This window comes from Dermacentor albipictus, chromosome 1, assembly GCF_038994185.2.
Source record: "Dermacentor albipictus isolate Rhodes 1998 colony chromosome 1, USDA_Dalb.pri_finalv2, whole genome shotgun sequence".
NCBI classification, from domain to species: Eukaryota; Metazoa; Arthropoda; class Arachnida; order Ixodida; family Ixodidae; genus Dermacentor; species Dermacentor albipictus.
This window is the reverse complement of record NC_091821.1, coordinates 34,322,315-34,394,403: the sequence shown is the minus strand read 5'-3', so window position 1 is coordinate 34,394,403 and position 72,089 is coordinate 34,322,315. Positions and strand designations below refer to the sequence as shown.

The window sequence follows — 72,089 nt, the reverse complement described above, 5'->3', positions numbered from 1 at the left end:
ATCATCTTTAAATACCAACATGGCTTCCGGAAAGGGTACTCGTGCGAAACGCAGCTTGCTGAATTCATTCCCGATCTGCATTCATCTGTCGATGCTGGTATTCAAGTCTACTCTATATTTCTAGATTTTTCTAAAGCTTTCGCTGCATTACCTCACAATCACTTATTACGCAAATTAACACTACTTATCAGACTTTTCGCTGACGATTGTGTAATTTACCGCAAAATTCATTTTAACGATGACCGCTTAACCATTCCATCTAACAACGATTCAGTAACAGCATGGTGCTCTGCCTGCCTCATGCAACTTAACCTTTCGAAAACAAATTTTTTTCTTTTACTAACCGGCAGTCTTGAACTGAAACCGTGTATACCTTAAATAATGCTTTAGTCGAATTGGTAACTACATATAAGTACCTGGGTCTTCACGTTCATTCAGACCTAACATGGAACAACCATATTAAGCTTATTCTTGCATCCGCTAATAGATCATTAGTTCTCCTGAAACATAACTTGAAGAATGCTGTTTCTCACCTCCAATTGAATACGCTTCTGTTATTTATGACCATCATCAAGCATATTTAATAAATAACATTGAATGATTGCAGAACCGCGCAGTTCGTTTTATTTACTATGTTTACACACGTCATATTAGCATCACAGCATTAAAGAAACGCGCAGGCCTGCAAGAACTATGTCACCGCCGAAAAGCTGCCCGTCTATCACTTTTTCATAAGCTGTATCATCACTCAACACTTCATAATGACTTTTTTCGTTTACCTTCTCCCATCTTTGACCGATGCGACCATCCGTTTAAAGTTCAGCGCTTGTCATGTCGTACATTCAACTACGCACATTCTTTCATACCACGCGCCATAACTGACTGGAATGCTGTGCCTCCACGTGTTTCTACTGGCATCGATCCCGATAAGTTTTGCAATCTGTTCTCTGCCTTAACTACTGCTTGACATGATGCATACATTATTGTCTCATGTTTGAACTGTTTCTTTTTACTTTGTATTTCTAATAATGTAGGTCTTGCTGTTTCATTTCATTTTACGATATTGTTTGGAAGATGTATAATTGGCATAATTTTTTACTACTGCCCTGTTCATGTTAATGCTTCTTTTGTTTTTCTTAGTGCTTGTCGAAATTAACAGAATTTGGTACACACATTCTAATGTCACATGATGTGTGCTTAAAATATTTTTTCACGATGAATTTGGGGTGTATTCTATTTTTTATAAGTTACCTGTACACTCTCCCCCCCCCCCCCTATGTAATACCCTCAGGCATGAGGGCCTTTAGCGATAATATGTATAAATATAAATAAATATAAAATTCAACTTTCAAGATATCTGTGACTTGCGGTGAAATCCATTGGCATATATCATTTACTCATAAAGCCATACTTGTAGGGAAGAACAGATAATACATTGCTCTTTCACTCTAGCGAATAATATTTCAAAACTATTGGTATCCTGAGGGTACGAACAAAGTGGGTGCGCTTTAAGCAAGCACCGGCAGCAATTCCACAATTTCAATACCTGCGTAGGGGCTAACCAGATAATTTTAGTTAATCGAAAAGCTCATTTACAATTGTCACCTACATTTTGATGGTCACAGCTCCTTTAAATATTAGCCAGCAGAAATTATTCTTCATTGTTTCAAGAACCACGTTGTTAATAATTAATACAGGCACCCGTATAACAAGGAATTGGAAAGTACATGAATGACATACATAGCATAATAGTAAGCTATAGAAAGCCATGATTTGATCGTATTTCTAGGATTTACGATTTATAATATATGGATATGTTACAGAATTCTACACTCCCTAAATTTAAATAAAAAACATAACGGCCCTTATTCATTGATGGTGAGTTGGCACCACTGACGCAAAGCAAATTTTGCACGAAAATTGGCATTAGGAAACTGCACAGTGCAATTGTAGCCATACATACGAAATCACATGAGATCAATTTCTGCATACTCATTTCACAATACACAGAGGCACCGAATGACACAGGCTGTATAATGGCATTATATCGCAGTGCCTTTAAGTCTGTAGGTTTTAGTGGGCTCATGGCTCAGAAGCGTCCTGCAAGACTGGCACTAGATGCTTTTTGACAAATTCAAGAGGAAGGTGATGTTATTCGAGTGGCTATTATAATGGATTCACACACACTATACGTTGATCTTGTGTAAGTCTAAATGCGTCCATTTTATACGTACTGCTTCCTCGTAGTAGATTATGTGCTAGGGTCGTTGCACATTATATCCATGTTATCGTTCGCAATTTTGCAGGAGCGTTAGGTTTGAATGTAGTCATGTGTGCATGTATTGTAAAGAAACTTATTTTCCAACAAAAACCTATTGATAAATTGCATAAATGCATATGTGCATGAGAGTACAACACCATCGCGAAACGAGCAGTTACAGGTGCCTTAATCGCACTCCCATCTGCTTCTTTCCACGTCCAAACAAAAGAAGACAGAAAAGCCTATGCTCTTCTTTTCTCTCGATCAGTATTTTTTTGCCCAATATGAACCGGCTGCAAATAGGTGTTGGTGTAGGTACTTTATAGATCTTCGCTTGGAATCATAGCACAGAAACAAAACCAATAGAAGAAATAGAAGAAATAAGAATCTAAAATTGTTACGCAGTCATCGGAAAACGTAGTCGATATTATATGAGTTGAATCGTATCTATTTTGCCGAGAGCGAAGTTGAAATAAATGAGAGCTGTACCAGTGGCCTCCTCTGATTTCTATCGTGCGTTTGACAATCCATGTCTCCTAATGCAAGAACATTGGTTGATATATTGGCACTTCCACGAAATAGCACCTGTGGCGTCAATGTGTTTTATACGTGATGAAAAACCAAAGAACAAAGATACCTATGCGCAACTGCAAATGATGTAGTCTTAGCCGACAACCTTGGCTCCGGCACTTGCGACCGCTCCGCCAGCTCCCGCAGCGTGCGATTTAAAGGCACCTCCTTGGCTACCTTGTCCCTGGGCCCTGTTAAACCCTTCACTGGAGCTCATGCCGAAGCTTTTGGAGTCACCATAAGAGCTGCTGTGGCCGTACTCCATCTTGTCCGACCCTCCGACGTTATAGGCGAAGCTGCCCTGGCCAGCCTGCTGACCTGCGGCACCACCGTTGAATCCGGCACCACCCTTGAACCCAGAGACGGCCGCCGCTCCACCAACGACTCCAGGGCCACCCACCACGCCGGGTCCTCCCCCAACGAGACCGGCACCTCTAACACCCCCGGCCACACCGCGGCCGCCACCCACTCCACCGGCAGCCCCACCGGCTCCGTAGCCACCTGCTGCTCCACCGGCAGCTACTCCGCCGGCAGCACCACCGGCAGCTCCACCGTATCCGCCTGCTACTCCACCGGCTGCTCCAGCGCCAGCTCCGCCGTAGCCGCCTGCTACTCCACCGGCTGCTCCAGCGCCAGCTCCACCATAGCCGCCTCCTGCTCCACCCGCAGCTCCACCACTAGCTCCGCCGTAGCCACCGGCTACTCCACCAGCAGTTCCACCACCAGCTCCACCGTAGCCGCCGGCTACTCCACCGGCAGCTCCGCGGTAGCCACCTCCTACTCCACCGGCTCCTGCGCCATAGCCAGCTCCATAGCCACCTCCTACTCCACCGGCTCCTGCGCCATAGCCGCCTCCGTAGCCACCGCCTATACCACCAACAGCACCGCCGTAACCGCAAGGGCACGGTGGACAGACTCCAGGGAAGCCAGGAAAGACTACTGCGCCGGCGCCGGGATGAAGCAGTCCACGGCCCTCTATTTTGCCGTCATCCTTCTTATCGTTTTTCTTTTTTGTCTCCGCAGCAGCAGACACAGCTGCCGCGAGGAGTACAGCAGCCAGAAGACGAAGCTGCGCCCAGACCAGTGTGTTATTGTACGTAGCGAACCAGCGTTCGTAAAGGCTGTTAGTCAAGCCACTTTTGCGGTGGCAGCTAGGGTGTGATGCTTGTTTTGATGAAAAAATAATTCATGTAAATGACAATACAAAGTTTTTAGTGGGCATGATGACACCAAAATACCACCAGGATGATACAATACCAAGAACTCTGCGCTATATACCGGGCTGGCCTAAGACCTCTGAAACGTGGAATTCCATGTGAGGTGTAAAGTATGCTCTATTATAGTGTATACTATTTCTTAAAGAGACGAAATTTCAGCCATTCGTGCGCTGGTGTGTACGACTGATCATAGACGCAACTAGATGTACACTTATACGAGGTGCGCCGCAAGCTACCGCCTTTACAGCCTTCATCTTTTTGTGATCATATGAAATGTTGCTTCAGAAGATAATAGCAATGCCGCTGCAGCTTTGACAGTAAGATTTGATGGAACGTACTGTGGCGCTATAAATCACTGCCGCATCTGCAAAGAATCCAAGGCCTCCTAGTTGCCTCGTAAAAGTGTAAGCTACAATTGTTGTTAATGTAGACCCATTAAAACAAACATAGGTGAAAAAATGGCGCAAAAGAAGATTGACAAACGCTTCTTAGTCTTCGTGCTTTCTATCTTCCGCGATTCTACATTTGTGATCGTGTGCAGACTCAGCTCGACCCAACCCTTGCACTTCCTTCCTCCGATACCTTGAACTAAGTGATTAAAATTCCCGAGACCATAGCTACGGAAGGTCTTGGCAAGAAGTATTCAAACAACATGTTGCTGATTTTGAGAATTGAACCACATGGTAAAAAAAGCTGCTAGGCTCGCATTTGCTAACAGATCTTTTAGCTTTCTGTTCGTTTCACCATTCGAAATCAGCTCTCACTGAGCTACATTCCGTTATCGCTGGGAGTAGTCACTCGACGTGCCGAATGAGAACAAATGAATAGAACTTGTCCAAATATTCTTTATATATTACGGCTCATAGTCATTCGCGTAGCCACTACAATACCGGCGCAAGTGTGAGCGAGTGTTGTCGTGTTGTATGAATCACAGTGATCGGCTACCACGTACCCATTTGAGCTGTCTTCTATTTCAGATATCTCAGCTGTTGGCTGTAATTGAATGTCAACTTAAAGAACTCAATATATCCCTAAAGAGAATAGAAAGCTGAACATGCTAACCTAAACTGATTAACAAGCCGTAAATGCAAAAATGTGACATTTATTGCTAGTGTTGAGCACCCCCCCCCCCTTTCTTTTCTTTCTTTAAGGAAATTCTGGCACCTTACCTTATTCACGGCAACATAAACAACATGCTGTTACTACAATATCGAGGTTTTCAAGTGCAAGTTGCAGTTAAATATTGCACGGAATTCATTAATTGGTTCTTTTACATAAATAACCATCGTAAGTGAATGTAATTACGAGGAAAGATCACTTTATAAACTCGTTTTGCATGCATTTACTATATTCCTACCCATATAGCTAGCATGCCTAGCAATTTTAAGCATTGCCCCTTTGGCAATTTGCAAAACTTCACCTCAATACACAAATGAAACTCAATGGGCAGTATTATGGAAAAATTATGTTTCAAAACATCAGCAGAGTTCCAACAAGTCTGAAGTAGCAACGTCTAGAGGATACTTCTTTCTAATAGCATGCGCATTTACGGTACTTAGTCGGCACTTAGTGCTGCATTATGGCAGTGTTTTGGTCGTCAGGAAAAGAAAGGTGCTATAACGCTACACTAATGGCCGAATAAGTAGCGTAAATGCGCTTGTTCTTGAAGAAAGTACCCCCTCGACGTTGCTAACAAAAACTCGCCGAAACTTGACCGATCTATTGAAATATATACAGGGTGTTTCAGCGAACACTTTCAAAAATCTATAAATATTGCCTGTGACACATATCATAATTCTAGTTCATGAGCTGGTCTACTCGAAGCGGCGGACAATACTTGCACAAAAAATTGGGATGCACATGCGTACAGACCGCAGTACTATACCCTTGTGCATAGTGAAACATGAGGCACGATATGAGGTCAGAATCCCCGTGAGAAATTTATTTAAAAAATAGGTTTTCCATGTAAATAGAGAATCTGTGATTCCCTATTTGCATGGAAATCCTAGGGAATCCTTGATTCCATCAAACCTAGGGACAGTGGCAACGTGAGACAGTACTCAAGGGGTGATTGATCCTCTGAACATTTCCGAATACATTCGCAGCTTATTCCTTTTCGACGGCTGATCTAAGATTTAGATCCAATAAAATTACACTACACCTAAGCGCATAATGTCCCTCTACAAAGCATGTTGTGTGGACGCCGTAATAAATATGGGGTCATCCCAACTCACACGTTTGTAACGTAACGCGTTCCCTAAAAACTTGACACAATGCATTCACTTACGATGGCTTTCATGGTGCGCAGTGTCTCGTTGCTTGACCGCAACTCTTCGCTAAGGAGGCGGAGAACGCTGTGCTTTATATTCACGCAGCTGCCCACGTTTATCGCAAGTGTCCGAGTTCCTCTCGCCGCTGCCGTAAAAGGAAACCTTGCCTTGGCTACTTTGCCCCATCTCTTTGCAGTTATGTATTGGTCTCTCTTTCTTCAGTACGCGCCGCAACCTTCGAAGTTTGCAGGCTTTCATTCTTCTTTGAATCTCATTTTTTTATTCCCTACATGCAGAAATCCCAAGTCATTTCGCAACACCCGCTGAGATCCTGCTCGTCGCTTAACAGTTCAAGCACGTAAGATGAAGTGCAGCAAGCCTTCATTGAACAACGCGCATGAAGTGGAGAAGCAGCCGCAAGCATACGCAACCAAAAATATTACGAGAGATCCTGCCAATGCAAGAACCACACCGCAGCATTTCCACTCGTCGTGGCGACAGAGTTAGCTTTCTGTTGCCTTTCCTTGGAAAGGAGCATGATCTTCGGTTAAGGCTTTGAAGGAAACTTTGGTGCGCTTTGCTTATGAGAGCTCACGCAGCAACGGGACCACTAAATTTTTGAAGTTTTGCAGCATCTTCACGCTTTTGTGGTTTCTCAACAGTAAGAGATCCTGTGCAAGTTCGCATGAGTGTTGTCAGTCTAAAAAAAGGATGTATTTCTACTGATAAAACTAAGCATTTTCTCGAAAGCTGCCGTTCAAGAGAAGATTGTCGCGAACGGCAACATACCGAACGCACTACCTGTAATATATTTCACAATAAAAACAATTCATATCATCTATTACATCTACTAAACTCTGAAAGGCAGTGGATGTTGTAAAAATATAAGAAACTACTCTAGTAAGGATTACAGCTGGTCCATATAACCCTGACCACAAGGTAATCTATATGTGTACGGTAACATAAAATCCAGCTGCAGTAAAATTTCAGTCCGGCTGAATTGGTTATAAATCAATAGCATGTGCTATAGACGCATACATGGTAATGCCGCAGGCCTGGTAATTAAATATTTTTTTATTGGCAGCATTTAGATAGCATCCTAACAGACGAAGTTGGCGTCTCGGGGCTTGCAGATATAAAAAAATCCCGCAGCACACCATCATAAACCTTCAGCGTATCGTGGCTGACGCCACATCTCTGACGTCCATGCCTTGGACCCGCGCTATAGCGTTCGCAAGGTTCTGGATTCTCCATTGTTTTCGGTGAGTGGTAATGGCAGCGCTTTCGTTCATTTGTTTTTTAAATTTACGATATCAAAGCTATATATATTTGTGAGCCATTCGTGATATTAGCATCCATTCTTATCTGAAACGTAATGTGTCATACGGTGGGTACAACCTGAGTGTACGCTGTCTTAGACTAGGCTTTTAACGCGCTGGGAAATTTGGTTCTAGTTTGCGTTGAACATATTACACGTTTAGCAGGCATCCGTGGGATATTAATGAACGTTGTGACGAATAGCGAAAATTGGAAGCAAGAACGGCACAAAATATTAAAATTTCGGAATTGAAAATTTGGGCTTTCAGTGAGGATAGAGGGGCAAGAAGTTAATGCGCATAAATCTGGGAAGCTGTACGCGACTTCATAGTAATAAAAAGGAAAGTAATGATTGAGCACTGGCCAAGACACGTGCAAGTACTGCGACAAGCACTTGGACAAGTACTAACGCACCTATAAAAATGTATATACTGTTGACTGAAAGCAGGTCACAGTGCAAAAGTTAAGCGTGACAGTGAACGCTCAGAAATATTTAGAAAATAACAAAAAAACAATAATAATTAAATATTTATAAGAATTTAATCGCACCTACTTAAATTAGACTGCGCTAACATGCCGAAAGTATTATTGCTCTCCGTAAAGCGCTTTGCTCTGGTAGGTCATTCCATAGCTCAAGCGTACTTATCCAACATTTCAAGAACGGCGAATGGCGTCATGCAGTAGGAACGAAGACGGCTTCCGAGTGAACACGCACCTCTGTGTGACTCAGCTAAAAAGCGTAGCCGCACAGATGGCATATTGTACACGATCTGCCGACTGACTAGCCTGTTAACAAAGCAGAGTTTACTGGCATATGTGACTATAGGAGCTCTCGTGTTTTTATTGAAATGAAGACGACGACGAAGTTCTTGCGTTCAGTTGGTGGTTTCTTTTGATGCTGAAGTTATTTCTAATTTTGTGCTTCATCGTGCATCAGCAGCACCGAGTGCTGTTTGTACTGGCCCTCAAGAATCCTGCTTTGCTGGGAGGCCCTCATATTGCAAAGCTTGCTATGGAGGAGATGGTGGTGGAGCCGTATAGTGGCAGGGACAGGCCTTCCACTGCAAGGAAGCACCTCAGCTCTTCAGTGGCATTAGAAGCTGGCGATTCTGAGTCTGATGCAAGGTCGAATGGCTCGGATACCTTCATACCAGCTAAGCATCGTCGATCAAGATGGAAGTCCTAGACATCGTCCTCAAGTGAAGCGACCGTGATATATAACAGCATCGCGACTACGACAGTAGCCTTCATGCCTGTAGACGTTGTGGTAAGCTTGAATGACATCTCCAAACAGAAACTTCATGACTTTTTCTTCAGACTGGCCCCTGGTCTTATTCAATTTGTTCGAGTGAAGAAATGGAAAAATATTTTAAAGAAAATTATGGGGTTTTACGTGCCAAAACCACTTCCTTAATGAGGCTCGCCGTAGTGGGGGACTCCGGAAATTTCGGCCACCTGGGGTTCTTCAATGTGCACCTAAATCTAAGTACACGGGTGTTTTCGCATTTCGCCCCCATCGAAATGCGGCCGCCATGGCCGGGATTCGATCCCGTGACCTCGTGCTCAGCAGCCTAACACCATAGCTACTGAGCAACCACGGCGGGTGGCAAAAATATCATTTTCGTAGACACAACAGATGAGAAGACGGTGCAAACTCTACTTGGCCGGTCTCAATAACTCTGTGGTGTGAAGGCACGGCTTTATATACCAAAGGGAGCAAATGTAACAGCTGGTATCATATCTAATGTTGACCTAGAACTTAAAGCCGACGTTTTGAAAAGCATGATCGTTTGCACGCTACCATTCAAAATCATCAGCGCTCGAAGGTTCGGCTCGTCAAAGTGTCTGAAGACACTCTTTGACTGTGAAAAGCTAGCTAGCTATATAAGGGCTGGACGGGTGCAATACCCAATCCAACCTTTTGTACCAAGGTATTTACAGTGCCGTAAATGTATAAAGATTGGTCATGTACAGGGTTAACTGCAAAAGTGTTGTGGTTTGTGCCAAATGTGGCAACAATCATGGCGTAAATTCTTGCGACACACATCTCGCTGCCCTAACTGCGAAGCTGAACACCTAGCAACAGACAAAGACTGTATCACATCGGAGGAAAAACTAAAAGCTCTGAAAAAAAGCTAGAAAAAAGGCATCAGTAGAGAAGACACGTAGCCATAGCGCCCGTCCATCTGCTGCAGATGCCACAGCTGACTATGTACCCGCACGTTCGAAGAATAGCGCAGACACCATGCATCAGAAGGAGGGAGGGAGGCGGAACTTCTGCCTCTCAGCGATATCGCGGCCGGCGCTTCCATCGATAGCATCAGAACCTGTCTCTACCGAGATCACGCTTCCGAAAGCGTCCGAACCAGCTTCTGCCAAGGCACCGTCCACAGTAGAAAACGCTGTAAATACGGTGCCCAAAATGGTCTCAGTCAAGGACAATGCCCAGGTTATCAACCTTCTTAAGATGCTTATCAACATCATTAGGTCTCTGATTGCCGGTCGTCAGACACCAGCAGCGTTAGCGGCAGAGCAACTTCTCGAGGCTCTCGTTCCAGTTCTCGACGGCCTTCACCAGAAACAATATGAACACTTGTCGAAAGCATCGTCCATTTGTGCTGCAATGAAATGTCAGGTCCCTACGACCGTGGCACGCTGATCCAGTCTTTCGGCTTCTCGCAATGCCACGCCGCTAGATGTTATAGTGCTTCAAGAAACCAATGTAAGAAAAGAAGAATTCAGACTTCCAGGCTTCGTAGGCGCCCACAGCAACACTCAATGCACATTGCCGGCATGCGGTACTTTCCAGTGCACGGGCGTCGCACATCCACGAATTGCTTCAAAAGCCTTGTTACACGTACGAGCTGATCCACCACATTTCGCAGTTATTGACACAGGTAACATCTTCGACGCCGATTTTGAATGTTCCGCTGTTGCTGTAAGTCTCAGAGGTACAACGACGGCTATGGCAAGCATATACTATCGACCGACGTGGTCTTCAGACATCATGTTACTGGAGTGCTTAGTCTCTCGTTGTGGCCCACCATTTGTACTGTGCTCACCTCAATGCTCACCATCCTCGCTGGTGTTCTCGTCCACAAGACAGTCCTGGCGCGGAGATCAATGAACTTATTGTTAGACAATATACGGAACCTCAATGACGGCTCACCTACATTTGTCGGCAGAGGAAAGGAACAATGCACCATTCACCTTGCGATATCCACGAGAGATGTGCGCCTGGCCTGGTCATGTGAAGCTGGCTCATGGGGCTCAGATCACCCACCAATTTGGTTGGTTCCAGAAAATGCTCTTTGCAGCCAGACTGCCGCCTACGCTGTGAAAAATTGGGACAAGTTCCGTCGGCTGATTTCAAAGGTGCCATCACACGACAAGCTGTTCAAACTGGTGAGTGAGTGTCTACAACAAGGTACGGTACAACGATGACGGCGCATAGATAAAACAAACCCTGATCTTAAGCTCTTGAGTGTACGCGCCTGTCAACGCCGCGTTTACAGAAGGGCGCAGCACTCTAAACGAAGCTCTAATTGGACGGTATGTAGACGCCTAGATGCAGCTATACGTTGGCACACAAAACAACTTCGTTGAAAGAGCTGGACCACACTTTCTAGTTCGCTGCATACGGCAAGGGGTTTCGGAAGCTTATAGCGCATACTGAAGACACTCCGCATTACAGAAATCTGCAAGAATCGTACGGCTGCATTGTGCATAACAACCGGCCGGTCGCCGAAAATTCTCGCAGAAGCATTTGCTTTTAGTATTTGCGTTGTCGAGAGACAACACAAATGGCGACCTTAATTCTCTGACAACTCACGATACCATAACCTCTTGCTACGGTCCTGCTTGCGAGATGGATGAGGCAGATTTTACTCTTGAGGAGCTCAACTATGCGCTTGGCCTTTCTAAACGCCGCACTGCCCCATGCGAAGACGGTGTCGCATACCAAGCTTATCAGCTTATCTTGGACGAATATAATGGAGTGTGGCGAATGAATCAGATCCTGAACGAATGGAAATCATCTGTAGAGATATCTATTTTAAAGTCCGGGCGTCCTGAAAAACACCGCGTCATACCGGCGAATATCACTAACATCTAATGTTATCAAGCTGATCGACCGAATGGTATTGTTTCGTCTAGATAGCAGATTACAGGAACTGAATTCTTCCCTGATGTCATGAGCGGCTTTCGTCGCCATCACTCAGCCCTTGACAGCATTGCAGACTTCGTATCATTGCTTGAATCTGCTTGAGAAAACAAGCACTCTGCATATATACTATTCCTAGACATACAGCAAACATTTGATTTGGTACACCATAGGGCGACTGTTTTCGCACTTACGACTGCGGGAATTTCGGGTCATTTGCTTGGTTTTATGGGAATTTTCTATCGGATCGCGAAATGAAAGTGCGCGTTGGAGGAGCAACAAGTGAATTTCGCACTGTTAAGTGTGGTGTCCCGTAAGCCAGTGTCTTATCGCCGCTTCTCTTCAACGCCGTACTTGCTGGACTTCGAAGCTGATTGCCTCAAGAATGTGACTTTCGAATACGCATAGAAATTTATGCTAATGACATCGCATTGTGGATCAGCGGTCCTTCGCACCACGGTACACGTCTTCATGGCATCTTGCAGAGAGCTCTGAATGTCACATCAGAGTACATGGATAAATTTGGTCTGCAGATTTCACCCGCTAAGTCAGCGCCAATTGCGTATCATCCTAGGCAACGCGCTCTTCGAACCATGAGCCGGCCATACCTCGGAGATACACCGATAGATTGGGTACAGCAACAGCGCTACCTGGGCGTAGTTATCAATGGTCGCCTATCATGGCGCCCTGCCGTCACCTCTGTGCGGCGCAGATCACAGTCCCTACTACGATATGCGGCCGCCTTGACTGCTAGGGGCTACGGCTGTGACCAGATGACAGTACTACAGGTATATCAATCATCTGCACTTTCTGGCATGGTGTATGCCTTGCCAGTGTTGAACGTGCCGCCTAGTTTGACGTCTAAATTGGTACGGTACCATCGTGTTGCTCTCCGAGTCATTCTTGGCTTAACTCCTGAGGCGCAGTCTGTTCCATTACTCACTGAAGCATACCAGCTGCCCCTGAGGCTGCAAGCCGAGCAGAGAGCGTTATATCACGTAGAGCGTCTGCACCGAGCATCAGATGGACAAGCACTTATTAAACGGCTGATTCAGGTACCGTTCTCCAGCATGCGGAAAAAAGGCGGCAGTGTTCATTGCCATTGCTGGCAGTTCACAAGATACTACCTCACTCACAACTCCGAAGGAACACAACAACAAATGCTCCTTCCCTATTCATGTTGCGATTCCCGAGATACACACAAAGTCTGACCAGCCAGCTCGGCGCTATTCTAGTTGGGCCAGCTGCACTTCTTTGAAAAATATGGAGATAATCTTTAAATACTTTGGTATTTACGGACGCTTCGGTAAGCAGCGATTCCCAAGGCGCTGCAGCAGCTTTCTTCTGCCCTTCGACTGACATATGAAGGGTGTTTCGAATACCTCATCCATCACCATCAACAACTGCGGAGCTAGCAGCGATTGATGTTGCTCTGACGTGCTTACAGGAAGAAATACGCACGTTGGAGGTCGTCATCCTTAGAGACTCCTGTGCTGCCCTTTGCAGGCTGTTGAAAAATGATGTCAATAGCCAAATTCTACACAATATAATAGAGTCCGCCGACAAAATCACTTCTTGTGGGGTGTCCCTCATTGCCCAGTGGATGCCTTCGCACGAGGGTAATGCTGGAAATGAAGAAGCTGATCACCTCGTTTCAACCTGTGCTCACAACGGTAGTGACTGCCCTGAAATTTCTTGCATGATTGACAACGCCCGTGTGTTTATCCGCCAATAGCTCCTGAAGCAGCACCCAGACCAGCGTGTTTCAAACGGCTCGTTCCCTCCCCGTGTTCGTGGTCGTAGCTTGCCTCGTAGTACCAGAGCAGTGTCAGTGAAATTAAGACTTGGGTCTATGTTGGCGCGCGAACGTTTGTATCGTCAAGGATGTGCAGACAGTCCGTCGTGTACGTTCTGTGGCTCCTGTGAGACACTTGAACACCTTATATTGGAGTGTCCCGCATTCATCACATAACGTGCACTGTTAATTAAGGAATATGAACTCATTGGACTCCAGTGTACAACCCTTGACGTTTGCCTCTTTCCGAGAGCAAGTGTCACTCAACGCGACCAGGCCCATAGAGCCTTGCTAGGTTTCATGCAGAAAACTCATTTGGCCTTCCGTGTATAGACATTTTTTCCCTGTGCCTACTTCCTTTTGTTCGTGTCTCTGTCATTTGTTTATTTCGTATTTTCTTTCCTATTTCTTTGTTTCCTATCTTCTTCTCCTCTTCTCTTCTCATTCCCTCCTCCCAAAAGAGTAAGCAGGCGTTGTGTGACAACTGCCCCTCTCGGCGGCAGTTGTCAGCTTGCCCCCTCCCTGTTTTTATTGTGTGCTTGTATGTTTCTTTAAATAATAATAATAATAATAATAATAATAATAATAATAATAATAATAATAAATGTATGTCCGCGTCATCAGGCCCTAGATGGAGGCTCAGAAAAAACTTCTTACTGCGAGTGAAATTAAGTTAGACACCTTGAACTGCAGTTATGACGTTAAGCACCTTGCGCTGAAGCTTTCCAAAGTGACAGGAGCACCAGAATGCAAAGCCTAGCGAGAGGTCGAAGCGAAATAAAGGAGATACGACACCACATTTGCAATTACACTTTCGTTCGCTTATGACGAGGCAAGAGCGTCCGAGATCTGAAATTGTAGAAATGCTTTGCATATAACTTGGCGTCGTTGCACTCAATATCAGGAGTCCAAACAAGATTGAGCTCGGCAAAGCTTGGCTGGCTCAGCACGTATCAGACGATCACTTAAGCCTGAGTGATTGTCTTGTAGTTTGGCGTATTGACTTTGCTGCCCTAACGGTAGGTGGCGGGGATGCTGCAGACAAATGAAAGTATCGCAGCGTCATTTCGCTGGTGCAAGGCACACAGTTTCCTGGAGAAACCACTAGAGGGAACTCGGGCACTAGTTTTTAAGGACGCTGCAAGCATGGTGGCTAAGTCAGCATGGGAAGGACGATTACCACATAAACTTGTCTAATCTTCGTTCTTCTTCCTTATAGCAGCTTTCTGACATTACGCATCTATTAGTTTCAAGAAAATATTGCGTTACAAATGCAACAAATAGCAATCCTGCAGTCCTGTTGACTGCAGCATTTCTAATGTAATAGGATTGCTTCGAAATTTAACAATAAAAAGAGGTTGCTGACTTATTTATCAAGTCACGCATTTGAAGCGTACAACTTACGTGTGACACAACGCGACTATCTCTACAAGCTCGTCCTAACATCCGCCTCGTCTCCTCTTAGCTCCATTTTACTGTGCTGCCTCCCTTTTATTTCTGCGCTAATTGTTCGCGCTAAAAGTGAGTGATGCCGTATGAACAGGGACGAAAAGAAATGCGGGGAGGCCATCGTATCAATATCATATTTTTAAGTGTACGCATACATCAACGATTTCTCTTGCATCGAGCTAATGTGCTGTGACTGCAGCATGTCTCCGTTCACAGCGTCATCTCTACGTCATTCAATTTTTTTGTGGCAGCGTACGTGCTGTGTGGTGACTTTTTTGGTGTTTCGAGGAAGTCGGCGAAATACGAAATAATACCACGTGACTGAGCTCATGCGCTATTGTATTGCAGCGCTCTCAACCCTGCTTCGGGAGAAAGAACCGCGCGCGCGGACCATGGCGAAGTGAGAGGCAGCGGCTGTAGGCACCAACTTGGCAGTGCATCAGCATCTTTACCGATGGCACACGGAAAGGAAGCGCCGTCGTCTCTGATAAGCGATATGCTCGAAGCACGGCTGAGAGGGCTGCGACATGTACGTATGGTGCTTATGTTAGAGGTACCTATGTTTGTGATACTGTGTAGAAACATGCACTGCTAATGCAGTACACGAGACCCCCCGTCCTAGCGATCGCAATCTCACGCTTCACACATTCAGCTGATAAATGTATTTTTTTTCGTTTGCCGCTTTTCACCGGCTCACGTCATGCACGTCAGACCTTCCTGACCGTCAGAAGAGCACAAGCTAGACGAATAGGACGATAGTTAATTAATAAACTATTTAGTAATTATTTAATAAATTATTAACTAAAATAATTGATGAATTACGCGAATGGTTCACCAATCAGAGTTAATTCTAACAAGATAGTTGAGGTTGTTGAGCCTGATTTATTTAGCTTATGGTAATAGCCGCGCTCACGCGGTGCTGTTATGCGACGCTTTCGCAAGATTCTTCACACAGCTTCACCAGCTTCGTGACAAGATGCGATGAATCCTTCGAAGATGGGAGGTGGTGGGTTCAAACACCTTGTGGTGTATATTGTGAACCGACTACCAGTGAAGCCGTGAATACGTGCAGCTATACTTTGCGTCTCTGCATGGAGCGCATAATTAGCCGCATGGTGAACTAGCCCAGGACGTGGTTAATGATTCGAAAACTCTCTCTCACACAGCTTCAACCTCATCTTTGTCTTACCATTCTGCCAAACAGTTTTACTATCATTGATACTCGGAAAAAGGTGCAGTGGTACCCGTTACAGGAGCGTTATCTTTGGAAGTAAAGAAACTGAAAGCACTGTCGAACTTTATGAAGATACCTTTATTGCAGATACTTCCGTGCAGGATCGCTTCGTTTTTTGGCACTCGCTTCTGCAATGTTTGGCATATGTGGGTATTCCCATTGAGGAAACAAAATATATATTGCGTCGTAGTTCTTCGAAGTGGTACCGTTTTATTAATTAGTGTGTAGTGTAGAGGTTCCGCATCTTACTGCACGAAGCTCCGAAGACTATGGCACAGGCTGAATATAGTTGCGAGCTTCATTGTACTAATGGAAAACTGCGTTGGCGACCAGCACACAAACCTAGAAGAAAAGAAAGAAAACGAGAACAATGATTGGTTAAGGAGTTGTGTGACAGGTTTCATCAAAAATACCCCGGAATGTAAAAAGCATTCAATTCTTTTACTCGGTAATACTACCCGTTCACCCAAATTATTTGTTTTACAAATGTTTATGCCTAAATATTCTCTAAGAAATTTCACCGTCCAGTCGTTATCCAAGATGGCGGTGAACAAGTCTATCGTGAAAAGGATAGAAAAAAATGCTTTAGAACATTTGCTTTTGAGGCTACTCTATGTCTAATACTTTATATACGCTCCTTCCTTCTGAGTGGTTCAGCATTTAAGCACAGAGCTAACTTGGGACAAGGTGCATACAACTCCGGTTTTAATTTAAAATACTAAATTACCTTTTTTTCGCACATTTTACTTGAATGTGGCACAATGTTTTCGACTCCTGCTATTGAGCAATAAATTATTTTATAAAGACCATTCAAGGCGTCTCAACGATCACGTCCATTGTTTGGCTGCCTCACATATAGAAACACGACTTTCCTGCTTGCACCGCTTTTTATTATGTAGCTCGCACTAGCACATCTCACTTTTAAAAATTTCCTCTACAGTATTTATTGATCGGTTATCTAAACATGCGCGTATGGGAATAGCAGTGACAAAGCTTTCTGACCTTAGATGCGCGGCAAACCCAGCCATTGTATACTTACAGCCATCCATAAAAATATTTCAGCCGACGACCACCTCCTTTCCAGAACTTTGGGACACAGATCCAGACCCGGCAGCCTCTTTGCCGAAGGCACTACCATGGCTTGACTGACCTTCGCCGCGGTTGAAGCCCTCGCTTTCACTCAGGCCGAAGCTTTTCGAATCTCCGTAGGACGAGCTCTGCCCGAAGACCTTCTTGTCCGAGCCTCCAAGATTGTAGGCAAAGCTTCCCTGGCCGGCTTCCTGCCCAGCGGCCTTATTAGCGAAACCTCCGGCACTCTCATAGCCCGAACTCGCAGCAGCCGCACCACCGACGCCGCCTCCGTAGCCTCCGTAGCCTCCGCCGATTCCGCCAACTCCCGGTCCAACACCCACGCCGGGTCCGCCAACGCCACCGACTCCGGGACCAACACCGAGAGCACCTCCAACAGGTCCTCCGACGGGTCCTCCAACGGGTCCTCCGACTACTCCCTTACCGATACCAGGACCGACGCCCACACCAGGACCACCAACAGGACCAACAGGTCCTCCAACGACACCCTTGCCGATGCCAGGACCAACACCAACACCGGGACCGACTCCTCCTCCGTAGCCAGGACCGACTCCACCTCCGTAACCAGCGCCTCCAATGCCCACACCCGGACGAACGCCTCCACCGTAACTAGCGCCTCCGATGCCTACACCTGGACGAACGCCTCCACCGTAGCCACCTCCATAGGAACCACCGTAGCCACCGCGGTAGCCTCCGCCGTAACCTCCTCCGTAGGAACCTCCTCCGGCACCGTAGCTACCACCCAAGCCGGAACCGTAGCCTGCTCCACCATATCCGCCGCCCACTCCCGGTCCGTAGCCACAAGGGCATGGCGGGCAGCCGCCGAGGCCACCGCCGAGCCCGCCGCCGCTCAGGAAGAGCCCGCGACCTTCGATCTTCTCATCTCCTTCCTTCTTGTCATCGCCAGCGGATGCCACTGTTGTTGTTTCAGCTGGTTTCTCAGCGGCTGGCTTGACTTCGGCTGGCTTGTCTTCGGCTGGCTTGTCTTCGGCAAGCACAAGGAGGCACAGGGGAAGCAGACACGATAAAACTAGCTGCAAATCATACAAATGGCGAATTAGCACACAAGAAGAAAAAACGGAACAGAGTGCTGTTTAACCTCATGCACACAATACGAGTCTCAAATTATGTAACAATTCGTTCCATTATGTCTGCCCTTCGTTAATGGTCCTCGCGGAGCCACGTACGCCTCAGCTATCGAAGAGGTCAGCCACTCAGCGGGACTGTTCGGAAATTAATAAAATGGCTCGAAATAATCCTTACATATTTCGGCCTTCTGATCATCGGTAATGTAACTCTCACTGCAGCAGGACACGTGTATATATGGTGTTCGGTTTCAGGGGTGCACTGCTTTAAAATTGCAAAGAATCTTCTTCGTGAGCCACACCTGAGATGATGAAGCTTGCGTGTTCCAGATACGACACTCATCATGTCAAATATGGCGTCACATGATATGGTTATCCAAAGACATTATAAAACACCATTACTAAATAACATGGCTCACAAAAGCACTGTTACCATGTTACAGGCACAGAAAATACATGACGCCAAAAAAGCCGGCTACTGTACAAGGAGGCTTCTTTGTGAACGTCGTAATTCACTGCACTGTACAGGGAACGTCGTTTCTAACACCCCAACTACTAAGTAAGCGCACATAGCCCTGAATATTTCACTGAAAGGTTAGCATGACAAGCTTCTATTAAAAGAGGAGGAACATTTTCGAGCGTTGAAAGGAAGCGCCACAAACAAACCGAATGAAGCATTCGTGCATGAAAAACGCAAAGCGGGGCCAGCATGCTTACAATGGTCCTCATGGCTCTGAAGCTTTTGGTGGACTGATCCCAGTCGCTGCCATGGGGCGCGCTGTTTTATATTCACGCCTCTCCTCTCTGGCTTCAAGGACCCGTAGGCGTTGGACAGGCCAGCGTTGGCTTCCTTCTCGGAAGGCATTTCTCCAGCTACACGTCTAGTTCCTCGTGCCTGACAATGAAGCGGCGCCGGCAATCGCCTTCGACGCGACGCCGGTTTACTCTCGCCGGTCAGAGGTTCCCTGGCCATCTTTCTCAATCAACGGGCCCACCTGGGCACTTTCCCGCGCTCATACGCACAGACAGCGCGGGCTGCGCAACACCCGTGTGCCAAGGGGGCGCCGCCGCCTGCCGCAGTTCGCATGCATGTTGCTTGTAACACTAGGGCGTAGGCGATTACGTTCACCGGCTGTGAGTCGAGTTTGTATATAGACGCGTCCGGGCTTTTTCGTGACTCCACGTTAACCTTGCGGGCATGCGCATGACGTTGCAGCCGCCTTGAATTAACGACGTGTCTCGGGCAATTATTAATGAGGCACTTCGGCTTTTCCTACATTGTCTCGCACTTCTGTCTCCAGAAAGCAAAATAGAAATGAAGCCAGGTGATGAGATGTGTGTGTCTTTTTCTTTTTTTAATCGTTGCTTATATAGGAGGTGGAAAGGCGGTTGTAAGGCAGGTAACATGTGAGGTGTGATGGCAACGTGAGTTGAATTATTGAGAATTTTGACAGAACAAATGGAAAAGAGAGCGTATATTGGGGGCAGGTCAGTTTCCACAGAAGCTAGAACTTCATAGATTGCGCAGCTATTTTGTAAGCTTGTGAGTAAGGAGTACCTTAAGTTTTGTAAGTGGGCTGTTGAAATTCAAATCGCTTGATTGCGTCATGCATCCAAGAGGTACTCCCGAAACTTGGCGATTATCGTGGCTCTCGCTTAACAGTTGGCTGGCGCGGCCAGAAATCTTCCGAATTCTTCGTAGAGGGCTGTTGTAATTGTTATCCGTTGGTTCCCTGTAGACATGCTTAAGTAAGAATGAATTTACATTTTTAACGTAAGCAGCTTCACTTCTAAAACATCGCTACCGGGCTATGCCATCAGGTTCTGCATCATTCTTTGGTGCAGCAATCACATGGACACAAAATTTGATAACAGCATTTTTTATCTAAATGCTTAATCCTTGAGCAGCACTTCAAATGTATTCAAGAACTTATCAAATGTGATCAAGAATACCGCATTTTCTGTTAATAGAGGAACAATAAGTTTGCTTTCACAACTAATCGCATCCTTAGCGCGGGCTTATACACTGAGTGGACAACAGCGATGAGATGGAAGGAAATATCGATCAAATTTCGGTCACGTTCTTTTCTAATTCCATATATCCGGGATTTTTTTTTTTTTGACGAATGCGTAAGGTTCTTTTTATACGATGGCTTTTCAAAACTAGTTGTGCCTCATGGTGTTCCGCCCCGAAGGGCATGAGATTTATAGAAAATTTGTAGCACAATTTCAGAGTTCGCACACTAGGGAATGCTTAGTAATTGAATATCCGGAGTTCTCGCATTTACATTCGACAAACACGTGAACATGGCAACTCGTGTCCCCAAGTGCTTGAAAGTGCATAGCTAGTCGAAGCAATTTCTGTTGATTACTCAACCCAAGCCGCCAAGAAACGCCCTCTTCAGCGTTGCGTCCGTAAATAGGTGAATCAAAATTTGTGTGCGATGTAAATGACAATGCTTTGCCTGATATCTTTCATTGTTCATTCAAATAATAATATAAATTAATCTTATATACAATCACACGATGGTGACTGATATTCGTCTTTAAATCAGTAGGTGATGAACTCAGACCATGAATAAAAATAAGAACGCACAATCTCACTGAAAGCAAACACGAGGTTTTATGATGTGATGCCCGGCGAAGTTGTTCGAAAGGTGACAAATAACATGCAATGATTTTCGTGTGCAGATAAGTCATTTTGCTATTTTCACCCTGTGGTTAAAGTCAAACAACAATAATAGTGCGGATGAGCCCATTGTTCATGAAATTTAGTATTTGATGAAGCTACTATTCCGATAAATTGATTTAGATAGCCTTTTTTTTTCTCTACTATGGCATATTACAAGTGCGCCAAACACAACAATGTCGTCGACACTGGCCACTGCAACGTGTAAAAGTCAAGGCGCGGACTCGTAAAAAAACAACTATGAGTCTTTCAGTTATTGCAACCGTCCTTGAGCCATCGCTGACCGTCCGAGTGGTTATGGAAGCGTTAGTGCCCGCTTGCACGAGCTGGGGTATGCCAAGCGCAAGCGACGGGTACGGGAAACGTTAGGACGCCGCATGACACCAGATTGAACGTTGCTACACGAGCGAGACAGTCCGCTTACACGCCAGGCAAATGACGTATATTCTCTTTTTCCTGACAAGAAGCAGCGAGTCACTTGGATATTCCGGCGCGATGTGCCATCCACGCGTTCTGAAGCGTCCTTTATTCGACGAGGGAAAAATCTAACTCACACGTGAATATTCAGAACGTGTCAAGTGTCAGAGCGTGTCGAATCAAACGCGCAAGAGAGAATAGCCAATAAACACTGGCAGTACAACTCAAATGATATCGTTTTTATTTTCTCCTGAATGTTGCAGAACATCTGAAGCAGGTGTTATAGCGAAATTTCCGGCGCAGTAGCTTTAATGTCAATGTTGTCACGTTTACAAGCTGAAATTGTGAGTCGAATTCTTATTAGTAGGCGTTTATGTTGAATCTTGTAAAAGCACACTTTCAGGAATTTTTTTCCAGTGCACAGATGGGTTTAGGTTCTTAATAAGCTCCGTCCAACAAGCCTGAAAGTTTCCGGTTATTTCTGTAGGGCGTCCCAGCTAACGCTATACAATCTGTTTAACGAAAAAAAAAAGATTTAAAGAACACTGCGCAATATACAGTTCTAATACCCACAGTGTCGGGTCACCAGACCTCTGACGATCGAACACCGTAGGTCTTATAATTGTATCTTGCACCATGTTTTCTTCATTTTTTTTTTCGTTGAACAGATTGGATAGCGTTAGCTGGGTAACACGTTAGGTCAATTTCATTGTACATTCGCCTGATTCGCTGCCTAATTTCTAATTTTATGCCAATAATTATTATTATTGTAATTTTTGTAGACGCTAATGTGCGGCCCTACCTTCGTAGTCAGTTGCGAAGGCGGCAGCAGAAGAATGCTTGTGAATCGATGTGCGAATGCACATTTTCAAAATTATTCCAGAACCTTCTGCTATGGTGCCTGTGTGCTTGTGCGCGTGAGCGCATTTGCGCGCGTATGTGTGCCCTGGTCGCGGTCGCGTCAACGGTTTTGCTTTGCATGATCGGTGAGATAATGTACAAAAAAAAGGCAAGAAGCTTAACCAGAGGTGATTGTAGTTCTTCATCCTGCATGGAGTGAAGGAAAATATGAACTAAAGCGCGAAAGGGAGGAGGAATAATTGGAGCAACCTGACACACACTCAAAGAACTGTGGCTGTACACTGCGTTCCATCTGCGTCACTTCAAACACCTGCGGGCTGCATGGGTCATCTGGGTTCTTTTCTTGAGCGTTGACACGAGTTTAGCACTGGTAAAATGAGTTTTCTTTTTTCTATCAGCCGCTAGGCCTCTGAGATTGAAACAACCTGGGACGTAATATTGTGCTCTGTCAATACACTATCAAGAGCACATTATGCAAGCAAACATTCTTTTTATGACAAAAACAATGACTGTAGACATCATGTAAACAGATCGCCCTTACGTAAATTCAGCGTATGCATTCGGCCCCAAGCGATGAATTTTAAAGACTTTTGTTCGTAAATTACGCTGCTGATTGACCACTGCCCTTTTCATTTAACGTAGTGACCGCAATACTGGTCGAAGCCCGTCATCGATTATTGCATATAAATACCTGTCAATCTGGGTCAAACTATTCATTTACGTTAGTTCCGCTTTTTGTTGGCTTAGTCCATAACAGAGGCTCTACGAACGACTAGTTCAAGGCAAGTCATTTTCGCAATTCACGCATACATATCCATGAGTGTAGCTTCCGTGTCCCTGTTTAACAATCTTTTGCGGGAAAAGAACGCGAGGGGAGCCGTTACGGAGATGATTGCGCCCCTAGTACGTCGTATTTCTCACCACCCGGTAAACTAATTTCTTGGTAGACGGTTCAGGTACGTGCATTTGCGGGAAATATTCTACAGAATATGATGATCGCTACCTGTGTATTGCAACACGTCATGTGTCGAAGGGAACATCTCATGATTTCGGTCCTAAACGGCCTCAAGATCATTAAGTTCTTGTAAGGCGTGTTGTGTAAGAGGTATGGAAGCTTCGGACGCGCGCGTATAGAAGAGCTCTGTTTGAATCGTTACAGAGCTCGATGATTGTTGTGTTGAAATAGTAAAATGGAGGGTTATTCGGGGGGTTTGAATTAAAAGTGAGGCTTTAGAATAAAATTTACACTTTGAATGTAAAATATGCCTCCTAAATCAACGAACGTAACAAGAATAAAATATACCGCAAAGATGAGCAATGCAGGAAGAAACTATTTTCTTACCATTCATTTGCAAGTTTGTTTACATGAAGGGCTCAGTTGAGTTGTCTCAGTGTTCTTTAGTTAGGATCCTGGGATGTTAATTTTACTCTTCCAATGTGGACTTTTATTATCGGCGACCGCTTTGTTTAATTAAACTTTACGTCTTTACAAAGCTGTGCGGAATTCTTAGTCATTACTTAGGAATCTTGCGCAGGAACAGTAATGAGCCAAATAGAGAGAAAAGAGATTCGTTGCATTCGCGAGTCAACAATGGAGGTGACAGTCAACAATGGAGGTGACAACAACGAAAAAAAAAAGACAATCCGTATGCTGTCGTGCCTTATGCAGACACTCGCGGCAAGTAGAACTCTGTTCTTCATTAATTGCTTTAGTAAACAACAGAAGTAAAACGCAGCCGAATGTATCTTAATTGGCCCTGCGATCTGTCAGTACCTCTCCCTCGTATCAACAAACAAACGTCGTTGTTCTCCGACTGAGGGCTTTAAGTTCATTAGGCCTTGCTACTCTCCAGGAGTTGAGGTCGCGCACTGCGATGGTTTATTCTGAACAACTGATGTGCTTGATATGAGCGTGTTTGCACAATTGCGATACTTTTCAAGCAACATAGCCGTTCCAGAATGTTCAGTACACTACTACCATCATCACTTGAGCGTAAGTGTTGGAACCACCTTGGAATGTGCCTTCTGGTGTTGATTGAGCGGCCCTCCAATGCATGGGTGAAGCACGTAATATGGTGAATTCTGAGGGACCTCTATATGATTGCTGAGGTTGCTCAGAGACAAATGGGTCACTCGGATACAAACTGCTTCGCACCGGATGGCCACGGAAGTTGCCGCGTACTGCTGCTTCTAGATGTAGTATCGATCATTCACTCGCTCTCTCCTTTAAAGGTATACTACTCTATGACGTCAATTTTGTAATTGGTTGGCACTGCTGCCCCTGCTGGTGAAACGGTATAGCGTCGGCCTCGTGTGCGGTATAGACGCTGGGTCCGAATCCGGGTGCCGCCGGAAGCCCAGTTGCTTTTATAATAGGTAGAGATGTACCGCAGCCTGGCGCTCGGTTGTTTATTTGAGTTCTCATCTCGAAAGAAGGTCCTATAAATATTTTCGAGAGTCTCTGGGCGCCCCCCGTGTCCCCACCCCAGCTTTGGCCCTGTGAGAGGCAGACGAGCGCTACCACTGGGTTCCTACCGGTGAAATAGGTAGAGGTGCGCGCCCGGCCTGGTGCCCGGCAACTAAGGGAGTTCAAGATGCTTGAAAGGACACTCACCTATTGGGAAGTTGGCAGCATGGGACCGCTAAACTCCCTTTTGTGCTTGATTAATGGTGCTCCCGCACCGCTAATAAACGCGATAATTCGCGTCAATGTTTCCAAAAACGCTCACGCTATGCAATGCGATAACTGCTCTCTTCTGTCAGTATTTTGACGCCAGTTGATATTGAACAGGACTTTACATCTTGTCTGTAAAATCCTTACGTTAATTTAGATTACATCTCTACGCGTATCACACGCCAAAATTTTGAACACAAACTGCTTTCATTTCAACCACTTCAAACGCATGATGAGTTCTATCGGCAGTTACAAAGTACCTATAAGTAATATATCCCCTTTTCCGGAGTCACCTGGGCTTTCTTCGCGGTCGATCTTGCCAGACGCAAATATTCTAATTTTAACCAATATTAATTTAGCTCCATATATATTTTTCAATTTAAACCAGTGCTTATCAGCTTAAAGGCTCTCTACAATATACTTGCATTCGCCCATTGAAAACAAACAGGTTCAGTTGTAAAACATAAAAATAATGGTTATAAAACGCATTATTAGTTCACAAACTGGTTGCTCCAATTATTTTTGGGATGAACATTGATCTTAGCGCACTCACTCATCAATGCAAGCACTCGAATGTTTGTGGTTTCACTATAATGAGTGAAGGCATGAACTCTAGTGGGGCATAAACAGAAAGATTAAATCAGTTTACGCCTGCAAATTATTTCTTTAATACTTGATTTTCATTCATCAGAAGCGAAAATTTCAGTTATAACTAAAGACCAAACTTCGTCGTGTTATTTATTTATTTTTATTTTTTTGACGAAAGCTTAGTGCTGGTACGTCAGTGTGGCGTCATGGATCTCAAAGTATTTTCTCGCATGGGGGTTCTGGCGCAAGGAAGGTTCTCAAAACCTGCAAGGCTTAGTTTATAGTTCTTTTAAAACACAATGCTGCTCTTATTTGCTAATAAAGAAATAACTAGGCATGACTAGACGTAAAAATCTATGGTGTCAAAGCGAGCTACTGCGGAAACTTCATGACGCATCGCAACCACTTTTTCGTTCTCACGTTCTGTGTGGGTGGCGAAGCCTCACCTCTTGATAGGACTGGCTGCTTCGCGTAATAAGCGTAATTTATTGATACAGCTTAAGTTAATGCTCCACTTAAGCGTATCCCTAATGACTATTTCCTATATTAGTCCATGGCGATGCCTGAATGCACTAATAGTTTAACATTGATTTTAGCTGAGCGTTATCCCACAGTATTGGCAAATGGTAATTAACACAGTTGAAATAAACGCAATTTTGTACCCAAAAATAAAAAGTAATGCCACGTTTACACCAGACTTGTACGTGACAAATTACATGTAATAATTTACTTGTAATAAATTGCATCTTTTGGAAAAACACGGGGAAGGCGGGAGATGGAAATTCAAGACGATGAGCATAGCAAGAACAAGAACAAAGTAAAAGCAGGAGCCAACGTTTCGACAAGTGGACTTGTCTTCTTGAAGGCGACGTAAGCATATGTCGCCTTCAAAAACACAAGTCCACTTGTCGAAACTTTGACTGCCGCTTTTACCTAGTTCTCGTTTTGCTCGTCGTATTAAATCTTTTGGTAATTTTGTAATTTAGTGATGACATTCCTTACTCGATAACGCTCACTGCAATTCAATTACATTTTTTTCACGAATCAAATAAATGTATTTAGTTACCTTATCGATCAGACAAGCTGTAACAGGTGACGCAATTTGGGGAACCTGAATTTGGTGGGAACTGCAGCAGAAGACCCTAGATCATGCTGTGCGGCAGCCCCGCGAATGCGCATGTTCAGACGGGCAAACTCGGGAGCTGAATATTTGTTTCCTTATGTTAACGGGGCTACCACCAGACGTGGGCCGACGAATTAAACCCGTTCTTCTATATAGCTCGATAACGAAGGACACTTAGGACGTTAACGCCAAGATGTCACCTACGGAAAATATTACAGCATTTCACTGGCCCTACCGGGAAGGCCTTCTTGAAGTCCCGGCGAGAATGAAACGTTGCGCCTCACAGAGCAACGAGATGCTGAGTAACGAGGATCTTGTGCGCAAGATGACATTAAATTAAAGTAAATTAAACACCGCTCTCCTTCTCAGCCCGCGCGTGGAACGAGTTTTCAGTGCCGCCGCTAATGAATTCACGAAGAAAAACGAGGGAAGATGACTGGGGAAATTTTTGAAAAGCAGTTGTTTGTAAAGATAAGCAATGTATGAAGCGCTGCAAACGGCGCACTGAATATCTCATGCCAGCTCGTTCTGTTTAGGTGCCTGTCCATTGTTCACTATAATCAATCACAGTTTTAAACGAAGTAACTGTAATTCTAATCGGTTACTTCTTTCAGTAAGGTGCTCAAGTCTGGCTTATACACATATCGCTTGCTTTTGTGAAGGCCCTTAAAGAACCTGTAGGCAGCTTATAGAATGATTTAGCGTTATTTTCTCATTCTCTAGAAATTAAGTGACCAAATTTTTTTGGATGTTTGATGGCTGCTGTTTTTTCTTTTTTTTTCTTTCGTAAATGTGTACAGAGGAGAACATATTGCGGCTATGCTATCATACTGTTTTTTTCTTAAGCTCGCCACAACACAAAAGTCTCGAAAAGAACTCTTAGGTCGTAGGCATATAATATTGCTAAAATATTGTGTATGCTACAGCAAGCACTTCAACTACATTACTTTTTATTCCATTAAAGATGATCGAGATTGTGTGCTTTTTTTGTGCTCTGCCAAGAGAAGTATCACGATAATAAAAAGAAGCATTCAACCCCATGTCGATGGCTTACGGCAGTAAATTTCTGTGAGTAATTATAAAGTGAAGTGACAATTTCAAAGGAATAACATCAAGTACTGAGCTCATGTAGTCATATATTTGCTGATATTTGCACCAGCAAGCATTTATTAACGACCGCTCCTGTTTCTATTTTCTCGTTGACACTACATCAACAGGAGAAATCAAGCAGCTGTAAAGAGATTGCATTTAATTAGAGCTATTCATAGTATGCAGCACAGGTTCAATTTGTTTCATTTCTTTTGGCTGGGCCATAATTTGTTGAACAGTTCATCAGGGGGTGTGCTCACCGAAACGCCCTAAGTGCCACTGGGACAGCACAGAATGTGGCGTAGAATAAGGAACTACTTTTACATACTGGCTTCAAGACCTGTACCCATGTATTTAAAATAATGTTTTACATCAAATTTTTAAAAAACGCTAGTTTTGAAGCTCACACTAGATTCTTAGGTGGCGTTCTGCTCGAGTGCCCGCAGTAAGCATCGTTCAAATGCTGCGGTGTACGGAGGTCTAGTTCAAAAACACGCAAGCAATGCTCCTTTTTAATAGTAACATATGGCTCTTTATTGATGCAGGGCAGTATTTCAGCGGATGAACAAACTCCTTTACATATGAAGGAGGTATTACTATTCGCTACACCCTATCACTTCTGCAGCATCAAAACTTGAAATATTCAAGCCGTTGTTGTCCAGCCGTTCAGCAACCATCTGAGTGTTAAGGAGGGGCCTGCAAAGATCAAGGACAATTCTTAAGTCAGTGGAATCACTATGCATTTCAAGATTTCTGTGAAGAGGGAACGAAAAGTAAATTAATTGTATAGGCGACTACTCATATTTTATTAAAATATGTGCAGTTCCCTGAGAACTCAGCAGAGGAATCTCAAAATACTAGCGCGCGATCATAAGACAGTAATTCCTGAACAAAAAGGTGGCAACGTTCTTCAACACTTCACCTAAAGTATTTCTTGTTAATGTATAAATTCACAATTCCTCATCATAATTGTGGCCTGCATGCCCTACATTTTTAGGGCTCTTGTTTCGTAGTTTCTTCTCCCACACAGGAAACAAAGTCATGGCCTGCAATTTTTTTCCTAGGAAAGCTTTCCCCGATTGTGTTGAACAGAATGACACACCGCAATGCACCCTACTTGTAGTCACTTGAATAACGACTGAAAATTGCTAAGTATATCAAAGCGGAGCGGTACTTACACAAGAATCACAGGCGTCGCTTGTAGCGCTTAACCGGAGACAACCTTGCTGCCGGAGCTGGAGCTCTGGGCTCCGGATCCCGCGGCGGCCTTGTTGAACGAGCTACCATGGCTTCCCTGGCCCGAGGCGCGGTTGAAGCCCTCGCTTGCGCTCTTGCCGAAGCTCTTGGAGTCTCCGTATGAGGAACTGTGGCCGTACTTGTTGCTATCCGAGCCGCCGACGTTGTAGGCGAAGCTTCCCTGACCGGCCTTGTTGGCTCCGGCCTGGTTGTTGAATCCAGAGCCCTGCTTGAAGCCCGAGTAGCCCGAGGATGATCCGAAACCACCTCCAAGGCCACCGCCAAGTCCACCTCCAAGACCAACTCCACCAACGCCAACGCCGACTCCGGGGCTGGCCAGAGGGACGCCAGCTCCAACGCCGGCTCCTCCTACTCCGAGGCCAACACCGGCAGCCCCAGCACCGAGTCCGGCGCCTGAGGCAAGTCCAGCACCTTTGGCAAGTCCGGCACCTGAGGCGAGTCCAGCACCTGAGGCAAGTCCGGCACCCGAGGCAAGTCCGGCGCCTGAGGCAAGTCCGGCACCCGAGGCAAGTCCAGCACCAGAGGAAAGTCCAGCGCCGGAGGAAAGTCCAACACCTGAGGCAAGTCCAGCGCCCGAGGCAAGTCCAGCACCTGAGGCCAATCCTGCACCCGCGCCAACACCAGAGCCATAGCCCGAGCCAGAGCTGTAGCTACCACTGTTGTAGCTGCTGCCTCCACCGAGGCCGGTGCCTAGGCCCACGCCACCGACTCCAAGGCCACCGGTGCAGGGGCAGCAGCCGCCCGCTCCAACTCCGAGTAGGGCCCCACGGCCCTCGACCTTCTCCTTCTTGGCAGAGGCGATGGCGCACAGCGCCAGCAAGACGACAACGCACTGCAGAATGGTTCAAATAGTTCACGTATGCTTTTTAACTATTTTTGTCTTCGTGATTTCACCTGGAACGATTACTAGAGGACTAGCCATGAAAGGCACCGAAACTTGCCCCAAATAGTGGCCCATCCGAACTTACCTGTATGCACGTGATAAAAAAAGAACAGTAGTGACGGCGCGATTGGTATCTAACACCTTGTAAAAATGTTATGTTATTTTAAGGTAATAACAAATATTTGGCTTATCTTATTCAATGATGCGAGGCGGATTTCGGTCCATCATAATCAGAACAATAAGAACACATACGGGCACTTGAAGCAAATGACCACTTCCCGGTATGAAGACAGGTTATTGTTCACTCAATACAGTCACACTATTGATGAACATTGATGGACAAACTCATTCTAAAAGTGTCTTTTTCTAGAAGCAGCATTGAACTTTTACAGGGATTAAGGCGTTTATGAATTGTACTCTTTTCCACTGGAAAGATTTTAAACAAGTACTCCCAAGGGTGCGGACAGCTGCAAAAAACTCCTGCGATTCGAAAGATGCCAACGAAAATAATCGTGGCACGAATCATTCATAGGGATATGCCGATATTGTTAAATATATAATCCAATGGCGTAGAAATCAATGAAATAGCAATAGCAGACGAAGGTGCGCTTTTTGGTGTTGATAATGAAGCTATTATGCCATCAGAAAACATCTTACAATACTTTCAGGAACTGCTCCAAATTGCACTCACTTTTTGCTGCTTGAACGTTTTACCCTTCTGTGCGGGCGCTTTGGTTCAAAAAGCATAAACCCTGAGGTATTCACTTCTTTCGAACCATAGACAACGGGCAGCTGTAATAAATGTAGATTACTCAAACATTTTGAGTACCTGTTTTGCTGCTAGCTTTTTTTCTGCCAAAACATGGTTTCAGGCACGAATGCTAGAAGCCAGGTTCGGAGAAACGTCCCTTAAAGCAAGCAGCTTTGCAGGCTGCTCACGAATTAAAGCTCGAAGTAGGTCATAGTTACCAAGGAAGGAGCAAAATAATTTCTAGAGGTAACAATGCTCTTCGCGCAAGATATCGCTTGCAGAAGGCTTTGCACTCACCAGCGGCTTCATGGTGGTGACGGCTCTAGGAGGACTGGTGACGACTGGTGACTAGAGGGCAAATGCGTCCTTATTTTATATGCATACGCCTCCCTTGTCGCGCAATGAGGTAGAAGGTGTGCCGAGCAGATTTGGGCCCCCGTGTACCCTTCACCTTCCTAGATGAGCCTCTCTTACCTTTTCTTCATAACCTAGGTACAGGGCTCAAATCACTCTCTCCACCACTGTAGATATCAGACCACCGCGCTATACACAGGGAGTCTACAGAGGCGTACGCAATGGTGGGTCTCCCAGATTTCGCCATGCCAAGGGTGCGTTGTAGCGGACGGAACCGTCTCGACCGTGGCAGAAAACGAAATTCGAAAATAAAAAAATAAGCTCGCGGGTGGAAGCGGACGCCAGAAGCCCTCACTACCTGCTCAGCACGACCGGTAGGACGGCCGATACCGCGTGGCGCCTACAGACAACGACGTCTGGCTGTGGCCGACAGCGATAAGTGCGCTCGCGGCTTCCTGCGCCGGCCTTAGAGAAGCACCGGAACTGGAAGACAGCCACTATCGAGCGACCCAACACCATCCGGTATATGTCAACGTGAGGTCGTATTACGCCAACCAAGCGAAAAAAAAATAAATCAGAAGGCTGGTCATATGCTGAATATCAGAAATGATGATGAAAGTAATTTATGACCTTCACTATGTCGGCAAAACCAAAGCTCTGATGATTCACTGTTCTAACAATTATTTAATTGGATGCAGGCGATTTTCAAAGTTTCCGTCGGCAGTTATCGATATTGTAGTTTCACGTAATGACTGGGGGCACACTAGGTGCATTTAGAACGATAGAATAATAAAGGACACTTTGCGGATTTCTGCGGCTTTGGATTCTTGACGGTACTCGACACAGGGACCGAATGTTGTATGGATTTCTCTTTCCCCATGTATTTATTTTTCCTTATCATCCGTTGCCACGAGTGACCAAATAAAGGGACGCGGCTTCATGCAACTCGATAAATAACAGAAAAATCATTCTTACGAAAATAACTGCTACAAAATGCTGCCCCGGATCGTCAGGTTGGTGTGAAAATGATCCCAGTCGTCGTGCATGTGACAGAGGTCTAAACAAATGCGGTTAGTTTCTCAAATATGGCTTAATGGATGAAGTTCATTTTGCGCCAGTTTCTTTCTCTATTTCCATTTCCGCCATAAATTAAGCATTGATCCGTACGCAAACCATCTCGAGTTGATGGGCACAAAGGTGCATCATTATACCACAGAAAAGCTTTTTCTTTCACCGAGTGTGGGAACCCCTGTAGGTCGCACTGAATCACCCTGTCATGCAGTTATTTACAACAACAACGTTTAATTTATGTAGTATTTCCAGAATGGGCAAACAGCATTCGCGCTGTTCGTACGTCAATATGAGTTATGTGCACAACTATCTTGCCTTAACTTTTCAACTCTCATTTTACCTTTCGCACACATCTATGGGAAGAAAAGTTACCCATGTGAAGTGGCATTACGTTTCTAAATGAGATGTATCTTTTTAGGATCTAAACAACATGAACACACCCATTTCAGGACGGCGACTGGCGTTCGTAATGACTGAGAGTCAAGATTCATGCAGCCGTCATGCTTATTTCTTCGAAGTTCCTGTTAACTCTTGAAAACTTTCCTCATCGATATGTTATGTTCTGGTACTACACTCTGGCCTCATTAAAATTGAACTGTGCTTCCTCTTGTATCATCTATGCCTAATTAAATCATTAAGTAAATCACAAAGGACTGTATTCCTCACAGTACACCTTTTCTCTCTTTTTTGAATCCAATAAAGTTTTCATTCACACGTGTGGCCAGCAGTAGATGGTGATATTTCGTGCAAGCTACAACAGGTCACATTTTGGCGAGTGTGAAGATTGACGTGACCATAACATTCGGTAACAAAGGAAAATTACGGCACATCTTAAGTGAAAAAAACAACAACCATGAAATCAATACATAACCAGAAAAGTAAATCCTTCCTTTTAGAGTTTCACCAAACGTTGAAGTTCCTGGATGTTGGATACGATCAAGAAATTGTTACTTCAAAGTCTTCTGAAAGATATGGTTAAAAAATATCTGCTTCACCATTCCTTGTGTTCCGATCTCTGTACTGAAGAATTTGTGTTCTTCTGACCTGAACTCTACCTTCGCAGTGAAACTGGCACTTTCGGGTGAATCTAGCAGTTTTCCCATCGTACCTTGGTCAAATGTCGACATACAGTGCACTCACTATGTACTTTTTATTTTAAAACAAACTTTACATCAATACGCGAGCGACACACTGCGTAAGTGGACGTTTCATTTCACATGTGTCATGTCGACACAGTTCACCTGAACACAATGAAAATCACATATAATAATTAAATGACAAACTGCAGTAAGGAAAAAAGGAATAACGTTTTCTGGAGTTTGATGACATACGTCACAACAGATTCATGGTGATAACAAAGTTATCGCAATTAAAACAATAATGGCTTAATTGGAAGGTTAATCGATGACTCACATAGCCCTGCTGTTCTGCAAGTTCTTTTTGCGGTGCCAATACTCAATAGCTTCGGCGAATAAATATTACCTCTTGAAATTCATTCCGATAGTAATAGCGAGCCACATTCATAAAACACAGCAACATATGTTTGAGAAATTTATATCGCATACTTGTTTCTATTCGCTGTAAGGGTTACAATGATTTCTGGACTACAATACTGTGACGTCGAACTTCATATTGCAGCTCCTTTTTCAGGCAGTGAGTCACACACAATTCCTGCCATTGCTTGCATCTTATGCGTCCGACGTCAGTGAAGCGCAATTGAGCAAGAGCAGGATGAAAAGCGCATTTGCGCAGGCAGTCTAATAACAAAGCAACGCCACCTCGACTCTGTGACCTTGCTAGACATTAATTTCCCTTTGTAACCGGGCGTGGTGCCAAGTCATGTAGCAACACGTACATGTGCTTCACGCTGCCATTAGGAATTCTCGAAGGCGGCATGTGTGATCAGCTCCCACAAATCATTCCTTTTTTTAGTTTCTCTTTTTTGTGATCAGCACGCCTATATGTCGTCTTTCTATTTGGGAATTGATGTCATATATCATACGAATGCCTTCTTCTCAACAAACAGTGCCAGGCAGAGACACGTTTCTACATTGAAATATCTGGCATTACTATTTCTGAGCAGCACTGAGATGTTCCTTGACACTTCCTGCTCCCTTACGGGAGCTGGTAGTACAAATTATGAAATTAATATTTTCGTTGTGCTTCGAAATTGTTTTAATTTTTCACTGCACGTGTACACTTGCCGAAAGTAGTCGGTATCATTCGGGACCTACAAGTGACTTGTAGAATGATCAGCCGTACCGCTATATAGGAACTTAGTTCTTTCTTTCATAATTTCTGTCTTTCTTTTCCTTAATTTTCTTATTCTTTTTTTACAACCAGAGAACCAGTCTTCAATTGCCCGTATAATAGATTTATTGCCTGTTTAATGTAGAAATATTATGCTGCACTATTGCTGAGGTCTTACTTTGCAATGTCCTAGATAGACAGAGAAAGAGAAATAGGGTGATAACGGCAGGGAGGTTAACCGGAAGAGCTCCCGGTTTGCTACCCTGCACTGAGGCAAGAGTAAAGAGAAAAGAGTAACGGAAGGAACTGCGGAGAAATAAAGCAAATGCACAAAAAATTGAGGAAGTCGGAAACGTTTGTGAGAACTGAAATTTATCTAATAGGCTGGTCGAAAGACTAAACGTCAAGAGCGCCTTGGACAACCTGAGGTGAGACGACTGTGCAGTGCGAAGTGATAAATGCATCATCATCATCATCACCATCATCATCATCAGCCTATATTATGTCCACTACAGGACGAAGGCCTCTCCCAGCGCACTCCAATTACCCCTGTCCTGCGCCAAACGATTCCAACTAGCACCCGCAAATTTCCTAATTTCGTCGCACCACTTAGTCTTGTGCTGTCCTCTACTGCGCATCCCTTCTCTTGGTACCCATTCATCATCATCAACCTGGTTACGCCCACTGCAGGGCAAAGGCCTCTCCCATACTTCTCCAACTATCCCGGTCATGTACTAATGGTGGCCATGTAGTCCCTGCAAACTTCTTAATCTCATCCACCCACCTAACTTTCTGCCGCCCCCTGCTACGCTTCCCTTCCCTTGGAATCCAGTCCGTAACCCTTAATGTCCATCAGTTATCTTCCCTCCTCATTACATGTTTTGCCCATGCCCATTTCTTTTTCTTGATTTTAACAAAGATGCCATTAACTCGCGTTTGTTTCCTCAGCCAATTTGCTCTTTTCTTATCCCTTAACCTTACACCCATCACTCTTCTTTACATAGCTCGTTGCATCGTCCTCAAATTAAGTAGAACCCTTTTCGTAAGCCTCCAGGTTTCTGCCCCGTACGTGAGTACTGGTAAGAAACAGCTGTTCTAAACTTTTCTCTTGAGGGATAATGGCAACCTGCTGTTCATAATTTGAGAATGCCTGCCAAACACACCCCAATTGTAAATATAGTAAGGCTACTAATAATACCTCGAATGCCTGCCAAATTGGTACCCATTGTGACACCCTAATGGTCCTATGGTTGTCTAATCTGTGCCTTACATGACATGCCCAGCGCCATTTCATTCTCTTAATGTCAATTAGAATGATCGTCTATACGCGTTTGCTCTCTGATCCAAACCGCTCTCTTTCTGTCTCTTAAAGTTATACCTAGCATTCTTCGTTCCATCGCTTTTGGCGCGGTCATTAACCTGTTCTCAAGCTTCTTTGTCAGCCTCCAAGTCTCAGCCCCATATGTCAGCACCGGTAAAATGCACTGATTGTATACCTTCCCTTTCAACGATAACGGTAAGCTTCCAGTCAGGAACTCACGATGTCTGCTATATGCGATCAAACATTTTTATTCTGTGAATTTACTTCTAATGGTCAGGGTTCCCTGTGATTAGTTTACCTAGGTAAACGTACTCCTTCACAGACTCTAGAGGCTGACTTGCGATCCTGAACTCTTGTTCCCTTGCCGGGTGATTCACCGAGTTGATTGTCATCTGCATATTAATCCTCAACCCCACTCTTACACTCTCCCTGTTAAGGTCCTCAATCATTTGTTGTAACTCGTATGCAGTGTTGCTGAATAGAACAATGTCATCGGCAAACCGAAGGTTGCTGAGGTATTCGCCGTCGATCCTTACTCCTAAACCTTCCCAGTTGAATAGCTTGAATACTTCTTCCAAGCACACAGTGAATCGCATTGGAGAGATTGTGTCTCCTTGACTGAGCCCTTTCTTTATAGGTATCTTCCTACTTTTCTTGTGTAGAATTAAGAGGGCTGTGGAATCTCTGTGGATATTTTCCAGGGTATTTACGTAAGCGGTTTGTGCTCCTTGATTACGCAATACCTCTATGACTGCTGGTATCTCTACTGAATCAAATGCTTTTTCGTAATCTATGAAATTTATATAGAGATGCTTATTGCAATCTGCGGATTTCTCGATAACCTGATTAATCACATGGATGTGATCCATTGTAGAGTATCCCTTCCTGAAGCCAGCCTGTTCCCTTGGTTGACTAAAGTCCAGTGTTGCGTATTTCTATTGGAGATTATTTTGGTAAATATTTTACATAATAGTGGAAGTAAGCAAATGGGCCTATAATTTGCAGTTGTTTAACGTCTTTCCTTTTTGTGAATTAGTATAATGTTTGCATTCATCCAGTTTTCCGGGACCCTTGCAGTCGATAGACACTTCGTATAGAGAGCCGCGAGTTTCTTTAGCATTATGCCCCCTCCATCTTTGATTAAATCGACTGTTATTTCATCTTCTACTGCCACTTTTCCCCGTTTCATGTCTTGTCTGCCCTTCTGGCCTCATCTCTAGTTATAGGAGGAGTTTCTGTATCCAGTTCAATATCGTTTCGAATGGAGTACTGCTGAGTCCTCTGGGTAGTGTACAGGTCAGTATACAATTCTTCCGCTGCTTTTATTATACCTTCGAGATCGCTGATTATATTACCCTGCTTATCCTTCAGTGCATACATCTTGGTTTGTCCTACGCCAAGTTTCCTTCTCACTGATTTCAGGCTGCGTCCATTTTTTACGGCTTCTTCAGTCTTTCTCATGTTATAAATTTCGAATATCACTTATTTTCGCTTTTTTGATCGGTTTTGACTGTTCTGCTAATTTTCTCTTATCTCTTGAATTGGACACTTTCATTCTTTGTCGTTTCTTAATTAGGTCCTTTCTTACACGAGAGAGCTTGTCTACTGGTTGCCTTGGTGCTTTGCCTCCCACTTCAACTGCTGCCTCTGAAGCCAACCTAGTTACGGTTTCAGTCATTAGCTCTATGTCATCATCAGCTCTTTGTTCTAAGGCGGCAAATTTGTTTGCAAGTACCAGCCTGAATTTGCCTGCTTTTACCTGTTCTCAAGCTTCTTTGTCAGTCTCCAAGTTGCAGCCCCAGTTGTCTGCACCGGTAAAATGCACTGATTGCCTCTAGGTTGACGTGTTCATTCTTGACCAATTTAGCTCTTTCTCTTTTCAAATTGAGGTGAATCCTAGTCCTCACTAACCTATGATCACTGCACTTTACCCTACCTATCACATCTGTATCCTGCACTATGCTGGGATTAACAGAAAGTATGAAGTCAATTTCATTTCTTTTTTCACCATTATGGCTTTTCCAGGTCCACTTTCTGTTGCTACGCTTCCTGAAAAAGGTGTTCATTATTAAAAGCTTATTTCTTTCTGCGAATTCTACCAGCATCTCTCCTCTAGCGTTCCTAGAATCCACGCCGTAGTAGCCATTTGCTTGTTCACCAGCCTCCTTTTTCCCCACTTTTGCATTGAAGGCACCAAATACTAAAGTATATGGAGTTTGCACTTTTCTCATCGCTAATTCAACATCTTCATAAAACTGATGTACTTCCTCATCATCGTGACTGGATGTTGAAGCGCAGGCTTGTACTACCTTTAATCTATACCTCTTATTAAGTTTGATTACGACTACAGCTACCCTCTCATTATTGCTGTAGTATTTGTCAATGTTGCCCGCTATGTCCTTGTATATTAAGAATCCTACCCCGTATTGCTTCTTATCTAAGAAACCTCTATAGCAGAGGACATGTCCGTTATTCAGCAATGTATAAGCCCCACCAGTTCTTCTAATCTCACTAAGGCCAATAATATCCCAAACAACGCCTGATAGTTCCTCAAAAAGCCCTTCTAAGCTAACCTCACTCGACAGTGTTCGGTCGTTAAAGGTGTACAGGGTCATTTTCCATTGGTGGTCTGTCCGGAGCCATAGATTATTAGCACACTCAGCTGCGTTACAGTTCTCACCACCACCTTGGTCACGTGCTCCGCAGCTGCTGGAGACTGAGGGCCGTGGATTAATTGTAGATATCGGCAGGATGGTTGTGGCCGAATATTACTCCAGGGAGGCCAATTCCTGTTCTCGTGAGGGAGTGTCTTTGTTCAAGCTTGGTGGGCCTTCCTAATTTGGTTGTACGAGGATTAGTATAGTCCACTCGCTCTTGCATTCGGCATCTTTCGCCGGTGTCAGGCGTCACTCCAAGCCTGCAGATGTAGTGCACTGGAGAATGTCAAATTTAGATACACTGGCGTAAAAAAAAAACTTGGGGGGGGGGGGGTGAGTTTGAACTTCCGACTACTGGAACGGAGCATTGGACATGGCTCAGTAAGATAATCCCGTGGGCGGCTAGGCTACCATGTCCCCGAAAATCATGCGCCAGAGGGCCCCACATGCTTAAAAGATCCGCTGATTTGTCCACCATTTGCGCGTCCACCCTTTGCCCCTGCTTGTCCCGTGGCGTTCGAAAACTAGCACTCCCGGGTATCTCGATCTCTATTCAGAATGGTGAATAGTGCCACCGTATCAATACCGCTCTCAGCCTCGCGCAAGGCAGGCGACCTTGACAGCTTCCAAGGTTCTTTGCACAAATCTTTGCCGAGCATGAACATTGTTCCTACAGTAGTTTTTAACTTTGAAGAGTACCTTGAATATCATGAACGCAGGATATTTCCCCCCAAATGCTACCGAAAACACACGGAAAAAGTGAGCAAGCGTTGTGATTTCAGATCACAGAATGTACGGGCCGCAGATTACACCACTACCATTTCACTCGCCTCTGTGGCTCACTGGATATAGCGTTTTGCAGCTTGGCACTAAGTCGTGGTCTCAATTCTGTACAAACATGCATACAGCGTTCTTTACACAAACCTTTTACATTCCTGTCCCATCTAATGCGACCACTCAATCGAACCAAGCCTATAAAGACTATCAAATTTGAAAACAACTGTTGTTATTCTTACCAGAAGATAACTCAAAATATTGTTTACAGATAGATTCTCAGTGCGTGCTGCTTTAGTGGCAGCACATGTTTCTGGAAGTCGTTCTTGACCAGTGGCTTTCATGTGCTTCGCAGGTAAAAGCACTAGAGAAGAAAGCCACTTTCTATAGGAATGTTTTTTGTCGTTTAGCCGGAATCACGTGAGGCTGCGCAACATTATCCTTAATACGGGTTCACTGTGTGATTGTCAGACAAATGAGTATAATCTGCTATTGTATTTCATGGGTCCTGTCACACACTTTAGAAGAAACCCTTCAACGACTACTCGCCAGAAGCCTTCTCATGTATGGGTGTACCTAAGGCATCTGCCAACTCTTTGGCTGCTGCTGGGTTTTTCCAGACACCTTTTCAGATTTTAATATTTCTAGAAACAGGTCGTCACTAGTTTGATTTGGCAATTAAGCTTACCTGTTATCATTTTAGTCAAGCAATTCAAAGTCATAACAGGGCCCACTTCCGTGAGGTTACGGTACAGTGGAGAAACGGCATGTTCAGGAATTTTGACCTACAAATGCGCTGCACTCTTTATACATGGCCGATTCAAGTTCCACAATTCATCCCTTCCATGCTCGGTCCACCTATTAGTGCCACATGCCAGTGATTGCAATCAAACTATTAAATATGTTCCACCTCTACAATGCATACCGGGATAATATTAATGTCTAGTCAGATTTTTCGTGTAAGAAGGGAAGCTCTACATCGCTGTTATTTATAGAGGCATGAAAAAATGAAGGACATTTAGACTTACTTTACGACATCTACAATCGCAGAGCTCTATGCCACTATTTCCGCATTGCGCTCCATATATTTAAATTAAGAAACTTTGCTAGGGGTAATTCTGAGCGATCTGCAAGTTTCATGTTGCACATAAAATAAACCAGGTTGGGAAAGCAAACAGTACATTATTATACGAAATACAAAAGGCTTACAGTGCAGCAATGAGGTTTCTTCACTACGTTATATTTCAGTGAATTCCAACACATTGCGACGTTACTGTAATGTAACTGTCGCTGCAGATGACAGGGCGCGTGCTACTCGTGCAAATAGTGTACTATTTCGTGCTACCCTGAGCGGCTAGTGAAACACATTGTTTTTAAACAAACTTCGTGGTCGAATGTCCGGAGAAACTTGATTCCGAAATAGTGCGGAAAGCTCCAGTTTGCGAGATAGTTCCCAACATGCAATTCACCACGTCTATAAAAACCAGCCGCTCAATAGAAACAATTTTTAGACTTCGCACCGGCAGAGCATAATTATATACCAAATTTTTCTTGTACCAAATAGAAAGAAACCTTCAGGACTGTGTGTTCTTGTGGGGAGGCTGTAGAAGCCATAGAACATTTCTTACTACACTGCAAAATTAGTGCACTCACCGTAAGCGGTTTTTCGCGAACATACTTGCATGCTCTATATAGGATATCAATACAGAGATAAAAGCGTGGGTGCATGGCCATCAGAAAACATGAAAGACAGTGCGGCAGGCACATTAGTGCAGTTTTCTGATGAATCAAGTATATCTAAAAGCTATTAAATCTTATTATTGTAACCATGATCACGGCGTTGTATGTCTAGATGTGATTCATCTTTTCTTTTTCACATATTTGGGTTTCCTTAATCGCTCTTGTTATCGTGTTATCGTGACTCTTCTGTGTGAGTGCTGGGCTTTCTGACGACGAGGGACGTAATTCGTGCTTCAACATACACATTCGAATTTTGGGAACTGCTCAGAAACATTTGTTTTTCTGGTGTGTATGAAAATTTTAGAGCTGTTGTTACTATAACATTTTATGTATTCTCTCTTTGAAGCTTTTTCCTAAAACATGTATGAATGAAGAGTAAAGAAATAGCCGACCCCTTCAAACAGGCACCAACATCTCATTGGATCCAGTTAAGAAAAACATACGCTTTGGAATTTGGGAAGTCAATGGAAGTATTTCAGTTCCTTGCAGGGAAAAGCCACTCAGAAGCTTCGTTCTCAGTAGAAAAACCAAGAAGAAGGGAAATGACGACAACAGGGAGATGTTTAGCAGAATATAGCTTCTTGAGAAACAACAAAACGGGGTTTTATTGTTGAGCCTAAGTCTGACGCTGCCGATTCACAGCCTGGATAGCCTCTTATGGGATCTTTACAGCATTTCTTCTGGTTGTGTCTGTGTGCAGCCGATATCGCCATACTTAGAGCTGGATGGGCACAGCCGCCAGGACAGTGAACTGTGTGTCGGATGGCGCGCGACGAACCGAGGGAGATCTTAAAATGCCACTCTGGTTGAAAAGATTCCTTCTCAAGCCACTTTGAGAAACAGGTGCCGGTTCTGCACGAAGGCTCGTGATCCTGATCCACTACAGGGATAACATTCTTTTTTTCCTTCCGCGGGACGTGCAAGTGAGATGCCTCATTCCCGATTATTATTATTATTATTATTATTATTATTATTATTATTATTATTCCTTTTTATAGAAAAACCTTCATGGAATTATTAGATGCGCGGATATAATAGTTTCAGCTTCATGGCAGTTTCCGCACAAGATCCCCACGAAACATAGGCCCTTCCCCATTTCTGACTTGGCAGATATTCAGCCGACACTCGCCTTTCGGCACAATGCGAAGTCTTTACAACTGTCATTTCCTCCTAATATTTAAAAGGTCCTGTCTTCTTTCTCTTCCTAGCTTCGCTGTTTCTCTTGAGCCTTCTTTTAAGCCACACTCCTTACCTCTCTTCTCATGGTTTTTATTTCCTTCCATACATGTTATTCGCCACTCAAGTGTGTATTATTGCTGTATTGTTGCTCATTATGTAGATGTTAATGCAGTTATTTCTTATTTTGTCTTTTCAGCCTATTTTTTGTTCGATAACTTTTGATTGTATTTGTTTTACAGTTTTGTCTTCTTTGTTTTAGTTTTGTTTCTGCACCAGCACCCAGACCTCGGTGTTGTTCCTGGGCATGTTAAATAATTTGATTGATTGTTTCATCACCAACTCTGAAACGGTGATGGTGGCACATGCCACTACGCTCGGTCTTTTTACATTTCCGTTATAGTTAATGTATATTGCTTAGGAAAATATGTGCACTTTGTTATTCAAAACAGTAAATTCCCTTTAGTGCCCGTTTCTTCTTCTTTTACGCAACTAACGTTTCGCCCGTCTGTAACTAACCTACAGCGAAGATGCACTTACGTTTCACCTACCGAACTTAATACCCAGGTCTCCAAGCAGTCTAAATGCGTGTACAGTAATCACTGGATGGATACTGTAACATCACATGATAATACAGCTTTATAATAACAATGACTGTGTATTAGTCCCAGAAAGAATGAATTAGTACTCTGTCAGCAGTAGTGCTTAGGGACCTATGTGCACGAATAATGCCAGTGCCCTCTCGAGAGCTTCTGCTCGTATGGACCTGTGCGTTTGTGTCTGTTTCTTATACACATCAATACCAAAGATCATACAGTTCCAGATGGTATACCTTTAACTAGAGGTTAACAGTTTACGAGAGAAAGCGAAGAGGAAATTTAAGCCGAGTGTGTAAGTTGGGTTAAAAACACAACACGGTGAACACACACAATTCGCAATTGAGAGTTTTGACACACCGCTATCATAGCTGGTGGTTTAAAAGACCCGGGAATCTTGCTCCTGGCGCGACTTATAGCTAAAACACACTAAGCTGGCGGGTGCGAAGAAAGCTTCTGTTTCTTCTGTCTAATTGTCCTATGTGCTTCTTCAGATAACGGGCGAATCTCTTATGTTGTTCGGGAGTGGTAAGGTGTTGTTGTAGTGGCGCTGGTATTATCTCACCGTTTTCCAGTTGCACTCCAGAAGACCACGTGGGATTCTGTAAGCGAATGAAGAAGTTTTCGCAGAAATTGAGATAAAAGGATCAAATGATTGAGCCACGTGCACATTTACAGCGTTTCATTACGGCTACGATAATTATTACATGGCCTTGGATATACGGAACTTTTCTTTTTCTCTTTTTAACTCACTCCATGCCAAATTATCTCTGCTTATTCCTCTTAGTCAACGAGAGCAATTTTAATTGTGCAGTGAGTGCTTGTTTTTCAGCGCTATAGAGAGATCTGGAGTCGCGCTTTATATTCAGATTGGTCCAAAGAACAGATTCGTCTTGTTCTTTCAGAGCTCTGCACCCCAGCTCAGTGCGCACAGAGCGCAACATATGTCTCATGTGAGAGCAGAGCGGGAGCGAGATCCAAACGGTATCCTTGGCCCTGGGAGCATTTGAACGCTTCGACAACTTCGAATGTAAGACAGTCGAATGCATCATGAGTGTGCACTGTAAGCTTTGTACAAAAACCCGTGACTCTTGCCCCTGGCATGGCTTTGCTAGTACGTCCAAAGCTGACAAATTAGTGAGACAGTGTCAATCGCGACAAAAAAGAAGCCCGTATGCTAAAACTCCCTCATTAATATGCCGTCAACAGACTTTTCAGCGGCTTATATTACTCGGCGTGTAGAGGGAACAGTGCAGCCACAATGCTTACAATAATGTTGTCAAACAATTTTCCAGCATCTCAAATTTAGTACACTTTTTCTCATGCACTGATACTGTGCAATTTGTTTCTTTTCGAAAACCCGCAGTGCTAAAGAGAAAGGGGTGGGATGAAGCAGCGTATTATATTGTTGTGGGTCCCGCATGTAAAAGCACCGCACTATGTATATAAGTGGGAGTCGCTTGATGCTAACGCAGAAAGACAGCTTGCATCAGTATTGTTGAGTCGAAAAACATGCCAACATGCTGTGATGCATATAACCTGAAGCACATGGATACACTTCCTCCTTTTACTAACCGTCCACCTATGAGAAAAAACACCCACACACCGAAAAGGCTGCACTGCGCTATCTTCCACCTCATAATATCTGTTTCAATGTAATACTATACATTGCCTATATTTTGAAGAAAGGTTCTGCTTCGTGTTAACTGGGTGATGTTACTGAACCTCAACATGGTATCTGGTATCTACCAATTTAGTTTCGCCACAACTGTTTCCGCGTACGATGAAAAAAAATGCAAGTAATAGTAAACAGGAAACCACTCAAGGGATTGCAGTGTTACTTTTGTCTGATGACTCACAGCCTTGACATGCCGCGCGGCCGGCGTTTCACGTCCCCGTCGATTACGACTAATATTCAACCATGATTTCTTCAATAAACCTGCCATCTTCTTTTCTTCTTTCTGGCACACTGCTGATAAAAGAAAATATATGTATATATTCTTTGTTGTTACGTATATTCGCTAAAACAAGCTGTAATATCTCGTCATTAGCCGTAGCTTAGCTAAATGCGAAGAAACAGCGTGCTGACGCTGCAACCAAATTTTAATCTTTTACGTCACTAAACTTCAGCGATTAGGTATAATTTTGTTGACCCTAACTGTATGCCCAGGTCACTAGGCAATATTTGACATCATGCTTAATCACAGAGCTTTGAGTGGTAGACTTTTGCGAAGCAAAAACGAGATAGGAAAGAGGTTGAAAAAAAAAAGTCCTGTCTGCGCGTTCCTCCCCCACAGGGTAGCGACATCTCCAAAAACGAAGCCGACCTGGACTAGAGTGATAAGTTCATGTGAACTTATCACTCTGAACACGATGGCTCATGACGCTGTGGGCAAGCAAATTAGAGAAGACTGCCAGAGCAGAAATGTGCCCACCAATGCTGGACAACACCTATGGCTCCCAGTCATACACTTTGGTACAAGACCACCAGATTGTTAGACTCAAGCACTACAGAAAGAATCTGCTACGGGAGTTTATTCCTAGTATCCTCCCTCTCATTTCCACTGGCCTTCCCACAGGTGCCCGGGTTGGTGTCCTAAAAGCAAGAGCTAAGGCATCCATCACCCTGGATATCTTGAGCAAGTGGAGAGGAACACAAAATACTCCAACTGCCCTGCGATCGCCAGAGTCAATTTCAAGCATCTGATCTGGTGCTGTTCCGCCACAGTGAGCCACAGGGACAAGCACACCCTACTCCTAAGTGTCGCGTCATGCGACGACTGGGTAGCACCGCAAGGAGACGCCACCAGAAAAAAAAATCACACTTTGAGTGCCTTCGCTGAGGAGGCGCAGACGTTCTTCCCTTCGCCTGATTCTCTTCCACCCCCCACCCCCCCTTAGACTACAGGTGATTATTTCCAATGTAGCTTTCAATTATTCGATCAACCAATCAATTTATAATTTGTTTTTTCTGCTTCTTCTCGAAGTAACGTTCGCCTGGCACATCAGAGATTGTTAGCATCAACCAGTTCCGCAAGAAGCAGTGCAATATTTACTGCACTAGCTCGTCACTGACACGCGTTAAGTACAAAGCTACAGGTGTTTTTTTTTTCTCACATTTCATTGCTTTGGTTTATTTAATTGACAAATGTGGCTGATTTGTTGCAGCTGCTCTGCAAAACAGTGAACTGTTGAATGAAGAAAACATTACGTCATTTCTAATGAAAACAACAGAGAAATATAGAACATAATGAAGAGAAGTAGAAATGAAAGTGGACGAAGAGGGGAACTTCTCGGTTCGCACCAGACCCCACAGGTCGGTGCGAACCGAGAATATCATGTGCCGGTGCCTGCACATGATATTGATCCATATCGCAAGATATCGACACGCATGCCTGGTAAGCGAAATATCCTTATTCACTTGTGAGGCCCGATAAGTGGCAAGTAATCATTTCGAAGGCTATAAAAGCTTGCAAATGATATGCTCGGGCTCAGTGGGAGTGATGCGGTACACGTGAATGAGCACTTCACCCAGTCCAACCAGCAGTTGCTGGGGGCTGCTGTTTCACACAAAAAACAAATGTGCTGAATATTTGTGCGTACGAGTGGTGGTACAATTTTCACTCGAAAGGATGAGCAAAGCGAAGCCATCCGAATTCAAACTAAGGATTACCTGAGCCACATATCAAAATAACAATGTAACTACCACTTCTACAATTTAACTGACCATAGATATAAATGTAATCTAGAGTTGTTCCTCTTGTACTGTTGAAAGTTATTACGCCAAATTGACTCGCTCAGAGTCTGGGCTTTCTGCTAAACACTTTAAACCTTTAATGCATAGCTCAACAACATTGTTGACCTAACAATAACATTTACAGAAATGGGACAAATCAATATTTTAGTCTGTGCCTCTAAATTTACGTCTATTTATGTGCCTGCTCAACATCTGCATTCACAAAAATGTCAATTGTGAGCAGCAACCGATATTTTTATGACAAAACTGGAGGACTTCGTCATTCTCTTCTTAGCGCACATGATGGTCGTATTCTCGTCAATGCATTTTTTTTCTTTTGTTTAGGCAAGATGTTATTTTTATCCCCATAGAGGTGCATCTCAAGAACGCGCATTGACTATGCCAAAGCAATTATCAAATATCATTTTTTGACCATGCACTGACCTTCAACCAGCTGATCAACAATATTTTTGACCTACTCTATCTCGGTTAGCTTTTAGACAAACTATGCAATATTTCAGGTGCTGTATGTTTGAGCAATATAATGAAGAAATAAAGCAATAAAAATGTTCTAGGCCAAGCCTTTCTTATCTTCCCAGTTAAAGTGCTAACATTCGCAGTACGAGAAACCACGGTGATCACCTTTATACATATTTTTTACTCGTTGTCTACGCAGTTCGATGTACTGGATTTTACAGAAACGTGGTTGATTGCGCACAATGATATACTTAGCTTCAGCAATTATTCATATAACGGTTTGCTCACGACACATGGTAGAGGAGATAGACTAGCTGTATATGTAAAAAGTTGCTATGCACATTCAGTTATGCATAAATTATCAACCATGAATCCGAATGTGTAATGTTTGGCTCTAACTCTGTCTACCATTATGGCAAATGCAATTTATAGGAACCTACTCTTTTCGTAAGATGTCAGAGAAACATGAGTACATCAGGTGCATACAGAACACGAAAAATTAGGCCCATAAATCTGAGTAACCTTAAAGCGACCATGGAAAATGCATGCTTGAAAGTGTATATGGTGTCAATAATGTAAACAAATCATATTTATTATTTAGCACAAACAAGTTGAAGAGAAGTTTCATAGAAAGAAGTTCAAGCAACCATGGACGAATAAGGAGTTATATAACAAAATCCGCATAAAAAAGTAAAAGGTTTGACAATTTTCTTAAAAGCCGTGATTAATATCTTCTTGCTGCATACAAGAAATACAGGAATAGGCAAACTAAAAGACAAAAACAGCAAAAATAAATTACTTTACGGAGCGCCTTACTACTATTGAGAGAGGTTTGACTAATGTTTAGAAGGTGTTTCACTCAACTTGAGCCAGACTTTAAATAAAATGAAGGTAATGATATTTGTCCTCGCTTCGAGGTACTCAGATTATTTTTCGCATGTCACTAAATTAGATAATTAGTCTTAATTATTTAACCAAATGCTGAAATGATATTTCTGATGAAAGGTGAAAATGAAAAAATTGTAGAGCAAGCAACATGATAAGCTCCCCATATAGCGTTCTGTTGCTCAATGCCTGCTGCCTAAAAGTGTTTTTCCGAGTGTGAAAGAACCCCGAAAATGAAAGCAAAGTGCCTCGAGCGGCTAATCGTGCGGCGATCTCTTTCACAAACGTGGTGCAGGCCCTGCATTCACTCTTACAATTATTTGTTCTCAATATTTTTAATATGGTAATGCCATCTCTTGCTTGCAATATATGTGTCAATTGATAGATCTGTGTATAACGTATGGCCTACACGTAATATTTACTTCCCGCACCTGGTGTTACAGTACACGTATCATTATGCGTTATTTTGTATGCGCTTTTGCACTGTACCAAACACATTGAGGGCCATGACCCCACCAAGCTTGCTAGCCTTTTGTCCCGACTCCTCCCTTTCGGAAATGGAAGACAAACTTCCCTCCACATGTGAAGTCAAGATTGTCTTCTGTTTGTCTTCGTATGCAAAGCGCGGGGAAGGTGCACGAAAAGTAATAAAGTGTAAAATAAATAGGTCTGCAAAATTTTTAAAAAGCATGCGTTTTCAACGCCTTAATCTCCCATAAATGCGCAAACTAAAGACGACGAGAGCATTGGTCCCACAATTAATGCTCCCTTAATTACAAAGGGGAAGAACTTGTTGCAAAGGAGTTGGAAAGACGCTCGTCAACCTTTTCAGGCGAGTGTTAACAGACATATAGAATATCCACACATAGTAAACACACCGGAATTGCTTGCATTATCACCGAGAGTAAATTTACAAGGAATATACTTTTTCGAAGGCTTAAACGTCCCATTAGTAAATACCTATAAAGGGTGGAAAAGAGGGGGAAGAGCCTAACACCATCCAGAAAATCGGAAGAAATACCCTGCAGGAATGGGGAGGTGGACTCAGCCTAAAGTTATTTTTTGTTGGTGGTTAATGGTTTCCTGTTAGAGCCAGTGTGCCAGTTTATAGATTCTGGGTGTCTCCACAGTCATGCCTGCACATGCGGCCACTCCCTGCGCGGCGACGGAAATGAGAGGCCACATGTTAAAGGGACACTAAAGCAAAACAATCAATCAGTTTAGACTAATGAAGTATTGTTTAAGAACCCTGCAGGCTGTCATATGAAAAAAAAAATTGTTTGATTATTAGGTGAGAAAATGAAGATACAAGCATCAGTATTTGAATTTCGCGCCGAAACCCCAGCGCCAGTACATCAGCGTGACGTCAGGGTTTCCGAATTATGTTTTCGCATTTGGGCCGCGTTGGCTAAATAAAGGTTCCCGAAACTTGGCATGTTTAATATTTGGTTCCTTTAGAACACAATGCGGCGCCACCCGTATTTCGTTCTTGCGCGTTTTCTGGCTTACCAAAGGCTTCGTTGTAAGAGTGGTGTTTTTGGTGTTGTAGAACGGTAATTTACTGATGGAGAAGAAATCATTTTTCACTTAAGTGTCCCTTTAAGCTTATACCAGGCAAAAAACAAATAGGAAAAAAAATAACACGAGAAAACAAGAGAGGGCAGTGGAGGAAAATGTTACATTACTCATAACGTGCAAAATGAAAAACAAACTAATCATAAAAAATGCATGAAAATATAACATCAAATATATAAAATAATCTCAAAAGACAACAATGAAGGGATAGCCCTGAAATGTCTCGGTGACTGTCACCAGGTTATGAAAAAAAGTGCGTGTTTGCATGTTCTGGTAGTAAATCTAAAACTCGGTAACTTTCGTACTATGCGCTTCACCCTTTCCCGTCAAATGTAGACTTATCAAGCACGCAAATGCACATCATCTACGATTTATTCATTGATTTGTGTGTGTGTGTGCGTGTGTGTGTGTGTGTGTGCGTGTGTGTGTGTGTGTGTGTGTGTGTGTGTGTGTGTGTGTGTGTGTGTGTGTGTGTGTGTGTGTGTGTGCCCGTGCGTGTGTGTGTGCGCGTGCGTGCGTGTGTGTGTGTGTGTTCTGTACTAAAACTCACAGTCAGTATTTGTTAAAAAGATCGTGTTTTTTAGTTCCATGTTAATATGTGGCGAATGTCCAGTTACTATACAGTTCAAAGCGCTTTTACATCCCTCAGTATGTGTATGTATGTTTACACGTGTGTTTCCAACCGAAACTGTGACAGTCGGTACTTGAGAAAGAAATCGTGTTATTGAGTTCTATGTTAAAATCTAGCGAATGTCCACATACGTACAGTTCAAAAAAGGATTTCACGTTCCACGGTATATCTCTACATATATGTTCTTTGACACACTCAGTGCATGTGAACGCCGATGACATTTCTACGCGTTTACTTGGAATAAAAATATCACTGATCTTAGAAACGTCATACAGAATACAATGAACTTGCAGTCACGTGTTTCACTACCTTTCCTCTGGCCCCGTCTAAATTCATTGCCACCCGATGCTTGTTCTTGAGGAAAAGGCAACCTCTGCTTCAGGTTAATTGGTGCCCTGTTTGTTAAAAAAAGCGTAGATAAAACCGCAGCGTAGCATGGCAGTGCACGCAGTCGACGTTAAAAACCATCTGTCGGCACAGCGCTCGCCCGCAATGGCTTCATGACATAGAATGTCAAAGTCAGAAAGCGTAGACGCTTCTACACACTCGAAGCCAGCCTCATGCGAAATGGATAGCGCAAGGTTCAATACAAGACCCAACCTCGGTCCCTGTGGGCTATGCATTTTTTTAACAGAAAGCGCGCCTACACAGGATGCCCAAGGACAGCGCAGTATCAGTTTCCGAGAATTCCTAATTGCGATAGATACAATTTCCAACTTCTTCCCCCCACCCTCCCCCCGTATAACAAATCAAACTTCTTTCAGACAGGTAATTGACTGGTTTCCGGAACTCATCGAACAATTTTTTCTTGTCATTCTAAACTAGATATCGGCCTCATGGCTTTACACCGGAGTTGTCTTTTACGCAGAACTCCAGGTCGACCGCAATAGCACAATTTTCTTGATGAGAACTTGGCACAAATTGAAAAAGAAATAATGGGACTTTCCGTTTGGTTGGCATGAAAAGGAACATAAGTGATTGCCCCAATAGAAGACACAATACGGATCTCTGTGTCACGTATGACAGTCTCTCTTTTTTTTTGTCATTCCAGCTAAAGTTAAGTATGCGTCCCAGGCTCACAGAAGGACACATGTTATTCTTCCAGAAAACCATTGCCGCATAATAGAACGATCTATCTTCCGCCGTCGAACTGTCTACAGACGTGGTCTGAAGGTCGCTGTTGCCCCCTTCTTACTACATCAGATATCAGAGCATAAAAGGAGAAAATAATGAATGTCGCAGACCTTCTGGGAAAAACACAGAGAGCGAATACGAAAGGTTTCACTCTTGTGAAAAAGAGTGGAGACGTTGGCGTCTCCAAAGAGTGAGCCCGACTACGACACATTGCAAGCACTGAAAAGTGAAAAACGAGGAACGTTTTAATGGAAGTGAAGAATGACATGGGCATGGACTAATACAACGTGTACATGAGAAAGTTTTAGTTTTAGAGTGATATAAATTTCGCCGCCTCTTTACTGTTCTGCCTTTCGATTTGTCAAGGTCATTCCTACGTATAGCGCTGTGTGTGTCCCTATGTTTCTTCTTTTGTCCCGTCCTTTAATCGCGCTACCGTACTCCCCTACGTATACGCCACATTTGCTTCAGACTGGGATCTTTATTTTCCGTATTTTCTCTCGCGGCTCTTTCAACGCTTATGTCTCTTAAACTTATGAGTAGTTATGCAATGGCTCTGTATCTATACGTGGATAATTGTGTTTTTATTAGTTAATAGTACCATCATTATTTGAAAACATTTGTGCGTGCGTGTATAAATCAGGCTGTTTCCTGCCATGCAGAGGAGAGAGAAAGTAGGAAAGCGGGGAGTTCAACAATACGCAGCGTGAAGGAGGTTAATGGATGATAAGAAAGAAAGAAAAAGAGCGAGAGGGAGTCACGAGCACTGCGCGTACATTGTGCTGCCCATCGCACCTCACATTAATTGGTCATTGAGGCCAGTCGGTTTGATGATGTGACGCCCGCTTTGCTTTTTGTAAGCCTGCCGCACATGGGGCCATGGTCCAAGAAGATATGTATCAGAAAATATTCTGGTATCTAACCCGTTTCAACAAGTCCGATGAATGTCGCGTTCGGTGTTATAACAATGAGGAAAACACAATACGTGTTCCGTTGTCTTTTCAGAGCTGCACAAGTCACACATGGGTGAATTTGTCATTTCAATGCGAAATGAGTAGGCTGCTGTAAAACCATCCTGCATCACTAAGTTGCATCACTACTGGAAGCGTGCGATGGCGCTTGCAGCTTGAGTGAAGGGTGCAGGCTGTCGAGGTGACAGTTCGAAATATTCAGGGTGTTCTAAGAAGCTTGCGTCTTGGTTTGATCAAACAAAGACCCCTTGTCGCGTTCGTTCTGAAGAAGAGTATGGGAATCGTTTGCGTCCCTTCTTGCAAAAAAATTTAAAAAGTCGATGGTCACTTGCACAACCACCTTTGACAAACGCACTGATAAACAATGCCTGGGGTTCAACATTGCTTGAACCTATGGTTATATGGGCGAAAGCTCTGTTAAGCATGGTTAGACACATTTATTCAGTGCTTCTGCACTGCGAGCTATATCGGCAGGGTGCTCAGACTCAGCCTGGCACCTGCAGCGAAGAGTTGACGCGCTTGCAACGGCGGGTGCTGCATCCTTGGCGAGACTGAGTGACCACGCGCCACCGAAGCCGCTTTTAAAGAAACCCTCGCCTAGTCACGTGGTACACAACGGTGAGGCTCGAGTGAGCGCATCTGCGACGCCTCTCCACAGCGGATCACGTAACCTGACGTCACACCTTCATACGTGCATGCCGGCGCCTGAAGATCAAACGCATGCCGAGATTGGCCTTGGGAGTTATACCTCCAGGAGTAGAACTTTCGTTCCTAAACGTTACAATTCATTTCGCAAATCGCCACGACATAGGACTACGTGCAATGACTGCATCCTCTTTCAACGACCGCACGAGAGGGGGCTCTCGTATACTACATTGTGGCAGCAATCTACAGGATTTTTTGTGTGTTTCTTATTACACGTGCGGGACCCCGTGTCTCCCGTATTCACTTTTTGGCAGATACTGGAGAACTTGTTTTTTTTGCGGCAAAAACAAGTTGGCAGCCACCTAGCCGTACATAGCTCCCGGTGTGATTGTCGTGCATTGTTTGAAAAATGCAAAATACTGAGGCAGTATGGTTTTCCCAGCGTGCACGTGAGATATACGAGGCCTTTTGCATCGACAAGAAAGACGAGATGTGCGTGAGTTGTGCGGTTTTCACATTATCCATCGTCACTATCTTCCTGACAATGCATTCCTACTATGATATGTTCTCCTCTCCTTCCTGCCTATTCAAGGCCCTTTATATATTGCTGTGTGCGCAATAAAATATTTATTGAAGGTCAGCGCTTCGTCTGTTTCCGCCACGTTCCGTTGTCCAGCGCTGTTACTCCTTTTCTTCAAACATTACGTTGGTTATGTCCAGCTACGCAGCATTTGCGTATTTCGAAGGTTACCTGGGACACCTTATATATTACACTACGTTTCACAGAGACACACTAGTTTGAGACTCACTTGTTTGCATGATCGAAGAAATGTATACTGTTCGGGTTGCGTGTGCGCAGAAAATTTCCTCTTCTAATACATGTACCCTAGTGATCCGCAAATCGGTCACTAAAGGCACTTAGTGTTTATAGGGGTGTCCTTCTTTTGCTCGTCATCTTTGGCAGCAAATAATAATGTTCAGGTTTGTCTTCTCGTCAGTACTCAGTTGAATCAGGAGAAATGCGAGGCAAGTCTAATAGGTGTTGCAGGAAATGCCAATACCTAACGAAGCAGGTGAGAAGTAATTGTTCCTTCCACTTTCAACTCCTTCATCAGAATGTAAGTTAAGCACAACAATTAATGCCCGGACAAATAAGAACACTTTGTTTCATTTTGCTCACCTTGTCTTCAATGACTCTTCCTATTCAGCAGCTTCTTTATCTGACCAGCACATCAATTAAAACCAATTAGCCAAGGTTCAAGTTTTCGCGCAGTGAACTAGGTATCGGTTGTAAATTTTGCAAAGCCTGTTTTCAGAAGCATTGAAATCAAGAATTACTGGCGATTACGAACATGCTCTCCAGTACGAACGCACTCTACTGCAAATATGAGTGTTTTTTTTTTTTTAGCGAACCTTCCTTTTCGAACTCTCCCGGGCTTTCCTGACTGTGGCTGATGCTAGCTGCGATCGAACATGGGTCTCCCGGCACGCGCAGCCCGATGTTCTTACCATTAAGCTATACAACAGCAGGTATACTTCTACTGAGCCAATGCCAACTAGCTCCCCAAGAGGATAGCCGCGTGTCGCGTTGAGTAGCGCGGGTGCGTGAGAGCACATGCATGGCGTGCCAGTTTCCTTTATGCCAAAGACGCAGGAATGAAATGGCCACATTTATAGCCAGTTGGTTAAACGCTTCACACAAATTCGCAGATGTACGTTGAATGCACATAACTTTGTTTCTCTATCTGTCTTGTTTATATCCCGGGATGTGAAAACATTCCCAGCAAACAGCAATTCCACCCGCCATATTTAGGTGTTTCTATTAATTAAACAATGTTTTTTTTTATTCCTCGAATGTAATGACCTCTATTGCCTTTAGGGTACCTAAATAAATAGATTATTATCTCGCTTGCTTTACTGACGTAAACAACCGCTAAATCTCCGACGTGGCTCAGTGGTTAGGGGGTCAATACCCGCCGCGAAAGATTTCCGATTCGAAAAGCGTGTGTATACCGAGACTTGGGCGTGTACATTACCAGTTGGTCTAAAGGTCCAAGGCCTCCACCACACGGCCCCTCTCAGAGCCCTTGTGTTCCTTCGGACTTAAAAACTCCCACAAATCAAAGAAGCATTGCGAAAATTTCAAAAATACGATCGTGACGAAAACACTTAGACATGTGAATATTAAAAGGTTTTGATTAGCAGATTTCATTGTTCAAGTACAATTTTATACTGCAGCGACTTCCTACGATGAACGGTAGTTACATTGAGGTTCTTACATTCGTTTATAAAGCGCCCTGTTAATGCGGTAACCGTTACCTATGCATGCAGGACGCTCAAAACGGGCAGGGAACACAAGAAAAAGATGACATTAGCGCTGCCTCTATTCTTGGATTCGTATCAACAAGTTTGATTATGGCATTTGTTACATTAAATATGCCGTCGGGGCACTCAGTATGAATTACTTGTGGATACCAACTTGCAACGACGTACATGCGAGGCTACGATGAAATAATGGAACATAGCTGTAATATTGTAAATCATCATCATCATCATCATCATCATCATTTGCCTGGTTACGCCCACTGCAGGGCAAAGGCCTCTCCCATACTTCTCCAACTACCCCGGTCATTTATTAATTGTGGCCATGTTGTCCCTGCAAACTTCTCAATCTCATCGGCCCACCTAACTTTTTGTCGCCGTCTGCTACGCTTCCCTTCCCTTGGAATCCAGTCCATAACCCTTAATGACCATCGGTTATCTTCCCTCCTCATTACATGTCCGGCCCATACCCATTTCTTTTTCTTGATTTCAACTAAGATGTCGTTTACCCGCGTTTGTTCCCTCACCCAATCTGCTCTTTTCTTATCCCTTAACGTTACACCCATCATTCTTCTTTCCATAGCTCGAGTGCGTCGTCCTCAGTTTAAGCAGAACCCTTTTCGTAAGCCTCCAGGTTTCTGCCCCATACGTGAGTACTGGCAAGACACAGCTGTTACATACTTTTCTCCTGAGGGTCCAAAAACAAGAAAGGGGCTGGCAGATGGAATGGCACACTGTGGTATAAAATTTTTTAAACAGGGTTGAAGTACCTCAGACAGGCTGGCCAACGTTTCGATAGGTGGACCTATCTTCGTCAAAGGCGGCCTCGTCATCCTCGGCGTGTTAGTTTTAAAGGGTTAGTGCAGTGACGTCACGTGCGGGTGTTGTCGCTGGCGGCTGGTTTTAAAGAGAGAGATTACAAGAGGGAACAGACGCTGTCGTCCGACGTCTGTGAGCCTCATTCTCAAGACGAAGGGACAAGAGCGTGAGAGTGGGCACGCGGGGAGGAAAGAAAAGAAATAGAAGCAGAAAAAAGGGAAAAAAGGAAAAAAAGGAGGGGGGAGCCAGGGCCGTACCAAGACACAACAAAGGGGGAGGGGGGGTGAAAGAAAAAGAAAGAGAAAAATTAAATCTTTAAGAAATACGGGGGCTTGGGAGCGTGTTGGGGATGCGAAAGGTTAGGAGGTATTCAGGGGGAGTCGTTGGCGGCATGTTTTTGAGGCATTAGAACGGCCGGTCAAGCAATAGGTCGAGTAATTTTGAAATAGTTAAGGTGGCGACGAGGAGTCTGCGGTGCAATGTGTGGGGTGACTGAAAGGCAGCGGCATGGTCTTTCAAGGAGCACTGCCCCACGCGCTTAACGTAGGTGTCGTTACGGCGGCATCCAGAAGGCGATACTCTGGGTTGAGGCGCCGAAAAAGGCATATTGACTTCGGAATGTGTTGTCGAGGGGGTTTCAAAAAAAAAGACTAAAAAAGGGGGGCAGGGGGAAGGGGGGGGGCAAAATCGGTATAGCAAACAGGAGGGTGACGCGTGCAGAAGCGGGCGCGGGCAAGTGTACATGGAAGAAGGGGATCGTACACTTGGTATAGACGTAAAATCCTGAAAGAGTACATTAAATTGAGTAGTAGGCAGGAAATTTTTTTTCCCTTCCCTCCCTTTTTTTCCTCCGAAATGAAAGAGTAGGTGAGGTTAAGAATTAAAGTTGGCTGGTGGCCTAATGTGTTTTGTGTATTGGTTTATGATATGAGAGTTTCAGATTTAAGTTACAGCTTTTAAAGATTCTAAGTTGCCGCGTGCCAAATTAATTCCTGTCGGGTGTAGGCAATTAAACTTGTGTATGAGGTATGATTCCGTGTACTTCCTTTCGCGAGGGGAACGGAAATTTGTTTGTAGTATATAGAGCCTTGCTTTGTCAAACATATGTCCATGTTCATTAAAGTGGCTGGCTACTGCTTTGGGTAAATTGTGTTTTGTGTCCGCGCGGTCACCATTGAGTCTTGTATTGATTTGTTGTCCGGTCTCACCTATGTATTGTTTGCTACAAGCGGCGCATTCTAGACAGTAGACTACATTGCTTGATGTGCAGGTGAAAGCCGAAGTTACCTTGTGTGTGTAATTCGACGCTGTACTTTTTACTGTAGTAGTGGATTGAATGTGTTTGCATGTAGAGCACCTGGGGCGACCACAGGGATTGGTTCCCAACTTCTTCTTTTTCTGTAGTTTGGCGTGCACAAGAACATCTTTAAAATTAGTGTTGCGTCTGTAGGCCACTCTGGGAGGGTCGGGAAAAATCTTCTTAAGTTTCTGGTTGCTGGTGAGAATCGGGTAGTATTTACTTAGGATGTTATTCACGTTTGGGAGTGCGTTTGAGAATTTAGTAGTAAGAAGAGGCGTTGTTGTTCTTGTGATCTTCGGGCGGGGCTTGAGGACCTCGGCTCGATCAAGTTTGGTTGCAGCGATGTAAGCTGTTTGAAGGTCACTGTTTGGGTGGTTCCTGTTTGATAGCGTTTCTTTAAGGTGATCGTAGTTGGGAACCAATCCCTGTGGTCGCCCCAGGTGCTCTACATGCAAACACATTCAATCCACTACTACAGTAAAAAGTACAGCGTCGAATTACACACACAAGGTAACTTCGGCTTTCACCTGCACATCAAGCAATGTAGTCTACTGTCTAGAATGCGCCGCTTGTAGCAAACAATACATAGGTGAGACCGGACAACAAATCAATACAAGACTCAATGGTCACCGCGCGGACACAAAACACAATTTACCCAAAGCAGTAGCCAGCCACTTTAATGAACATGGACATATGTTTGACAAAGCAAGGCTCTATATACTACAAACAAATTTCCGTTCCCCTCGCGAAAGGAAGTACACGGAATCATACCTCATACACAAGTTTAATTGCCTACACCCGGCAGGAATTAATTTGGCACGCGGCAACTTAGAATCTTTAAAAGCTGTAACTTAAATCTGAAACTCTCATATCATCAACCAATACACAAAACACATTAGGCCACCAGCCAACTTTAATTCTTAACCTCACCTACTCTTTCATTTCGGAGGAAAAAAAGGGAGGGAAGGGAAAAAATATCTCCTGCCTACTACTCAATTTAATGTACTCTTTCAGGATTTTACGTCTATAACCAAGTGTACGATCCCCTTCTTCCATGTACACTTGCCCGCGCCCGCTTCTGCACGTGTCACCCTCCTGTTTGCTATACCGATTTCGCCCCCCCCTTCCCCCTGCCCCCCTTTTTTAGTCTTTTTTTTTAAACCCCCTCGACAACACATTCCGAAGTCAATATGCCTTTTTCGGCGCCTCAACCCAGAGTATCGCCTTCTGGATGCCGCCGTAACGACACCTACGTTAAGCGCGTGGGGCAGTGCCCCTTGAAAGACCATGCCGCTGCCTTTCAGTCACCCCACACATTGCACCGCAGACTCCTCGTCGCCACCTTAACTATTTCAAAATTACTCGACCTATTGCTTGACCGGCCGTTCTAATGCCTCAAAAACATGCCGCCAACGACTCCCCCTGAATACCTCCTAACCTTTCGCATCCCCAACACGCTCCCAAGCCCCCGTATTTCTTAAAGATTTCATTTTTCTCTTTCTTTTTCTTTCACCCCCCTCCCCCTTTGTTGTGTCTTGGTACGGCCCTGGCTCCCCCCTCCTTTTTTTCCCTTTTTTTCCCTTTTTTCTGCTTCTATTTCTTTTCTTTCCTCCCCGCGTGCCCACTCTCACGCTCTTGTCCCTTCGTCTTGAGAATGAGGCTCACAGACGTCGGACGACAGCGTCTGTTCCCTCTTGTAATCTCTCTCTTTAAAACCAGCCGCCAGCGACAACACCCGCACGTGACGTCACTGCACTAACCCTTTAAAACTAACACGCCGAGGATGACGAGGCCGCCTTTGACGAAGATAGGTCCACCTATCGAAACGTTGGCCAGCCTGTCTGAGGTACTTCAACCCTGTTTAAAAAATTTTATACCACAGTTTTCTCCTGAGGGATAGTGGCAACCTGCTGTTCATGATTTGAGAATGCCTGGAAAACACACCCCAATTGTAAATATAGTAAGGCTACTAATAATACCTTGAAAATCTGCAAGATAGTCGAAGATCGTTTCACAAGAGAAAGCACTCCGGAAACTGTGTTGATTGCGTAAATAAATAGTTCTTTTTATTGAATTGATTCATGACATCTTTGTATGGGGGCCGGGAAAAGATACAGTTGTCGTACTGAAGGCCTCAGATGGTGCCTCGTTAATGCCCATGAATGCTTTTTTTTCTTTTCAGTCGTGATTCGTGTTGTTCTACGTGTCGTTCGATGATATGCCCAGCATAATGGCTGCTATTTCCTTCTGTACCAATTAACGACATTCCGTTGCATTTTGGACAATGCGTAAACAGGCGAGAGTGAAGTGATGAAAGCAGAGAGCGATCGTGTGAATTCTGAAAAGGAACAAGAGATACAATACGGTTAGCAATGAACAAATCGGAATGCCTGCTGACCGTAAAATGTCGTTACCTATAATAACGGTTGCGAAATTGAGAATGAATGAATGCTTCGACGTTACTAACGAGCATTGAAAAATAATTTCTACTGCAATGCCGCAGAACGTACCCCAGACGCGGTGGATAAAACTTCCCTGCTGAATTACATTAATCATTTTCGTGTTTTTAGTACACAAAAAGGTTGTATTTTATTTAGATTAGGAAACAAGAACAAAGCATACCACCCTGACATTGAGTTCTCCCTTTTTTTGCACAGTATATATGGTATATCAATAGAAGATACCTGCAGTTGTTAAGAAGACATAGTGTCAATATTTTTGCAATCATAGATGAGACGCAGTATTAGCAATGGCGGCATTAAATTAGTACAGCCCCGTTTAGCGTATGCGCATTACTGTTCACACGCTGATGCGAATATATTTTCAGCTTATTTCCTTCAACTGAACAGCATCAGCACAATTAAAGCGGAACAGTCACTGTAAGTACTAATCTTTGCTGAAATTTATCTCGAGCTCGTACAGAGAAATGCACTGCCGTAAGATGCGTAATGCCCAGAGCAGGTGTTCGCTACTCTGGGAAATAATATGTGCTAACATGAGTTTGGCGCCCGTGGTTCCAGAACATTCTCTGAACACGGTCGCCAGTGTAGGTGCGATTATAAACGCTTTCAAATCAAGATCAGTTTTTTGAGAGAGCTGTATAGTTCTACGCATTGCTGCATCCAGTTTGCAAAATAAGCTATGGGCAGTGATAGAATCATAGTTTACTCTTTAGTTACGCTCCGGAGTCTGCCTGAACTTTCATTCGCAGAGCTCGGGGATATCGCTTACGCTCTACCGTTACTGTTACCGCTTTGCCGATCTGTTTAGCTTCGTGCGTGCTAGCTAACCCACTCATGCTTCTTGCATGCCAGCATAGCTCGACTTGCATGCCACATGTGAAGCTGGGAAGTGGCAGAGGCCGGAGTGGCAACTATAGGGTGGTAAGTAGCCTTGGAGCTAAATCTGCACTTCACTAAAACAAATGAGCCGCAACTTTCATTCACACCTTTGGTTTACTAGCCGAGGTAGCCTGCCTGGTATCCCAAGCCGTAGCTATTGGCTCCTGCTCCATGGGCCTGGTTGTTGTAGGCGTTTCCGGAGCTGCCCTGTCCGTAGCGGCGGTTTGCGCCGGCGTTCTGGGCAACACCGAAGGCCTCGCGATCTCCGTAGGTCTGCACGTTGCCGTAGTCGCGGCGGTTGGTGCCTCCGTAATTGTAGCCAAAGGCACCCTGCCCGTGAGTGTTTCCGTAGCCACCCAGGCCAAAGCTTCCACCGCGGTTGAAGCCAGAACCGTAGGCCCCAACGCCATAGCCCGGGTAGAAGCCCGTGCGTCCCTCAAGAGGCTTCTCGCCTTCTGGGGCGGGCTTGGCCTCTTCAGCAGGAACCTCAGCGGGTGGAGCTACTTCCTCGGCCGGGGCAGCCAGGGCTAGACCCAGGAGGGCGAAGAAGGCAGCGAAGGGCAGCTAAAAGACCAAGAGCGTCAATTGTGAATTATGCCTTCAATGAAGATCGTTTGCGTAGCTTTGAATTTCAAGTGGAGTATCGGAAAATATATATATCTCTGTTAGATCTTCACTACTAAGAAAGCACCTGCCACGGTAAATCAGTGGCTGGCGTTGCACTGCTAAGCTCGTGGTCGCGGGTTCGACCGCAGCCGCAGCGCCGTATTGGGATAGAGGTGGAATGCATAAACGCTTGTTTAAATTGCATTGATTGGACGCACGCTAAACAACCCCAGTTCGTCAAAGTAATCCGGGATCTCTCTCCACGGTGTCGCTATTATTCAGATCGACGTTTAGGCATGTAAAACCCCGGAATCCAATTAATTCACAACTACGAAAGGGTCAAGGTGCTTTGTTATGACTCCGATAACTCCGAGGTATTCTGCAGTGTGATAGCTGTCTACACATTGGGGAAAATTGGTGCCATTTGAGGCTCTAAATAGAAAACTAAAGGAACTCAGAAGATCTCAGAATGAACGTGACTGTAGCTCTCACATGACCCAATATGTTACCTCGCAGTACACAGCCGGACGCGATCTTCTGCAGGAAGCACGCTGAACCCTGTGTACCCAAGTTAAGAGGCTAGTCAGAGAAGAGTCCTTGCCATAAGGACAACAATTTCGTCATGACGACAAAAAATTCAGTTCAGCAATGAAATTTCGACGAAGGCTTCTGTCAAGGTGACAGGTCGCGCCGTTTTGAGAAAAGCCCACGTCGTTCGCGCAAACCATACCTGTGCGACTTACACACATTGTTGTTCAAGCAATTTTAAGAATATTGCATCTGTTTAACTTTTAGTCTAGGAGACATTTATTCAGAGTTCTTTGTTTTCGTGCTTTAAGTATGAGTGACTCTATAAAGCGTTTCAGGTTCATCTCCTTAACGTCTTGGCCGCGGCTTCCGCTATGTCACATATTTGCTAAAGGATATTCTTTGCGTGTGTCATTAAAAATCCATCAAAATAAAGGTGTTTGTTCTAACTGCGAAATACCAAAGTAAAGATACGAATGCTTAGAGTTTTAAAACAAGAGCTATTTCACGTATCAGTAATCTGAAGCTCATTCAAAGAGTACACTCAAACTTATGGGATGTGTCTTCACAGCGATGAGTCAAGAATAGCTTACGTGCGCCTACTGCTCATGAACATAAACTACTACGAAAGTTATTCGCAGAATAAACAAGCCAAAATCGGCAAAACGAGATGGAATCTTCACTCCGACTGACAAATGGGCACCATTACCCAAAATACTGGACGAATAAGTTACCAACCTCCAAAACACGCGAATTGACCACCTACCCTCTCCAGCTTTGCCTGCCAGACTTTGGCTTCACTCTCCTCGGCCACAAATCGAAACAAAGCGACAGACGCACGCTCGTATTATCGGTCGCATACTAAACAGTGTGTCAACCTCGACTCCATTTCCCACAAGCATCAATCGCGCACTCGGGCACACAGAGTACGAAGCCCCATTCGCTGCTTACCAGGCGGCTCATGTTGGTGGCGGTGTCAGCTGTCTGGAGAGCTCGGCAGCGGATTGTAGCCGGGCCGACTTCGAAAGCCGCTTTTTATAACGAGGCTCGAGGAGCGGGCGGTCGGCTCGTGGGGGCCGGGGACACGCTTGCAGCAGGCCGTGTTTCCCAGGCCGGAGAGCGGACCACGCACACGGCAACTCAAAATGCCCGCGTCCGGTGCAACAACCCTCTCGGAAGCGAAATCGCCCGGGAAGGGGTGGAGAAGGCTGCGTGTCCTGAGCGAGGGGGGGAGGGGGGCACCCGAAAGGTGTGCTGGGCTTGCTCAGGATGTCGGGTGGAGAGGAGTGTGCTGCTGGTCGGCCGACCGTGCAGCCGGAGGCAACGGAGTCGTCAGCCGATTTCGCGGAACACCAGCCCCTTAGCTTGCGCGAGTCTCCCGCAGTGTGAAAGCGGACGGCCCATGCGACAGTCACTGAGTATTTGAGAGTGAGCGGAAACAGAACATAAGAATTAAAAAAAAAGAACGACGAAAACAGACAGCGCCCGTGCGGTTAAGATGGCGCCAGCTGATATGGGGGTGCCCCCACGTGTTGCACCTGACTCCGACGACTCCGGGAGAGAGGGCCAAGAAGGGCGAGAGAAATAAACAAACTGCAGCATACCATGTAGACGAGAGACCACGTGCATGAACTAAATACAACTGAACTGAGAGCTACAAAAAAAATAATAAACGTTGAGAGAGGTAACGTACCAGATTGGAGAGGAGGAAAGAAGAGCGGGCAGGTGACCTTCAAAGTGGTTCTTGCGGTTCTTTATTTTTCAGTTGGCCAAACTCTCGTGCGGGCCACCGCTCAGCTGCTTGCGGCGCCTGCAGTGATGCTCACTCATTTGGCCATGCGGGTGCGCGTAAGTCGTCGTGCGATTCGCACCCGGCACCGTTCCCCCTGTACATCGCGGGGTCAAGCTATAGACACAACAGCTAATAGCTGAGGTCGAGGTTCATGTATTTCGCTCGAAGCGGCTCTACTGCCTGACCGCTTTCAAGGTGAACGGTACAGGCGTCGACGGCCGAGTCGTAACGCCGAAAAATTGGCAGGCAACTGGGCAGGATCAGGACAAAAAAGCCACTTAAAGAAAGTCTTTCCCACGCATAGGTCCTTCATTCGAGTGCACTGGGAAATATTTGATTGACGGATCAGTAATATGTGCGGTAACCTACACACTTGTGACACAGGTGTCCATACACTCATAAACAAGGTAAATATATGCAACAGAGAATGGAAATGCGATGAGTGCTTTAATCAATCATTATTGTTCATTAATTGTATACAGGTAACGACAATTTTGTTCCGAACTCCTTGTTTCCTCTTATAGTGGAGAAAACTGTTTAAGCTGTCATAAGAGGAACGCAGAGAATTAAATGACTCGTAGTTCTCGCAAGTATTGCTCTTCAAGGTCTCACTTGAAGTGATGTCAGTGCCTTCCGCCGTCACCTGGAAATATATAACCTAGGAAGCAAGCAAGACGGAAGAAGGCGCCACTTTTCAGTGGAAGCGGAAGGGTGTGCTTTCCTTTTCCAGTGAATCCGTACTGCTCCTTACAAAATGGCGCGAAGAGCAACCACCTTACAGCTAATGTGTACGTGTGCTTCGTTTCGTAAATGACGTGAGCATTTTCTCTACTAGAGAGTTCGGCAACGGTAGTTGCTTGCTGTTCCTATTACGACATCAACCAGCCGTTTGTTCTCGAACATCTTATCGCCTCCATTGGGCAGCGATGTTTCGATAGCTAGAGCTCATGTTTAGAAATTTTCCCCGTCCTCTAAAAATTAGGGAGTTTTACGTGCCAAAACCGCTTTCTGATTAATAGGCACGCCATAGTGGAGGACTCCGGAAATTTCGACTAGCTGGGGTTCTTTAACGTGCACCTAAATCTAAGTACACGGGTGTTTTCGCATTTCGCCCCCATGGAACTGCAGCCGCCGTGGCCGGGATTCGATCCCGCGACCTCGTGCTCAGCAGCCTAACACCATAGCCACTGAGCAACCGTGGCGGGTTTCCCCGTCCTCAGTATAACGTGAGAAGTAGCAGTGTTGAGAGACACATTAGCCACTCTCATTTACCTCAGGGGCAGGGGCGATTATGTTATTATTAAGTGTTGTTAGCGTTTCAAAGTTTTTCGTGGCATTTGTACCGCCCTCAACCCCCGTCCCTATCCCTTTATAAATTATATACCAGTAACAAGCCTTACGAAACTTATAAACCCAGTTGCTCGCACAGCTAAAAAGAGAAAGAAAGGAAAGATGGCTACCACTGGAATCATAAGATCTGGCGTTCGCCGGGAAAGCTAGAAGTTTCAAGAAGCGCAAGGTACACACGTGGCAAACAGGCTGTAGCTGCACGAAGTTCCGTTTGGAGCATGCTGTCTGGGGGTAGGAGGGGGGGGGTGGGGGCAGCGATTCATACTGCGAGTTCACCTGTGTGTAAGTCGATGTTTTTATCAGATTGTGTGAGAGATGTTCTCGCAGATTTGTCACTGCGTTTCCGATCTCAGGAGTAGGACTTTTGCCATGCCACCTCACTTGGGCCGGAAAGTTGCATTACAACATTAAGAATATGACAAGCTACCCTTTAAATTATACAGCCTGGAATACTGCATAATGGGGAAAAGGAAGGCAAATGTTGATTATGTGGTTTTGAAGACACACCCCTGAATTGTTACGAATGAGGCAAATAATTTTCAAATGATAACCTTTTTAACATCACCCAATGTCAAATAATCGAACGATACGTGACGAGGTAACATGGCCTAAAGGAGCTTGCTAATTAAGACGGCCCATCATAAATGTGATTTATGTTTGAAATGAAACGTTGAAGAATAGTAAAAATAACTTCCTTTAAAAGTGGATGACCACGGGAAGAAGGAGCAGGAGTCCGGGTGTGGGTTTTAGGCTGAAACTCTGCCGGGCTTGCCTCCAGGAATACATAGGCTATCAAAGAATGTGAAGGTATTCTATTAGTCTCCTGATTTTATGAAGTTGCATTTATTTATCCGCGGAACAGCTGAACACTACCCGTCAATTAATTTGCATGCGGAAGCCTAGTGTTGCACAGCTTTATCTTAATTAGGGCTCAACCAGAACTCTATAGTGCCGCGATTATTTGCAGTCATTTTGCACCTCACCACACACCACATTGACCAATGTGGTGATACTATTCTGCTGCAGACATAACACAGTAAGTTTCTGTTTTAATGCCATAAAGCGGCACCGAAGCTATTACAGGCGCAGCAATGCAGCGCTGCCGATAAACTTGGCCAGTTGCCTAAAGTTAATAGAAAAAGCGAAACCTCAGAGTTGCGTTTCTTCATTTCTCCCCCCTTTATTGTATTTCGCCTGTATTGGAACGCGCCTGCAGCGGGGCTCCAACCATCGACCTCGTGCTCAGTAGCAGAACGACATATCCACTGAGCAAAGGCAGCGCGTTCAGGCGGTTCATTAAATGCTATATATATATATATATATATATATATATATATATATATATATATATATATATATATATATATATATATATATATATGACGTCTGAGCGATGGTCTCTATAGGTATACGAATATATAACAAGTATTTGTCACGGACGCGATAGTGAACATAAAATGTTCTGGCGAACACCAAATAAGGCGTGTGATTTTTCAAGAAATGCAATTTGTAATAAAACATATCCTTTGGTTTCTGCGTATAACGGATCGAGTAAGTATGAGCGAAAGATGTGGTCGAAGTGTTACTAGGAACGTATAGTCACTGGCTGCTTTTACCTTCATCATCATCATCAGCCTATATTTATGTCCATTGCAGGACGAAGGCCTCTCCAAGCCTCCAATTACCCCTTATCAGGCTTACCTGCTTCTACAAACCAGGCTGCGAACATACACACGTGTATTGACTGTTTCTTTTTATTTTTTGACGGCAAGCGTGTTGCAATATCTGTTACTCTTTGCCGAGTAAAGTGCGATTTTTCCTCATTGAAGATGGTCTTACACCAAGGCAATACGTGGGAGGACTTTTCCTTGGGAAGATAAATGCACTTGACTGCACTTTGAATAATCTAGTGATGCAATGCTAAGTCTACGGCATGCTCAATGCAACAAAACGAAAATATAATGCGCTAGCAGGACAGTCATGCGCTTTTTAAAAATATGGGTAGAAATTGACAGCGCGTTTTGTTAGTAACTTCGTAAGAAACGTTTGACATGTGCCTTAAGTCTTAGCTAATAATGTGCTTTCGTAATTGTCTCTCGAATTCTTTTGCGCCCCGCTAGAGCCTATAGAGCATAGGAACGGATTTATGAATATAATCACCATATTATTACACACATCCTGTTCACTGCTCAAAATCTTCTATAATAATAAACATAAAGAAAAACGCTAAGTTTGGTGCAATGCATTTGCTCATACGACACCTTAAATCGACGAACGAAACAGCAATGGCAGCGAGTTTGACATATCAGCGAGTTTGGCAAAACAAAAGACGTGCCTGTTTTCGCACATTATGGCTCAAGTGGTATGAGTTTACCGCTGTCTCCCGTTAATCAGATCCAAAGTGTAAATCACAGAATATGAGCATTGTCTCGGCTTTTATTTATGGGATTCAAGTTTCCGAATCGAGGCCGAGCATTCGAGAAATATAACCAGCGAATGTCAAATATTTTCTTATTTCTAAAGAAAGTGAAATGTAAAGTTGGCTTGGAGTCAGTTCGCTTAAAAAGGAAGCTTATGTACATATTTTATTACAGGTATGCAATGCCGCTCTCAAATAGATGTCCAGTCAAGTATAAATTAAATTAAAACAAGTGTTTTCAGTTACGTGGCGCACCATGACAGTGACCGTAATCAAAACAATGAAACAGCCTGACACCAGATGCACTTAGAGTACTGTGTTAATCGAAGGAGAGAACCGTTACACTATGCCACCAAAAAAGAGGGGGGAGGGGGAGAAAAGGGTGGATGCAAATAGGGTGATACGTGTCAAATAATATTTTTTTCCATAAACTGAGATAACAAACTCGTACGAAGGCTAAAAACGAGGCCTATTTATTCAATGAATGGCAGAGATAATGGGCCCCAGGAGTTCGCTCAGGAACTGACGCGTCTACATGACAAAATGCGGCTCTCATACAGACGAATAATAACTAGCAGTCATCACTTGTCTCGGTCTCTCTCGAATGAACGTTGTTATCTCTTATTTTCCAAGGTATAAGTTTTCGACGATTTCGAATACTTAATCTCTGAACCGAATGCTAATTGAATAGCAAAGACTATTCGATGCGTAATCGAAATTCTGAATGTTTCCATACCCAAAGTTGTAAGTTGTAGCCGTAGGTGGGGTTTCGCCTGGCGATCAAGGCCGGAAATGCTCCACCCGAGCGTCTCTGACAATATCACTGCGGTGTTTCACCACATGTCCATCAAACCAGTCTCTCTTAAGAATGTAATAAGAAGACGTAAAGCTTCTTTGCGGGCTATAACTGAACCTTCTGGGAACACAAGGTGGTGCAGGCACACGTACGGAATGTTCTTTTATTTAGGTCTTCCAGAAGATGGCCCCTTTCATCTTGATATTTCGGGCGCACTCACTTTGATAGTCGTTGGCCAAGCCCGTCCTTTTGTTTCTTTCATTCCGTTTCATTCCGTCAAAAAGCGTTTCTTTCAATTCCGCAACTTTTAACATTATGAACAGCAGTTCGAGCATCGACAGCAATTTTCGGAACAGAACGGGAAATAGGGAAGTTGAGGTTGGTTTGTGGTTACCGGCAGCTGGAACGACGAGGACAGAAAAATAAACCACAAAGAATGCATGGGCGCTGAACTTCACATGCAATTTATCCGTGAACAAAATGTAGTTGAAAATCAGCGCCCATCCTGTGTGGTTCCTGTCTTTGATGTCGTTGTTCGCGCTGCCCATAACCATGAATGGTTCTCTGCATTTCTGCTCTGATGATGGCCTCGCAGTGGGCCACGACACGGTTAGAAATATTGGGTACAGCATGCCAACACGCGAATTAGTGACAAGCTTTTGAGATACGTCGCTCTCGTGTTCAACGAAGACCTATCATGGCATTCAAAGCTGCGTGATGCAGGATTTGTCAAGTTTGCAATAAAGACATAAAGATTACTGTTACGCTTTGAGCCGCAACATTATCACTATCCAAATTATTACGAAGTGTCTAACTCTTAGATCAACAGTGTGGAGTTGACAAGCTCCTCACACAAGTTTTTTTCTTTCTTTCTGTGGCCTATAGGGACAGCAATACCGGCCCGTTTAAGTTGTTTTTATGTACTAACATAGGCCACAGTTTATGTGAGTTTTCTTTCTATATTCATCAATAACTAAGTCTTACTGTTTGTCTCTTTGAAGACAAGGTCCATTTGCACTTAACAACATAAGACTCTTGTTTTGTGACGAAATTGAACTGGCCTGCACCATGATGATGTCAACTAGAACAAGATTGCTTAGCTGGACTATGCAAGCCGTAAAATTTCATGAAAAGCTGTATGACGGATTCTTGGAATGCTTTGCGAAGTTGTTGAATGAACGTGACGTCTGTCATAATGCGACTTACATTAGAGATAAAAGGACGAACAAACCATCGTGGCAACTACATAACTTGAAGCCGGCCCTACGGGTTGGAGCCCTGTGTCTTTGTTTCTGTACGGCACCACTTTTTTGAAGCTTTCTGTGCCTACACCCCGCAGGATTTTTCCCGCTATATAACGAAACCAAACGGAATTCCTAGTCAGTTCCAATGTTAGTTGAAACCCGAAAAACTAACAAAAAAAGTAAATGGATGAAATCTGCGGTTTTATGTGCCAAAACCACGATTTGTTTATGAGGCACGCCGTAGTGGGGGACTCCGCATTAATTTTGACTGCCAGGAATGTTAACGTGCCCCCAGTGCACGGGACACGGGCACTTTAGCATTTCGCCGCCGTCGAAATGCAGCAGCCGCGGCAGGGATTTGATCCCGGGACCTCGTGCTTAGCAGCGCAACACCAAAGCCGCTAAGCCGCGACAGCGGCTAACAACAAAATACAGTAGCCGTTGAATTTTCATGAGGTAATGAGGAAGTAGTCAAAGATAACAACACGAAGCGGGACTATAGAATACCATGAGACTGGGTGCTTCCATCGGGCTTTTACATTTTCCTTTTATATCTGCGACAATGCCAGTGCATGCGGGACCGCAGCTACAGACGGCCTTACGCTGTTACCTTACCATCGCTGCTGGTAACCATCTCGTGTCTGGCTGCCTTAGCCCACTTCACTGTTTCTTCAGCAATGTGCCTCTTTTAATGCGTAAGCATTCCTAGGCGACTGACTCAGGAAACCTGTCCGTCGGTCTGTCGCTCCGTACGTAACGCGTAACACGATTTGGTCCATACAGAAAAAAAAACGGAATAAATTCGAAATAAAGAAATCGAGGAAAAACCTTAGCGGTGATGAGTTTCGAACCTACGACCCTGCCATGAGAAGTCATGTGTTTTACCCACTGCACAAAACACCCACTTTTTTCCTCCGTTACATGGGAGAAGCATTTTATACAAAACAAGAAAAACAAAGTGCTAACAAAATTTAAGGTGATGGAAAACATTTAAAAGTCAGGCAAGCATGCGCAAGCGTCCAATAAACGCATCCAGTCTTCCGGTGTTTTTTGTGCAGCGTACACACTACGAACGTAAGCAGCAGATTCCCGAAAAAATGACTGCGTGCTTCGCGGTGCTTCAGCGTGCCTGTCGTACATTCTACTGGACCAAAGGCAATGTAGGCCAAGTAACATACATCGTCATATCATATGGGTAGGTGATAGGGATTTTTAAAGGTAGGAAAAGTATTGTGTATGGTGTGATACCTACATCTCTTTTCTTGTTTCTTTGGAGAATGTCCCAGAAGAACACGGTGTCCCTACAGTCTACAAAACAGGGATCAATCTTTTTCAGCATGTGGACACAAATGGCAGTTTGTCTACCACGGCACGAAACAGACCCTTTTTTCCAACCAAGTTTTGACAGGAAAGGTTGTCGAATGTAGCATAAAGAAAAAAAGTTTTGATCCCTGGAGGAATGATCACTCGACGGACACGCTTAAGTACATACAGGTAATAAGATTCCAGATATGGCGCATGATAATCGGGAAATGTAAACTATGTGTCAGTGAATGCAGCAGAAATTTCCTTGCGGAAGGCAGGTAAAATATGATCCATACTAAAGCGAGCCTTTTGAAATTGAAAGCCTTCAACAACTTCCTTCAAGAAGCCCCAAGCAGCAGTTGGTGCATCTGTGAGAGATGACGACACAACTATTTCTGAAAAGTCATTTATTATTCGAAGTTGCGACATCTCCCTTAGAAATGGACTGTTTCTATCAGGAAAGAAGAATAACCGGGAGACAAGTTCTTCAACAAAAAGGTAAACCAGGCCAAGACCCTCACTCTCAAGAGAAAGAAAAGGTATTCACGCTGCAAGGCCTCAACACGTGGGCTCCATACATAGGTAGCAAACACACGATGGAAAGCTTGCAACCTATGCCGCGAGCAGTGTAATACCTGCAAGCAGGCCATAGGTCGAGGTGCTAAGAACACACTGCAAGCTTCAGCTCAGCTAAATATGGACTACTGCCACCCCTGCCAATCGTTAAACTTACGTTATACTTATGCAACTTCCTCTGAACAGTGAGGATTACTATTGTAATGTTGAGAGAGGGATACACCTAAGTGCTTGAAGTGCTGCCTCCACTGAATACCTGCGAAGTGAGTTGGCATCGTATACCCCAGACCAAAACATTGAACCATGACGTTACTGAAGTGATGACAATGATACGACAGTGTGACGGCGACTACATGACAACGACTGTTTGTCTTCGATGGCATTATGACGACGGCATGACGTGAGTTGGATAACAAAGCTGGAATTGCGATGATGCGACGGCCATGACGGCATCACAACCACGAACAGAGAGTTAGGGGTCCTAACTGTTAGACGACTTGGACGAATGGGCTGGAGTAGAAGGCGTGACGATCACAGCATGGCAAGAGTCAGATCACGAAACTAGAAAGATGAAGATTGAAAAACCACGACGGCATCACTCTAGCGGTGTGACAGCGAATGCATGACGAATGTATGGCGACGATGGCGTGACGACGACGGCATGACGAATGTCAGATGACAAAGCTGGAATGATGGCGATGCAGCGACCAGGAACGAATCACAACCAAGAGCCCATATTTAGTGGCCCAAGATGTTAGGCAACTTGGGCTGCTAGGTCCGGGAAGACAGCATCACGACGGTGCCATGAAGAGAGCAAGATATCACGAAGCGCGAAAGACGACATTGTAACGACCACGACGACAGACAGACAGACAGACAGACAGACAGACAGACAGACAGACAGACAGATAGATAGAT

General features: G+C 44.4%; 3 protein-coding genes across 3 annotated transcripts in view; all 3 read right to left on the bottom strand.

Annotated features, from left to right (window-relative positions):
* LOC135901110 (uncharacterized) overlaps window positions 1-6,430 on the bottom strand; it is a 7,971-nt gene extending 1,541 nt beyond the window's left edge. The window contains exons 1-2 of the mRNA XM_065430787.1: window positions 6,335-6,430; window positions 2,898-3,899 (exon numbers count right to left, since the gene is read on the bottom strand). Coding sequence (XP_065286859.1) covers window positions 2,925-3,899; window positions 6,335-6,346 — 987 coding nt within the window. The 5' untranslated portion in view covers window positions 6,347-6,430 and the 3' untranslated portion in view covers window positions 2,898-2,924. The remainder of the gene's footprint in view (window positions 1-2,897; window positions 3,900-6,334) is intronic.
* Window positions 6,431-16,331: 9,901 nt separating this feature from the next.
* Window positions 16,332-62,912, bottom strand: LOC135901092 (uncharacterized). Its single transcript, XM_065430771.2, has 5 exons — window positions 62,641-62,912; window positions 60,674-61,119; window positions 21,045-21,051; window positions 17,314-18,397; window positions 16,332-16,616 (listed from the first exon to the last, which is right to left on the bottom strand). Exons 1-4 carry the CDS (start codon window positions 62,650-62,652, stop codon window positions 17,333-17,335), a joined length of 1,530 nt encoding a protein of 509 aa, XP_065286843.1. The 5' UTR covers window positions 62,653-62,912; the 3' UTR covers window positions 16,332-16,616; window positions 17,314-17,332.
* Window positions 28,399-31,237, bottom strand: LOC135901043 (uncharacterized). Its single transcript, XM_065430680.1, has 3 exons — window positions 31,078-31,237; window positions 29,068-29,978; window positions 28,399-28,585 (listed from the first exon to the last, which is right to left on the bottom strand). The coding sequence occupies exons 1-2, from the start codon at window positions 31,087-31,089 to the stop codon at window positions 29,097-29,099; spliced, it is 894 nt and encodes a 297-aa protein (XP_065286752.1). The 5' UTR covers window positions 31,090-31,237; the 3' UTR covers window positions 28,399-28,585; window positions 29,068-29,096.
* Window positions 62,913-72,089: the final 9,177 nt, after the last annotated feature.